This window comes from Arachis duranensis, chromosome 9 (genome assembly GCF_000817695.3).
Source record: "Arachis duranensis cultivar V14167 chromosome 9, aradu.V14167.gnm2.J7QH, whole genome shotgun sequence".
In the NCBI taxonomy this organism is placed as follows: domain Eukaryota; kingdom Viridiplantae; phylum Streptophyta; class Magnoliopsida; order Fabales; family Fabaceae; genus Arachis; species Arachis duranensis.
Genome location: NC_029780.3, coordinates 42,490,821 through 42,544,955, shown reverse-complemented (window position 1 = coordinate 42,544,955; position 54,135 = coordinate 42,490,821). Strand labels below are relative to the sequence as shown.

The window sequence follows — 54,135 nt, the reverse complement described above, 5'->3', positions numbered from 1 at the left end:
GATTGGGTGAATATCTCTTGGATTCCTGATACACGATGCATGGTTGATCGCCTGACAACCGAGCGCTCGCCTGACAACTGAGCCAGCCATTCTGTGAGATCAGCATCTTCGTGGTATAGGCTAGAACTGATGGCGGCATTCAAGAGAATCCGGAAGGTCTAACCTTGTCTGTGGTATTCTGAGTAGGATTCGATGATTGAATGACTGTGACGAGCTTCAAACTCCTGAAGGCTGGGCGTTAGTGATAGATGCAAAAGAATCACTGGATTCTATTCCAACCTGATTGAGAACCGACAGATGATTAGCCGTGCCGTGACAGGGTGCGTTGAACATTTCCACTGAGAGGATGTGAGGTAGCCACTGACAACGGTGAAACCCTTGCATAAGCTTGCCATGGAAAGGAGTAAGAAGGATTGGATGAAGACAGTAGGAAAGCAGAGAGACGGAAGGGACCCAGCATCTTCATATGCTTATCTGAAATTCCCACCAATGAATTACATAAGTATCTCTATCTTTATCTTTATGTTTATTCATCATTCATATCCATTTGAGTTTGCCTGACTAAGATTTACAAGGTGACCATAGCTTGCTTCATACCAACAATCTCTGTGGGATCGACCCTTACTCGCGTAAGGTTTATTACTTGGACGACCCAGTACACTTGCTGGTTAGTTGTGTGAAGTTGTGTTTATGCCATGGTATTGAACACCAAGTTTTTGGATTCATCACCGGGGATTATTTGTGTTGTGAAAAGTATTGATCACAATTTCGCATACCAGTGCGCGATCTGCAGAATTACAGAAGTCGCTGGCATAGAGTCTGGGCCGCGTTTTAACCCAATTTTCGGCCCAAAAATGCAGATTAGAGGCAGGGAACATGCAGAGACTGGAAAGAATTCATTCCACATAATTTTTAGTTTTAGATCTGATTTTTACTCCTCCTTTATGTTTTTCATATACATTCATAATTTAGGATTTGAAGATTTTTGTCTTTGGTTATTGAGAAGAGTCTACCTCCGAAACTGGTCATTCTAGTTTGTTTACCTACTTTTCATTTACACTTCCATATTCTTAATTTGTCCAGAGTTGACATTGGATTATTTTTAAAGTTCATTAATACAAGACTATTTTTTATTTTTAATTGATCTCTTTGGTTATTATTTATCATGTCTCTTTTTATTTTTCCTCTTAATTTTGTGAGGTCTATATTTATGATGATGGAGTAGTTGCCCAACTTGATTGGGAGTTGATTAAAAAGAGAACCTTGAGTTGGAATACTCAAGAGTCCAATTGTAATTGGTTCGTTGTTGGTTGACTTGTTACTCACTAACTTTAATCCTTCCCAAGGGAGAGGATTAGGACTTATGAATAGAAGTTGATTTTTAACTTGACTTTCCTTCATTCGTGGAGGGTTAACTAAGTAGAAACAACTACTAATTATTAATTGATTTTGAGAAAATTCCAACAAGGATAGAACTTCCGATTAATCCTCTCCCAGTCAAGATTTTTTATTTAAATCACATAAATTCCCCAATTTAATTTTCTATTTATCAAACTCAAAACCAATTTGGAAAAGCTCTGATTGATAAAATAGCACATCTTCCTGCAACTGTTGGGAGATGACCCGGGACTCATACTCCCAGTATTTTATTTCTAAAATTTGTGACAACTCTTTTCTAAATTGATAAGTAGATTTTTTACCGGTTAAGAACTGTACTTGCAACGCCATTTTTCTAAATAATTCTTAATCTGCCAATTTCTACTTACGTCAGTGCGTCATCCACCAAGGAGAAAGTTTCCAAGAAGAAAGTGCCTAGGGGATGGAGAAACAAAAAAAATTCCACTGAAGGTTTCTCTCTAGGGTTGAAGGTGGTGTTGACTCAAAATCTAATGGTGCTTTATACAGTAAACAAAATCCTCTCTCTTGAGCATATCAAGCTAATCCATGAGGATACAGGGAGGCAATTCACAGTGAGAGGTGAGGAGTTGAAGCACTACCATCAACCCCCATCTTAATAAGAAATCAACCGTCAAGCTAGTGACGTTAAAGAAGTACTTGTTGGGAAGCAACCTAATCTTTAGTATCTTTTGATTTTATATTCAATTTGGTTTTGTTTATGTTATTATGGGTATTTGTAGTTTTCCTTCTTTTTAAGTGTGTTTTGATCATGCAAAGTGTTTAAAATAAGAACAGGTGCAACCAAAGGGGATTTCAGACCACCCTGTAAGAGAATGCATTCGGCCAGGGTGGCGCCAAAATTGAGAATCTCAAGTTTGGCGCCATATGCACATGTTTCAGGAAATTGACCACTGAAGGGGTGATGCCAAACTTGAGAATCCCAAGTTTGGCGCCACATGTACACATTTGGAGGAGTTACTCTTGAGTAGGGTGGCGCCAAACTTTGCCATCCTCAAGTTTGGTGCCACAGTCCAAGCAAAAAACAAAAAAAAAACTTTACTCATCCGTGCGCATTTTATGTCCCTCCCCGTTTTTAGTTTTTCTTTTCTTGGGGAAGGACAAGCAAACTTTTAAATTTGGTGTTGTAGAGCGTGCTATCTGTTTATCTTATCATCAATGGCACTAAAGGGAGATGAATCATCTTCACGGAGAAGCACAACCTGAGGAGTGAGATGGCCACCAGGATAATTGAGGTGTCTCAATTCCCTTTTTACTTTTTATTTCCCTTTCACTATTATTATGTTATGTTCCTGTTTTCTGTTGCCTTCCTTTATGTGTTGCCTTTCTTTGGGTTTCAAAAGCGTTAAACAAAAATTTAAGGAATAGAAAATGCAAATAGTAAGAGTACTGTGAAATGTATGAGAGAAAATAGTTAAGGTTTCAAAGTTGTTTATTCATCCGGATTAAGTTTTCTTACTAACTATTTTAATCATGTAAGATTCATTTCATGGAAAACTTTAATTGATTAAACCCTAATATCTTAGTGATTTATTCTCCTCTAATCCAAATCAACCGCTAATGTCTTGGTCACTTAATATAGATTAGAGGGTTAAGTTCAATTCTAGTTTATGACCACAAAAACCATAATTACCCAAAGCTAGAGGATTATATGTCACGTATCTTGATTAGTTCAAGTAATTAGCAATTTACAGGAATTTGCTTTCAAGCTGTTGTTCAAGCAAGATAAATCTGTCGAGATTTACAAGAACACATGTAGAATAAGGGTTATACTATCGTTCTAACCAGATTCATAAGATGAAGAACGAAAGCAATCTTTGAAACTTAATCAATACATTAATTAAAATAGAAAAGCAATAGTTTTAATCCATAGAAATAAACAGAGCTCCTAACCTTAACCGAAGAGGTTTACTGGCTCATGACTTACAGAGAAAACAAGGGTTCTGAAAAGTGTGAGAATGCGGAAGTGAGAAGATCCCCCTAAAGGGTGAATCTTTTCCCTTTTATATCTAACCTAACTTGATTTGAAACTAAAATAAAATAATAAATCCTAAACCTAAAAGATTTTGTTTGCAAATAAAAATTACAAAAATAAAAGATAAAATAATAATTAAAAGCTAAATCCACTAAAGATGCTCCAAGAGTAGGAATTGGGTTCGGATTTAGCGCCCTTGAGGGCAGAACGCCTCTGATCTATGTTGGTTTGCTGGCGCTAAACTCCAGTTGGGCATTTAGCGCCCAATGGGGTAGCTTTAAAACTTTTTCTTTTTGCTTAAAACTTTACCAAATTTATCCGAATTTTACCTGTATTAAATAAAACACTAAAACAACTCAAAGTAGCATCTAAAAAGGATTTTAATACTAAAATATAATTAAACTCACTAAATTCTAACTAAATTTAACTAGAAAATAAGTGTAAAATGGGTATAAGATGCTCATGCACCAGTATCTTTCAAGGTGAGGAAATCAAAATCCCAGCTCCTATTCTCTCCTCTTCAATTCAAGAGTATTAAGGTTTTTGGATGTTAAGATTTTGGTTACATTGATGATTATAGGATCAAATTGAGTTGAGGAATGAGCGGGCTTTAGGTTGATTGAGGCACATACAAGGTAAGGATGACCTAAATCCTAGCCAAATCTTGAATTTATTATGTAAAATCTGAAATTAAAGTGTACATGTGTGTTAGGTGTGAATTAAGTATATATATATATATACATTGGAGTTGAATTGTGGGCATTTGGAAGCTTGGTGGTGATTGAAGCTAAAATTGCAGCTGGTTTCTCTAAGCTTGAGGGGCTGTGTGGTGACTTGGGGGGATGCCTTGGACTAAATATAGTAATCGGCCAAGGTATGATTTAGGTTTCGTGTGTTTAATATGTAAGATTTTGTGAAAACTTGGGCTAGAGCACTATAGGATAAGTTGAAACGATTAATTGTATTAAATTATTAGTCTTTATGGTATTGATGGATAAGTTGATGTGGGCATGTGTTGGGTAATTGATAATGTGGGTTGAATGCAAATATATATAGATGTATGTTAGTATAATGATGATGGATGAAGGATTGGTGATTATGGCAATTTAATGATATGGTTGAGATTGAGTGGTGTTTATGTGGAATTGTTGGTATGGTTATTTTGATAAATGTTGTGGTGATGAGTTAATAAGATTGTTGTTGCTGAAATTCTGTTGACTGGTTGGTTTATTATTGTTAAAAGAAGTGCAGAATTTTAATGCTTTAAAGTGAGCTTGTATGATATAAATTATGGTGATTTCTGATAGGTACATGGAACTGAGGTTTCGGGGTAGAGTTGTGATATAATTTAAGTAGATAAGGTGATGAATAAGAGAGGAATGGTGGATTAGTATAAGTTGGAAACCTAGAGGACTAAATTTGGTTAGTGAAATTGAGAAGTCTTGCTGCAGAAATTCCTAATCCGTTTGGACAGCAACTTAAAACGAAAATTGGGAATAATCTGGACATGATTTTCGAACTAATCTATTTTTCTAACAAATATCCGTAAGTCAAGATTATTCTAGAAAAATTTCAGGGAATTTGGCCAAGTGGTTTGGAAGATATGATTTTTTGAAGTTTAGTGGTTCCTGTAGATTTTTCTGGTTTTCTGGTTCTGCAGTACCAACTTCCAGATGCTATAACTTGGGATTTAAATAAAATTTTGAGTTGCTTTCAAAAGGGATTTAACGATTTATCAGTCTATTTTAAGTAAGAACAAGTTTCAGGTCCATATCTATTTTGTAGATTTAGATAAGTCATTTGGAATATGGGTTGTTTGCTAGAAATTCTGAACTGGTTCATAAAAGTAGTGCACCTTTTTCAATTGATATTTAATTATACAAATGAAATGATATGAACTTGAAACTTATGGTTTTTTAAACTTGGGAATGTTGACTATAATCCTGCCAAAATTTAGAGGCAATGGATTATAATTAGAATTATTGTGGAATTTATAAAAATATTGCTGCTGTCTATTTTTTTGGAATTTTGTAAATGCAGTAGCAAAATTCTAAATTTTGTAAAAAATTCAATTCTAATCCAAGTTCATCAAAACCTACCTTAAATTGAAGATTAGGATCTCTAGAGTTACCTTACCAAGAAAAATAGGTCATGCATAGGTATTTACAACACAAGAAGGTTTTAGATTAAACAAGTTTAGGAAATGAAAAGAAATGTAAGTTGCCCCTAGGAAGGGTTAAAGTTAAAGACAATGATATTGAGAGATAAAGAGAAGAAAGAAGGATGAGGAACAAGGACTGAAATAAAAGTTGAGAATTGATGATATTAATCAATCAAGAATAATAAAATGTATGAGCAATGAGTTAAATAAAGTTGAGAATGATGAGATGAGATATGAATTGGTTTCGGGAATGAAACTGATAATTATGAGAAAATGATTGAATAACTTAGGCTTGGGGCACTCCCCCATGTCAGCCTGGGATTCGTCCTAGAGATAACATTCAGCTTGGGGTATTGTTTTTCCCATGTCAGCTTTGGGTGTTGTCCTTTCTCCCCATGTCAGCTTGGGATCCGTCCCATGGATATTATTGAGCTTGGGGCATTATTTCCCCATGTCAGCTTGGAGATTTTCCTCATAGTGTACTTTTGAGCTTGAGAACATGTCAGGATGGCTATGTAACTGACAGTTGATATCAACAGCTATAGGGCAGGCATGCATCATGTGTATTTGTTTGTTTGTCCCTGCTGATTCATAGATGATGGGGGATCGGAGGAAAGGTGGATTGATTTGGTGTTAATGCTAGAGTTTAAAGTAAGTAAGTAAGTTTATGATACTTAGATCACCTATCCCTTTTTATGACTTCTGCTTAGAAATTAAGTTTTATAATTGTATGTCGGAGTTCTAGGATTGTCTTTGGCATTCCCAGAACCTTATATATTACATGTGTGGCAGCTTTACCATGCTGAGAACCTCTGGTTCTCACCCCCATATTGTGATATTATTTTCAGATGCAGGTCGAGCGGCTCTTCGGTAGGCGTCTGAAGGTTCTGCGGCGAAGTGGCTTGTTTTGGGATCTCCTTTTGTTATTTTGATGTATATATATGTATAGTTTCTCCTCTTGTATGTAAGAATACTTTGTTTAAGTACCTCTTAGAGATTTTTTGGAGAACTGGGGTTTTGAACATGTTCTTTTGGGTTATTATTATGTATATATATGTACGTATATGTTCTCTGGCCAGCCTTGGCATCACAGGCTGAGTCAAGAGCTAGTTATGCTATGTTCTTGGCCCTCTACTCGTATCATCTGTACATATATGTTATTGAACTTTAGTTTTCTTCTCACATAGGTAACCACGTTTTCTGAGGGTTGCGCTTTTGAATTTTGCGATTTCGTTTTACCCGTTTTTCAAGGCTCCTAGTTAAATATCTCTTTCACTATTATTATATATATATTTTTATTTTTAGAGGTCGTAATACCTTACTATCTCAGTCTTATGACTTAAGCATAAGATTAAGTATGGTAGGGTGTTACAAACTGTCTCATCATAAATCATTCTAAAGATATAGTGTTGGGCACACTCTTGCAGCAGAAAAACTGCCACGCCGGAGATATAGGTTTCGCACACTCATGCAGCAGAAAAACGGCCAATCTGGAGATATAGGCTCCGCACACTCCCATTTAATCCAATAGTTTAATCATTCCTTTCCAAGTTCTCAACTCATCATAACCATCACCGGTTTCAAATTTCTCAAATTCATCAGAAGCATTCCCATTTCTCAATAATATCTTCAACCATATACTTCACAACTCAGCCTTCACTAATTCAAGCTAGGATTTACACGGACCTTCCAAACCTATCTCACCGGCTCTAAACTCATAACTAAAATACCATTTTTATTCCTGTATTGTTTTCTCCCTTGATTCAAGACCCTAAAACTAGAAAAAAATATTATAAACAAGTGTTATGGAAGTTTGCAAGTTTGCCGGGAAGGAAAAATGGTTAAAAACAAGGATTTCATCAAAAAACAGGATAGTGTGCATACGCATAGGGTTGTGCCTACGCATGATGAGGGAAAACAATTCCACACAAAACTCACCGGCGAGTGTACTAGGTTGCATCAAGTAGTAATTACTCACAAGAGTGAGGTCAATCCCACAAGGATTTATGGATTGAGCAATTTTAGTTAGGTGATGAATTTAGTTAAGCAAATAGTTGATGATTTGAGTGAATTGTGATCAACAGAAGCTAAATTGCATGAAAATAACAGTGAGAAGGGAAATTAAAAGAAAAGTAAAGTACAGAAGAGTAAATTGTATGAAACTTAAAGTGTAAGAAAATAAAAGAGCTGAAACTTAAAGTGCAAGTAATGTAAATGACTGAAACTTAGATTGCAAGAAATGTAAATGGCTGAAGCTTAAAGTGTAAGAAATCTAAATTATTGAATCTAAATTGCTGAGAAACTTAAATTGCTTGAATAGTAAAGGGATTTGGGAGCTGGGATTCAAGAGTTACAAGAAAATCCAAAGCGTAGTAAATCAAAGAAGTGGAAGGTGAAATGAATATGCAAAACATGTAAACAGAAATGGAAAATTGCTTAAAGAAACAAACAGAAAGAAGGCTTAGCTTAATTGTGAAATCTAAAAAGAAATTGAAGATCTACGAGGAGCAATGAGATTAGAACACAGATCTAGATCTCAATTACAACCTTGATCAAGTAGAAAAATAGATTGTAGAAGAAATGTAAATGAAACAGCAAATAAAACTCAGATCCAATTCCTCAATTCTCAGAATTATGCAGAAGAAGAACAAAGATGAATTTCAGATCAAGAATTGAAACAGAATTTCTTCAATCTCAATCCAAAATTCAAAACAGAAAGTAGAAGTTGCCTAAGCAAAAACAATCAGAAAAGAAAACTAGATTTCGATCCCAATTCCCAAATTCAAAGACAAAATAAAAACTAAAAATGAGCTAAAGGTAAAAATGAAAGTAAAAGTGAGCAAAAAGGTCCTTTACAAATCAAACTAACTCCTATTTATACACTTTCTATTTTTTATTTTCAGAACTTGGAGTGGGCTTTTCAAATTGGTGAAGAAGTGGATCCAAATTGGCTTTTGATTGAAAAATGGACCATGGACACCTTCCAGGGGAGCGCTCGGTTATGTAACCAAACATAGCGCTCACTTAGCTCGTCTCAGGCTGGTGCCAACCTTCTTGGCATAGCGCTCAGTAAGGAAATCTAACATAGCGCTCATTTGCCTTGTGCATGGTCTCCACTTCGAGCCTTGGTGACTTTAATTGTGCCCATTTCTTTGTTAAGCATAGCGCTCAGTGAACTAAGTTCACGTAGCGCCCTTTCTTTCATGCGCTTGTCCCCATTTCGAACCTTGGGTGCCCCAATTTGAGTGCTTGCTCCTTGCTTTTCTTTGTTGAGACCCATGAAAAATTGAAATAAGTTAACGGAGCGCTACATGTTTGAGTGCCTCCTTGTAGTGCTCAGTTAACACTCTAAACGTAGCGCCATGCCTTTACTCCCTTGGTTTTTGCTCTAGCGCTCAATTAGAGAGCGCTGTGCTCCTTGCCTTGGTTGAGTGCCACACTTTTGTTTCATGGGCCATGCTTGGTTGAGCACGCTTTCCTTGTTTCTTTCTTTTCTTCATCATTCCTTCACCTACAAGTAATCAAACCAACATATCAAAGTATCACCAAATTCACAAGATCTCTAAATCATTCAAAAATCAACTAATTCTAGCTTAAACCTTATGGTTTTGTGTCAAATAAATGATGGTTGATTGAATTTACGTAACCATGCAAATCCACTCCAAATTACTTACTTATAATGCAAGAAAGTGCATAAAACCTAATGGAACAAGTGAAAAATGCTTGAAAAGCTAGCATAAGATGACTTGTCATCACAACACCAAAATTAAATCTTGCTTGTCCCCAAGCAAGCACTAAACATAAAAAGGAATAAAATGGAACAGAGAAGCATACATGCCCTTATTTAGCAGATAATTGAACTTGGCCCATGGGGTTTTATGCAGAAAAATGTAGCTCACTTATTCTTTGCTGATAGATAAGAAATATTTCCTTAAAGGTTCACTAGAGTTGCTGCTATACTGCCTTGCTTTTTGATGGATCCCTTGCTAGCTTTTTCTTTCTTTCTTTTGCTTAGAAAGCTTATTTGTTGATGAAATCTTGGTGGCAAGTGTTGCATCAGCCCTTTTTGGCTCAATTTTGCTCAACACTTCTTCACCACAGACACATGGCTCACAATTTCTTCCTAGGAACATTGATGCCCAGCATCTCTTTGGATTACTAACTGCTTTGTAACTAGGTTGCTCTTGATAATGGACTTTCGGTTGGCAATCCCAGATTAGTTAATCTAAGTGGCCAAGTTTTAAAATACTCCTCAGAACCTAATTGTCCAAGCATATCCTAGTACAAAAACACCACAGGCATATGTCCTAGGGTCCAAGCTATTGGTGTCTAGCCTTATTGTTTATTTCTTTGTCAATTCTTGGCTTTTCTCTTTCTTTTCTTTCTCACTTTGCTTTATTCTCAAGGGGTATTCATTAATGAAAGACTTCATGACAGCAACTTAGCCCACACTTCAAGGAACATTTTATTATGCAGATTTTGTTATTGAGCTAATCATTAAATCAAACAAGTACCACCACTGAATTTTCATGCTAATTCCTACAACACTGAAAAATCACTTTCTTGTTTCAAAAATCTTTCTTTTATTGATGCAAAAGGGAAACAAAACATGAATTCAAGTAAGGGAATGACAACAAGCATAATGCAGGCTAGCATTTTTGGTATACATCTCCACTTACACCTAATTGACCACTTCAGCAAGACATATAGGAATCCCCAAGTTAAAATACTTTAAAGCAACAAGGATTAAGTGTCAATACAACCTTTTGGAAATGTCTCTCAGCTTTTCCTTCTGTCATCATTATTTCTCTCTGTTGTTCCTCCTTTAGATGATGATGCAGAACCCTTTTCACTTGAATGTTTTCCTGCATAATCCTTAAAATTTGCTTGTTTCTCAAGTCCTTAGGCAACTGGTTAGTATGCAAGATTTACTTGTAGGCTTTTGAATTTATTTTTGGTGTGTACATATATATATATGAAACCTTTTGCCTTTGCTGAAAGTCATAAAGTTAAAAACTATAAAACAGACAATCGTTAAGTGGTTTCTCTGATTGCTTGGAGCTAGCAACTCTTTATGCAGAAGGTGGAAATGTGTTTTTAAATGAGATTTTTGGTGGAACACCAAACTTAACATTCTTTATTCTCCCTTAAATTGTTTTGGTGTGCAACACCAAACTTAGCTCCTTGCAATACAGGTAAGACTACTCAACCTTTTTATTAAAATAGCTATGAAAAGAGATTACCTCAGGTTGGGTTGCCTCCCAACAAGCGCTCTTTTATTGTCACTAGCTTGACATCCTTCATTCTTGCTCAGCTCAGGTTCTGAATCTCATTTTCTTTGTCCCATTGGCCTCACAAGTAATGCTTTGTCCTGTGACAGTTTGCTGTGAAATGACTCTTTGTTGCTTCATCTAGAAATTCAAGGCTTCCATAAGGAAAAACTTTTGTCACCAAGTAAGGACCAGTCCATTTGGATTTGAGCTTGCCAGGGAATACTTTGAGCCTAGAGTTATATAAGAGTACTTGCTATCCTGGTTTGAACTCCTTCCTTGAGATCTTCTTGTCATGCCACCTCTTAGCTTTTTCCTTGTATATCTTAGCATTTTCATAGGCTTCTAGCCTAAACTCATCCAACTTATTTAGTTGCAGTAGCCTCTTCTCCCCTGCTGCTTGAGAATTAAGGTTGAGGAGTTTAGTGGCCCAGAAAGCTTTATGCTCAAGCTCTACAAAGAGGTGACAAGACTTGCCATATAACAGCTAAAAAAGGGACTTTCTAATAGGAGTTTTGGATGCTGTCCTGTATGCCCAGAGTGCATCTTCTAGCTTTCTGGCCTAATCTTTTCTAGTGGCTCCCACAGTCTTCTCCAAAATCCTCTTCAACTCCCTATTTGCAAGCTCTGCTTGGCCATTGGTCTATCGGTGATATGGTGTGGCTACTTTATGCATCACTCCATATTTGTGAAGTAGTTTCTCCATCTGCTTGTTGCAGAAATGACCACCACCATCACTAACAAGACCCTTAGGTACTCCATACCTAGTGAATATGTGCTTCTTTAGGAATTGAAGGATGATTTATGCATCACATGTGGTTGTGGCTATAGCTTCCACCCACTTTGAGACATACTCCACTGTTATAAGTATGTATTTGAAAGAATATGAAGGAGGAAAAGGGCCCATGAAATCAATGCCCTAGATATCAAATAGCTCTACTTCTAGGATGTAGTTCTGAGGCATCTCATTCCTTCTTGTCAATCCTCCAGCTCTTTGGCATTCATTACATTGGTGAACAAACTCTCTGGCATCCTTGAAGATGGTTGGCCAATAAAATCCACTCTCCAACATTTTAGCAGCTGTTCTTTCTGGTCCAAAGTGTCCATCATAGGCTGAACCATGACAATGCCACAATATATCTCTCATTTCATTTTCAGGGACATATCTCCTAAACATTCCATCAAAGCATCTCTTGAATAAGAAAGGTTCATCCCACAAAAACTTCCTTGCTTCATTGAGTAGCTTTTTCACTTGTTGCTTGAAAAATTCTTGAGGTATCTTCCTTCCCACCTTGTAGTTTGCTATGTCAGCTGTAACGACCCAACTTCCAGAACGTCATGATTGTACCAAGAGTAAGGAGTTACTAACCTATTTTCCTTTATTAACTATTTACTATTGAACCTTTAGTTCGGTATTGCGATTTAGTTTTATAGAAAATTCCAGAAAAAATTTGTTTTTATTAATTAAAATCACATAGCAAACATCACCAAGTAATAATAATCATAAAATTATTAATAATAATAATTATTATACAAAAGAATTTAAATAAAATTCAGATACAACTCCTATCTCTCTGCATAAAATAAAAACTAAAGCTACAAAGGCGAGGGAACTTTATGAGAGAAACTTAAGTCATAAACTTAACTCGTAAATAAGTTCTATAATCGCCCGCAACTTCAAACGGAGTCTTCAAACCTGTATCATTGAAAGGGTGGAAATTTATGGGGTGAGAACTGATGAGCGGATAATTTATACGCTTTTTGACATTGTTTTTAGGTAGTTTTTATTAGGATCTAGCTACTTTTAGGGATGTTTTCATTAGTTTTTATGCTAAATTCACATTTCTGGACTTTACTATGAGTTTGTGTGTTTTTCTGTGATTTCAGGCAATTTCTGGCTGAAATTGAGGGACCTGAGCAAAACTCTGATAAAAGGCTGACAAAGGACTGCTGATGCTGTTGGATTCTGACCTCCCTTCACTCAAAATGAATTTTCTAGAGCTACAGAATTCCAAATGACGCGCTCTCAACGGCGTTGGAAAGTAGACATCCAGATCTTTCCAGTAATATATAATAGTCCATACTTTATTCGTAATTAGATGACGCAAACTGGCGCTCAACGTCAGTTCCACGCTGCATTCTAGAGTCAAATGCCAGAAACATGTCACGAATAAGAGTTGAACGTCAAAAACATGTTACAACTTGGTGTTTAACTCCAAAAGAAGCCTCTGCACGTGTAAAACTCAAGCTCAACCCAAGCACACACCAAGTGGGCCCCGGAAGTGGATTTCTGCATCAATTACTTATTTCTGTAAACCCTAGTAGCTAGTTTAATATAAATAGAACTTTTTACTATTGTACTACAATAGAGAGGGGTATCTGGATTTTACTTCTTTGATCACATTTGGGGGCTGGCCATTTGGCCATGCCTGGACTACTATCACTTATGTATTTTCAACGGTGGAGTTTCTACACACCATAGATTAAGGGTGTGGAGCTCTGCTATACCTCGAGTTTTAATGCAATTACTACTAATTTCTATTCAATTCAGTTTATTCCTGTTCTAAGATATTCATTGCACTTCACCATGATGAATGTGATTATCCATGACACTCATCATCATTCTCACCTATGAACGCATGACTGACAACCACCTCCGTTCTACCTTAGACTGAGCGCATATCTCTTGGATTCCTTAATCAGAATCTTCGTGGTACAAGCTAGAATTGATGGCAGCATTCATGAGAATCCGGAAAGTCTAAACCTTGTATGTGGTATTCCGAGTAGGATTCAGGGATTGAATGACTGTGATGAGCTTCAAACTCACGATTGTTGGGCGTGATGACAAATGCAAAAGAATCAATGGATTCTATTCCGACATGATCGAGAACCGACAGATGATTAGCCGTGCTGTGACAGAGCATTTGGACCATTTTCACTGAGAGGATGGGATGTAGCCATTGACAACAGTGATGCCCTACATATAGCTTGCCATAGAAAGGAGTAAGAAGGATTGAAGGAAAGCAGTAGGAAAGCAGAGATCCAACAGGGACAAAGCATCTCCATACACTTATCTGAAATTCTCACCAATGATTTACATAAGTATTTCTATCTTTATTTTTTGTTTATTTATTATTATTATTCAAAAACTCCATAACCATTTATTATCCGCCTAACTGAGATTTATAAGATGACCATAGCTTGCTTCATACCAACAATCTCTGTGGGATCGACCCTTACTCACGTAAGGTTTATTACTTGGACGACCCAGTGCACTTGCTGGTTAGTTGGGCGAAGTTGTGAAGAAAGTGCTGAGTTAGTAGATGCGCATACCAAGTTGAATGCCATTATTAGAGATCACAATTTCGTGCACCAAGTTTTTGGCGCCGTTGCCGGGGATTGTTCGAGTTTGGACAACTGACAATTCATCTTGTTGCTCAGATTAGGTAATTTTCTTATAAAAAAATTTTCAAAAATCTTTCAAAAAAATTTTTCTTTATTTTCATTTTTCTAAAGATTAATTTTCGAAAAATCCAAAAAAAAAATTAGAAAATCATAAAATAAAAAATATTTTGTGTTTCTTGTTTGAGTCTTTAGTCAATTTTTAAGTTTGGTGTCAAATGCATGTTTTAAAAGTGTTGCATTTTTCAAAAATTCATGTATGGTGTTCTTCATGATCTTCAAGTTGTTCTTGATAAGTCTTCTTGTTTGATCTTGATATTTTCTTGTTTTGTGTCTTTTGTTGTTTTTCATATGCATTTTTGCAGTCATAGTGTCTAGACATTAAAAATTTCTAAGTTTGGTGTCTTTCATGTTTTCTTTGCATTAAAAAATTTTTCAAAAATATGTTCTTGATGTTCATCATGATCTTCAAAGTGTTCTTGGTATTCATCTTGACATTCATAGTGTTCTTGCACGCATCATAGGTTTTGATCCAAAAAATTTTCATGTTTTGGGTCATTTTTATGTTTTTCTCTCTCATCATTCAAAAATTCAAAATTTCGAAAATTTGAGTTGACTTAGTCAAAAATTAAAAAAAACTTAGCTATTTCTTATAAGTCAAGTCAAATTTTTAATTTTAAAAATCTTATCTTTTCAAAACTTTTTCAAAAATCAAATCTTTTTCATTTTTCTTACTATTTTTCGAAAATTTTTAATTTGAATTTAAAAATCTTTTTCTTATCTTTAATTCATGATTTTCAAAAACTTCACTAACAATTAATGTGATTGATTCAAAAATTTGAAGTATGTTACTTTCTTGTTAAGAAAGGTTCAATCTTTAAATTCTAGAATCATATCTTTTAGTTTCTTGTTAGTCAAGAAATTAATTTTAATTTTAAAAATTAAATCTTTTCCAACCATATCTTTTTAATCATATCTTTTTATCATATATATTTTTAAATCATATCTTTTTCAAAAATTTGATTTCAAAATATCCCTTCTAACTTCTTATATTCTTATCTTTTCAAATTGATTTTCAAATCCTTTTCAACTAACTAATTGACTTTTTGTTTGTTTCTTATGTTTTTCAAAATCACCTAACTACTTTCCCTTCTCTAATTTTCGAAAATTCCTCACCCCTTTTAAATTTTTTTATTAATTAATTATTTCAAATATTAATTCTAATTTTATTTCTTCCTTTAATTTTCGAAAATCACTAATTTATTTTGCAAAATTAATTTTCGAAAACTCCTCCCTTTCATCTTCTTCTATTTATTTATTTATTTATTAACACTTCTCTTCATCTCAAGAATCTAAACCTATCTTCACCCTTGTGTTTGGATTCTTACCTTTTCCTTCTTCTATTCCCTTTTTCTTCTACTAACATAAAGGAATCTCTTTACTGTGGTAAAGAGGATCCCTATTATTATTTTTTGTTCCCTTCTTTTTCATATGAGCAGGAGCAAGGACAAGAATATTCTTGTTGAAGCAGATCCTGAACCTGAAAGGACTCTGAAGAGGAAACTAAGAGAAGCTAAATTACAACAATCCAGAGACAACCTTACAGAAAGTTTCAAAAAAGAAGAGGAGATGGCAGCCGAAAATAATAATGCAAGGAGGATGCTTGGTGATTACACTACACCTACTTCCAAGTTTGATGAAAGAAGCATCTCAATCCTTACCATTGGAGCAAACAATTTTGAGCTGAAACCTCAACTGGTTGCTCTAATGCAACAGAACTGCAAGTTCCATGGACTTCCATCAGAAGATCCCTACCAGTTTTTAACTGAGTTCTTGCGAATATATGAGACTGTTAATACTAATAGAGTAGATCCTGAAGTCTACAGGCTCATGCTTTTCCCTTTTGCTATGAGAGACAGGGCTAGAACATGGTTGGACTCACAACCTAAAGATAGCCTGGACTCCTGGGATAAGCTGTTCGTGGCCTTCTTGGCTAAGTTCTTTCCTCCTCAAAAGCTGAGCAAGCTTAGAGTGGATGTTCAGACCTTCAAACAAAAAGATGGTTAATCCCTCTATGAAGCTTGGGAAAGATACAAGCAGATGACCAAAAGGTGTCCTTCTGACATGCTTTCAGAGTGGACCATTCTGAATATATTCTATTATGGTCTATCTGAGTTCTCTAAGATGTCACTGGACCATTCTGCAGGTGGATCCATTCACCTCAAGCAAATACCTGCAGAAGCTCAAGAACTCATTGACATGGTTGCAAATAACCAATTCATGTATACTTCTAAGAGGAATTCCGTGAGTAATAGGACGCCTCAAAGGAAGGGAGTTCTTGAAATTGATGCTCTGAATGCCATATTGGCTAAGAACAAAATGTTGACTCAGCAAGTCAACATGATTTCTCAAAGTCTGAATGGATGGCAAAATGCATCCAACAGTACTAAAGAGGCATCTTCTGAAGAAGAAGCTTATGATCTTGAGAACCCTGCAATAGCTGAGGTAAATTATATGGGTGAACCTTATGGAAACACCTATAATTCATCATGAAGAAATTATCCAAATTTCTCATGGAAGGATCAACAAAAGCCTCAACAAGGCTTTAATAATGGTGGAAGAAATAGGCTCAGCAATAGCAAGCCTTATCCATCATCTTCTCAGCAACAGACAGAGAATTCTGAGCAGAGCACCTCTAATTTAGCAAACTTAGTCTCTAATCTGTCTAAGGCCACTTTAAGTTTCATGAGTGAAACAAGGTCCTCCATCAGAAATTTGGAGGCACAAGTGGGCCAGCTGAGTAAGAAAGTCACTAAAACTCCTCCTAGTACTCTCCCAAGCAATACTGAAGAGAATCCAAAAAGAGAGTGCAAGGCCATTGACATAATTAACATGGCCGAACCTAGGGAGGAAGGGGAGGATGTGAATCCCAATGAGGAAGACCTCATGGGACGTCTCTCAAGCAAGAAGGAGCTCCCTTTTGAGGACCCAAAGGGATCTGAAGGTCATATAGAGACCATAGAGATCCCATTAAACCTCCTTCTGCCATTCATGAGCTCTGAAGACTATTCTTCCTCTGATGAGGATGAAAATATAACTGGAGAGTAAGTTGCTCAATATCTAGGAGCCATCATGAAGATGAATGCCAAATTGTTTGGTAATGAGACTTGGGAAGGTGAACCTCCCTTGCTCATTAGTGAACTAGATACATGGGTTCAGCAAACCTTACCTCAAAAGAGACAAGATCCTGGAAAATTCTTAATACCTTGTACCATAGGCACCATGACCTTTGAAAAGGCTCTGTGTGACCTAGGGTCGGGCATAAATCTTATGACACTCTGTAATGGAGAAGCTGGGGATCATTGAGGTACAGCCTGCCATATTCTCATTACAAATGGCAGACAAGTCAGTAAGACAAGATTATGGATTGGTAGAGGACGTGTTAGTAAAGATTGAAGGCCTTTACATCCCTGCTAATTTCATAATCTTAGACACTAGAAATGAGGAGAATGAATGCATCATCCTTGGAAGACCTTTCCTAGCCACAGTAGGAGCTGTGATAGATGTTAACAGAGGAGAATTAGTCCTTCAATTGAACAGGGACTACCTTGTGTTTAAAACCCAAGGGTGTTCCTCTGCAACCATGGAGAGGAAGCATGAAAAGCTTCTCTCAGTACAGAGTCAAACAGAGCCCCTACAATCAAACTCTAAGTTTGGTGTTGGGAGGCCACAGCCAAACTCTAAGTTTGGTGTTGAATCCCCGCATCCAAACTTTAAGTTTGGTGTTGGGAGTCTACAACATTGACCTGATCACCTGTGAGGCTCCATGAGAGCCCACTGTCAAGCTATTGACATTAAAGAAGCGCTTATTGGGAGCAACCCAATTTTTATTTATCTAATCTTATTTTTATTTTATTTTACCTTTATGTTTTATTAGGTTCATGATCATGTGGAGTTACAAAATAAATACTAAAATTAAAAATAGAATAAAAAATAGCAGAAGAAAAAGCACACCCTGGAAGAAGGGCTAACTGGCGTTTAAACGCCAGTAAGGAGCATCTGGCTGGCGTTCAACGCCAGAACAGAGCATGGATCTTACGTTGAATGCCAGAAAGAAGTAGCATCCTAGCGTTTAAATGCTAGAAATACACCCTGAGGAGAGCTGGCACTGAACGCCAGAAACAAGCATGGAACTGGCGTTCAACGCCAGATACATGCTGCAAATGGGCGTTGAACGCCCAAAACAAGCATGAAGCTGGCGTTCAACACCAGAAACAAGCATCAATCTGGCGTTGAATGCCAAGATTGCATGCAGAGGGCATTTTACACGCCTCATTGGTGCAGGGATGATAATCCTTAACACCTCAGGATCTGTGGACCCCACAGGATCATCTCAGGATCTGTGGACCCCACAGGATCCCCACCTACCTCAACTCACCTTCTCTCCTCTTCACACAATCCAATAACACTCTTCCCCAAAAAAAACCCTTCACCAATCACCTCAATCTCTCTTCCCCATCACCTCTTCACCACTCACATCCATCCACTCTTCCCCATAAACCCCACCTACCTTCAAAATTTAAAATCCCTTTTCCCAGCCAACCCACCCAATATAGCCGAACCTTAACCCCTCTCCCTCCACTGTATAAACCCCACCATTCTTCATCATTTTCACACAACATAACCTTCTCTTCTCCTCCTTGGCCAAAGCACAACCCTCTCTTCGTCTCCTCCATATCTTCTTCTTCTTCATCTATTCTTTCTTCTTTTGCTCAAGGGCGAGTAATATTCTAAGTTTGGTGTGGTAAAAGTATAGCTTTTTTGTTTTTCCATAACCATTGATGGCACCTAAGGCCGGAGAAACCTCTAGAAAAGGGAAAGGGAAGACAAAAGCTTCCACCTCCGAGTCATGGGAGATGAAGAGACTCATCTCCAAAGCCCATCAAGACCATTTCTATGAAGTTGTGGCCAAGAAGAAGGTGATCCCCGAAATCCTTTTTAAACTCAAGAAAAATGAGTACCTGGAGATCCGACATGAGATCAAAAAAAGAGGTTGGGAAGTTCTGACCAACCCCAATCAACAAGCCAGAATCTTAATGGTTCAAGAGTTCTATGCCAATGTATGGATCACTAGGAACCATGATCAAAGTGTGAACCCGAATCCAAAGAATTATCTTACAATGGTTTGGGGGAAATACTTAGATTTTAGTTCGGAAAATGTGAGGTTGGCATTCAACTTGCCCACTAGCAACCGATCCGAAGTTACTGTGGATCGGGCCCTCATGATTCAGAGCATCATGAATGGAAAGGAAGTAAAAGTTCATGAAGTCATCTCCCTTGAATTCTACAAAATAGCCAAAAAGTCCTCCACCATGGCAAGGCTAGCTTTTCCTCATCTTATTTGCCATCTATGTTACTCAGCTGGAGTTATCATAGAAGGAGACATATCCATTGAGGAGGATAAGCCCATCACTAAGAAGAGGATGGAGCAAACAAGAGAGCCCACTCATGGATCCCAAGAGACGCATGAGGAAGCTCTTCACCAAGAAATCCCAGAAATGCCTCAAGGGATGCACTTTCCTCCCAACAATTATTGGGAACAACTCAACACTTCTCTAGAAGACTTGAGTTACAATATGGATCAATTAAGGGTGGAACATCAAGAGCACTCTATCGTTCTCCATGAAATTAGAGAAGATCAAAGAGCAATGAGGGAGGAGCAACAAAGGCAAGGAAGAGACATAGAAGAGCTCAAGGACATCATTGGTTCTTTAAGAAGAAAGTGCCACCATCACTGAGGTGGACTCATTCCTTGTTCTTATTTCTCTGTTTTTCGGTTTTTATGCTTAATGTTTATCTATGTTTGTGTCTTTCCTACATGATCATTAGTATTTAGTAACTATGTCTTAAGGCTATGAATAATTCCATAAATCCTTCATCTCTCTTAAATGAAAAATGTCTTAATACAAAAAGAACAAAAAGTACATGAGTTTCGAATTTATCCTTGAATTCAGTTTAATTATATTGATGTGGTAACAATACTTTTTGTTTTCTAAATGAATGCTTGAACAGTGCATATTTTTTATCTTATTGTTTATGAATGTTAAAATTGTTGGCTCTTGAAGGAATGATGAACAAAGAGAAATGTTACTGATAATCTGAAAAATCATAAAATTGATTCTTGAAGCAAGAAAAAGCAGTGAATAGAAAAAGCTTGCGAAAAAAAAGTGTGGCAAAAAAAATAGAAAGAAAAAGAAAAAGCAAGCAGAAAAAGCCAATAGCCCTTAAAATCAAAAGGCAGGGGTAAAAAGGATCCAAGGCTTTGAGCATCAATGGATAGGAGGGCCCAAGGAACTAAAATCCAGGCCTAAGCGGCTTAATCAAGCTGTCCCTAATCATGTGCTTATGGCATGCAGGTTGGTGGACGAAATTGTGATCATAAAAAATGGCTCCAAAGACTTGGTGCTCTCAAACATAAATCACACTTTGTCACAACTCCGCACAACTAACCACCAAGTGTATTGGGTCGTCCAAGTAATACCTTACGTGAGTAAGGGTCGATCCCACAGAGATTGTTGGTATGAAGCAAGCTATGGTCACCTTGTAAATTTCAGTCAGGCGGATTCAAATTAATAGTGGTTTTCGGAAAATATAAAGAGATACTTAATTAAATAATAAAGGATAGAAATACTTATGTAAATTCATTAGTGGGAATTTCAGATAGGTGTATGGAGATACTGTCTTCCTTCTGAATCTCTGCTTTCCTACTGCTTCCATCCAATCTTTGTCACTCCTTTCTATGGCAAGCTGTATGTAGGGCATCACCATTATCAATGGCTACATCCCATCCTCTCAGTGAAAAAGGTCCAAATGCTATGTCACGGCACGGCTAATCATCTATCGGCACGGCTAACCTTGCGTTTGTCATCACGCCTAACAATCGCGAGTTTGAAGCTCGTCACAGTCATTCAATCCCAGAATCCTACTCGGAATACCACAGACAAGGTTTAGACTTTCCGGATTCTCATGAATGCCGCCATCAATTCTAGCTTATACCACGAAGACTCTGATCTCACGGAATGGAAGGCTCGGTTGTCAGGCGAGGGGCAACCATGTATCGTGCATCAGGAATCCAAGAGATACGCACTCTAGCTCTCGCTTGTAGAACGGAGTGGTTATTAGGCACGCGTTCATAAGGATGGATGATGATGAGTGTCACGGATCATCACATCTATCAGGTTGAAGTACGAATAGCATCTTAGAACAGGAATAAATCGAATTGAATAGAAAGTAATAGTAATTGCATTAAAACTTGAGGTACAGCAAAGCTCCACACCCTTAATCTATGGTGTGTAAAAACTCCACCGTTGAAAATACATAAGTGATGAAGGTCCAGGCATGGCCGAATGGCCAGCCCCCAAAACATGATCACAGGATCAAAAATACAATCCAGGATGAAAATACAATAGTAAAATGTCCTATTTATAATAAACTAGCTACTTAGGGTTTACAAAAGTAAGTAATTGATGTAGAAATCCACTTCCGGGGCCCACTTGGTGTGTGCTTCGGCTGAGCTTGAATGTTACACATGCAGAGGCTTTTATTGGAGTTAAACACCAAGTTGTAACGTGTTTCTGGCGTTCAACTCTGGTTCATGACGTGTTTCTGGCATTTGACTCCAGAATGTAGCATGGAACTGGCGTTGAGCGCCAATTTACGTCGACAAATCTCAAATAAAGTATGGACTATTATATATTTCTGGAAATCTCTGGATGCCTACTTTCCAACACCGTTAAGAGCGCGCCATTTGGAGTTTTGTAGCTCCATAAAATCCATTTCGAGTGCAGGTAGGTCAAATTCCAACAGCATCAGCAGTCCTTTGTCAGCCTTCTTATCAGAGTTTTGCTCAGGTCCCTCAATTTCAGCCAGAAAATACCTGAAATCACAGAAAAATACACAAACTCATAGTAAAGTCCAGAAATGTGAATTTAACATAAAAACTAATGAAAATATCCATAAAAGTAGTTGGATCATACTAAAAACTACCTAAAAACAAAGCCAAAAAGCGTATAAATTATCCGCTCATCACAACACCAAACTTAAATTGTTGCTTGTCCCCAAGCAACTGAAAATCAAATAGGATAAAAAGTAGAGAATATACTATAAATTCCAAAATATCAATGAATATTAATTCTAATTAGATGAGCAGGACTTGTAGCTTTTTATTTCTGAACAGTTTTTGCATCTCACTTCATCCTTTGAAGTTTAGAATGATTGGCTTCTCTAGGAACTTAGAACTTCGGATAGTGTTATTGACTTTCCTAGTTAAGTATGTTGATTCTTGAACAAAGCTACTTATGAGTCTTGGCCGTGGCCCTAAGCACTTTGTTTTCCAGTCCTGGATTTATTTCCTTGGGCCCTCCTATCCATTGATGCTCAAAGCCTTGGATCCTTTTTACCCTTACCTTTTGGTTTTAATGGCTATTGGCTTTTTCTGCTTGCTTTTTCTTTTTCTTTCTATTTTTTTTTCGCCACCTTCTTTTTCGCATGCCTTTTACTTTTTCACTGCTTTTTCTTTCTTCAAGAATCAATTTTATGATTTTCAGATCATCAATAACATTTCTCTTATTCATAATTCTTTCAAGAGCCAATAATTTTAACATTCATAAACAACAAGATCAAAAATATGCATTGTTCAAGCATTCATTCAGAGAACAAAAAGTATTGTCACCACATCAATATAATTAAACTAAATTCAAGGATAAATTCGAAATGCATGTACTTCTTGTTCTTTTGAATTAGAAACATTTTTCATTTAAGAGAGGTGAAGGATTAATGGAATTATTCATAGCTTTAAGACATAGTTAGTAACTACTAATGATCATGAAGTAGAGACACAAAACATAGATAAACATATAACATAAAAACCGAAAAGCAGAGAAAATAAGAACAAGGAATGAGTTCACCTTAGTGAGGGTGGCGCCTTCTTGAAGGACCAATGGTGCTCTTTGAGCTCCTCTATATTTCTTCCTTGCTTCTGTTGTATGATCCGTAGTGATTTTGGTGCTCCTATCCTTATTTGCTCCCAATAATTGTGTGGAGGAAAATTTATTCCCTGAGGTATCTCAGGGATCTCTTGATTTGCAGTCAAATGTTCTACCACTGAGCTATAGACCCTTTAGATGAATCTCTCTATCTCCTATGACTCGGAGGTGGAAGCTTTTGTCTTCCCTTTCCTCTTTCTAGAGGTTTCTCTGGCCTTAGGTGCCATCAATAGTTATGGAAAAACAAAAAGCTATGCTTTTACCACACCAAACTTAAGATGTTGCTCACCCTCGAGCAAGAAGAAAGAATGGAAGAAGATATGGAGGAGAGGGAGAGATGTGTATGTTTCGGCCATATGGGTGGGATTGGGTGGGGAAGAGATGGATGGATGTGAGTGGTGAAGGGGTGATGGGGAAGAGAGATTGAGGTGATTGGTGAAGAAGAGAGAAGGTGAGTTGAGGTGGGTGGAGATCCTGTGGGGTCCACAGATCCTGAGGTGATCCTGTAGGGTCCACAGATCCTGGGGTGTCAAGGATTTATATCCCTGCACCCATTAGGCATGTATCATGCCTTAGCATACAATTCTGGCGTTTAAACGCCGAAGTGATGCTCATTTTGGGCGTTCAATGCCCAATTGCAGCATGTTTCTGGCGTTGAACGCCAGTTCCATGCTTCCTCCTAGCGTTCAGTGCCAGCTTTCCTCAGGGCATATTCCTGGCGTTCAAACGCCAGGATGTTGCTTGTTTCTGGCATTTAACGCCAGATCCTTCCTCTAGGGTGTGATTTTTCTTCTACTGTTTTTGATTCTGTTTTTAATTTTTGTATTTTTTTCGTGACTCCACATGATCATGAACCTAATAAAACATAAAATAATAGTAAAATAAAAAAATAAAATTAGATAAATAAAAATTGGGTTACCTCCCAACAAGCGCTTCTTTAATGTCACTAGCTTGACAATGGCTCTCATGGAGCCTCATAGATGTTTAGAGCATGATGAGGGCCTCCCAACACCAAACTTAGAGTTTGAATGTAGGGGCTTCTCAACACCATACTTAGAGTTTGGTTGTGGCCTCCCAACACCAAACTTAGAGTTTGATTGTGGGGGCTTTGTTTGAATCAGTATTGAGAGAAGCTTACTGTGCCTCTTTTCCATGTTTACAGAAGAACACCCTTGGGTCTTAAACACAAGGTAGTCCCCATTCAATTGAAGGACTAGCTCTCCTCTGTCAACATCAATCACAGCTCCTGCTGTGGCTAGGAAAGGTCTCATTATTCACGAAATTCCTATCAGAAGTGTACATGAATTGGTTATTTGCAACCATGTCAATAAGTTCTTGAGCTTCTCCCGGAGTTTTCTTTAGGTGAATGGATCCTCCTGCAGAATGGTCCAATGACATTTTAGAAAACTCAGATAGACCATAATAGAATATATCTAATATGGTCATTCTGAAAACATGTCAGAAGGACACTTTTTGGTCATTTGCTTGTATCTTTCCCAAGCTTCATATAGGGATTCACCATCTTTTTACTTGAAGGTCTGAACATCCACTCTAAGCTTGCTTAGCTTTTGAGGAGGAAAGAATTTAGCCAAGAAGGCCGTGACCAGCTTATCCCAGGAGTCCAGGCTATCCTTAAGTTATGAATCCAACCATGTTCTAGCTCTGTCTCTTACAGCAAAAGGGAAAAGCATGAGCCTGTAGACTTCAGGATCTACTCCATTAGTCTTAACAGTCTCACAGATCTGCAAGAACTCAATTAAGAACTGGTAGGGATCTTCTGATGGAAGTCCATGAAACTTGCAGTTCTGTTGCATTAGAGCAACTAGTTGAGGTTTCAGCTCAAAATTATTTGCTCCAATGGCAGGAATTGAGATGCTTCTTCCATCAAACTTGGAAGTAGGTGTAGTATAATCACTAAGCATCCTCCTTGCATTATTGTTGTTGGGTTCGGCTGCCATCTCCTTTTCTTGTTCAAAAATTTCAGCAAGGTTGTCTCTGGATTGTTGTAATTTAGCTTCTCTTAGTTTCCTCTTCGGAGTCCTTTCAGGTTTTGGATCAGCTTCAACAAGAATGCCTTTTTCCTTGTTCCTGCTCATATGAAAGAGAAGAGAACAAGAAAAGAAGAGAAGATGAATCCTCTATGTCAAAGTGAAGAGGTTCTTTATTGTTAGTAGAAGAAGAAAGGGAATAAAGAAAGGAAAATCCAAACAGAAGGGTGAAGATAGGGGTAGTGATTTGAGATGAAGAGAGGTGAAGAGAATTGTTAGTAAATAATTAAATAAATAGAAGAAGATGAGAGGGAGAAATTTTCGGAATTAAATTTTGAAAAGGAGTTAAATGATTTTCGAAAATAAAGATAAGAAATAAAATTAAAATTAAAATTTTAAAACAATTAATTAATTAAAAAGAATTTTGAAAAAGGGGAATTTAAAACAATTAAAGAGAATTTTTGAAAAAGAGAGAGGTATTTTCGAAAATTAGAGAGGGAAAGGTAGTTAGGTGGTTTTGAAAAAGATAAGAAACAAACAAAAAGTCAAATAGTTAGTTGAAAAAGATATTAAAATCAAAATTTAAAAAGATAAGAAGATAGGAGTTTAGATAAGATATTTTGAAATCAAATTTTTGAAAAAGATATAATTTAAAAAGATATGATAAAAAGATATGATTAAAAAGATATGGTTGAAAAAGATATTTTGAAAAAGATTTGATTTTTAAAATTAAAATTAATTACTTGACTAACAAGAAACTAAAAGATAAGATTCTAGAATTTAAAGATTGAACCTTTCTTAACAAGAAAGTAACAAACTTCAAATTTTTGAATCAATCACATTAATTGTTAGTAAAGCTTCAATTTTTTTTTTTTTGAAATAAAGATAAGAAAAAGATTTTTAAAATTCAATTTAAAAAATTTTCGAAAAAAAAATAAAAAAATGAAAAAAATTTGATTTTTGAAAAAGTTTTGAAAATATAAGATTTTTAAAATTGAAAATTTGACTTGACTTACAAGAAACAACTAATTTTAAAAATTTTTGACTAAGTCAACTCAAATTTTTGAAATTATGGGCAAATTAAGGAAAAGATATTTTTTTTGATTTTTTTGAATTTTTAATGATGAAAGAGAAAAACAACTAAAATGACTCACAACATGAAAATTATGAATCAAAACACATGATGCATGCAAGAACACTATGAATGTCAAGATGAACACCAAGAACACTTTGAAGATCATGATGAACATCAAGAACATATTTTTGAAAATTTTTTGATGCAAAGAAAACATGCAAGACACCAAAATTAGAAATCTTTAATGCTTAGACACTATGAATGCAAAAATGCACATGAAAAACAATAAACAACACAAAACAAGAAAATTTAAAGATCAAACAAGAAGACTTACCAAGAACAACTTGAAGATCATGAAGAACACTATGAATGTATGAATTTTCGAAAAATGCAAGAAATATATTTTTAAAACATGCAATTGACACCAAACTTAAAAATTGACTCAAGACTCAAACAAGAATCACAAAATATTTTTTATTTTTATGATTTTATTATTTTTTTGTATTTTTATTTTTTTTCGAAAATATTCTTTAGGAAAACGAAAAGGAGAAAAAAAATTTTGAAAGATTTTTTTTATTTTGAAAATTTTTTGAAATTAAAACAAAAAGAAAATTACCTGATCTGAGCAACAAGATGAACCGTTAGTTGTCCACACTCGAACAATCCCCGGCAACGGCGCCAAAAGCTTGGTGGACGAAATTGTGATCATCAACAATGCCTCCAAAGACTTGGTGCTCTCAAACATAAATCACACTTTGTCACAACTCCGCACAACTAACCAGCAAGTGTACTGGGTCGTCCAAGTAATACCTTACGTGAGTAAGGGTCAATCCTAGAGAGATTGTTGGTATGAAACAAGCTATGGTCACCTTATAAATCTTAGTCAAGCAAATTCAAATTGATAGTGGTCTTCGGAAAATATAAAGAGATACTTAATTAAATAATAAAGGATAGAAATACTTATGTAAATTCATTAGTGGGAATTTCAGATAGGTGTATGGAGATGCTGTGTTCCTTCTGAATCTCTGCTTTCCTACTGCTTTCATCCAATCTTTGTCACTCCTTTCTATGGCAAGCTGTATGTAGGGCATCACCATTGTCAATAGCTACATCTCATCCTCTCAGTGAAAAAGGTCCAAATGCTCTGTCACGATATAGCTAATCATCTGTCGGTTCTCGATCATGTTGGAATAGAATCCCTTGATTCTTTTGCGTTTGTCATCACGCCCAACAATCGCGAGTTTGAAGCTCGTCACAGTCATTCAATCCCAGAATCCTACTCGGAATACCACAAACAAGGTTTAGACTTTCCGGATTCTCATGAATGCCGCCATCAATTCTAGCTTATACCACGAAGACTCTGATCTCACGGAATGGAAGGCTCAGTTGTCAGGCAAGGGGCAACCATGTATCGTGCATCAGGAATCCAAGAGATACGCACTCTAGCTCTTGCTTGTAGAACGGAGTGGTTGTCAGGCACGCGTTCATAAGGATGGATGATGATGAGTGTCACGGATCATCACATCCATCAGGTTGAAGTACGAATGGCATCTTAGAATAGGAATAAATTGAATTGAATAGAAAGTAATAGTAATTGCATTAAAACTTGAGGTACAGCAGAGCTCCACACACTTAATCTATGGTATGTAGAAACTCCACCGTTGAAAATACATAAGTGATGAAGGTCCAGGCATGGCCGAATGGCCAGCCCCCAAAACGTGATCACAGGATCAAAAATACAATCCGGGATGAAAATACAATAGTAAATATCCTATTTATAATAAACTAGCTACTTAGGGTTTACAGAAGTAAGTAATTGATGCAGAAATCCACTTTCGGGGCCCACTTGGTGTGTGCTTGGGCTGAGCTTGAATGTTACACGTGCAGAGGCTTTTATTGGAGTTGAACACCAAGTTGTAACGTGTTTCTGGTGTTCAACTCTGGTTCGTGACGTGTTTCTGGCGTTTGACTCCAGAATGCAGTATGGAACTGGCGTTGAGTGTCCATTTACGTCGTCAAATCTCGAATAAAGTATGGACTATTATATATTGCTGGAAAGCTCTGGATGTCTACTTTCAAAAGCCGTTGAGAGCGCACCATTTGGAGTTCTGTATCTCCAGAAAATTCATTTCGAGTGCAGGGAGGTCAGATTCCAACAGCATCAGCAGTCCTTTGTCAGCCTTCTTATCAGAGTTTTGCTCAGGTCCCTCAATTTCAGCCAGAAAATACCTGAAATCACAGAAAAATACACAAACTCATAGTAAAGTCCAGAAATTTGAATTTAACATAAAAACTAAAGAAAATATCCCTAAACGTAGTTAGATCATACTAAAAACTACCTAAAAACAAAGCCAAAAAGCGTATAAATTATCCGCTCATCACAGGTCCAAGTGAAAAGCTTGAGACTGAGTGGTTAAAGAGCTCTGGACACCTCTAACTGGGGACTTTAGCAAAGCTGAGTCACAATCTGAAAAGGTTCACCCAGTCATGTGTCTGTGGCATTTATCTATCCGGTGGTAATACTGGAAAACAAAATGCTTAGGGCCACGGCCAAGACTCATAAAAGTAGCTGTTTTAAAGAATCAACATACTTAACTAGGAGAATCAATAACACTATTGAAATTCTAAATTCCCATAGATGCCAATCATTCTAAACTTCAAAGGATAAAGTGAGATGCCAAAACTATTCAGAAGCAAAAAGCTACAAGTCCCGCTCATCTAATTAGAACTAATATTCATTGATATTCTGATTTTTATAGTATGTTCTCTTCTTTTTATCCTATTTAATTTTCAGTTGCTTGGGGACAAGCAACAATTTAAGTTTGGTGTTGTGACGAGTGGATAATTTATACGCTTTTTAGCATTGTTTTTAGGTAGTTTTTAGTAGGATCTAGCTACTTTTAGGGATATTTTCATTAGTTTTTATGCTAAATTAACATTTCTGGACTTCACTATGAGTTTGTGTGGTTTTTTTGTGATTTCAGGTAATTTCTAGCTGAAATTGAGGGATCTGAGCAAAACTCTGATAAAAGTCTAACAAAGGACTGCTGATGCTGTTGGATTCTGACATTTTTGCACTCGAAATGGATTTTCTGGAGCTACAGAACTTTAAATGGCGCACTGTCAACAGCTTTTGAAAGTAGACATTCAGAGCTTTCCAGTAATATATAATAGTCTATACTTTATTCGTGATTAGACAACGCAAACTGGTGCTCAACGCCAGTTCCACGTTACATTCTGGAGTCAAACGCCAAAAACACGTCACGAACCAGAGTTGAACGCCAAAAACACATTACAACTTGGCGTTCAACTCCAAAAGAAGCCTCTGCCCGTGTAAAGCTCAAGCTCAGCCCAAACACACACCAAGTGGGCCCTGGAAGTGGATTTCTGCATCAATTACTTATTTCTGTAAACCCTAGTAGCTAGTTTACTATAAATAGAACTTTTTACTATTGTACTACAACAGAAAGGGGTATCTGGATTTTACATCTTTGATCACATTTGGGGGCTGGCCATTCGGCCATGCCCGGACCACTATCACTTATGTATTTTCAACGGTGGAGTTTCTACACACCATAGATTAAGGGTGTGGAACTCTGCTGTACCTAGAGTTTTAATACAATTACTACTATTTTCTATTCAATTCAGTTTATTCCTATTCTAAGATATTTGTTGCACTTCACCATGATAAATGTGATGATCCGTGACTGATAAACCTCGTTTTGACGGTTTATCTTGTATTGATTTTAAGAGATTTTAATACCTTTTACCCACATTTATTCAATGAATTAGCATAGTTTTGTGATTGTCTCCTTATTTGTACTTATATGTGAAAACATGATTTCTAGACCTTAAAGTAGCTAAATTCAATTCACCTTTGATTCCACTAGATGCCTTTATATGTTTGTTAGTGATTTCAGATTGGAAAGACTAGGAATGGATCAAAGGAGTGAAGAGGAAAGCATGAAAAGTGGAGAAATCATGAAAAGTCAAAGAAGTTGAATTCGCCCATGGACGCGCGCACGCACCTGGCGCTTGCGCGCATCTTGCGAATCACCCCATGGACGCGTACGCGTGCTGTGCGCGTACGTGTCGGTGCCGGTTTATGATTTTTTAATGAAAACGTGACCAACGAACTCTCAAGGATTGTGGGGCCCAATTGCAACCAACTTTGGCACCATAAATGCTATTTAAAGCCAAGGATTGAAGAGCAAAGGGGAGAACACACACATTAGTTCATTTTCACTCATTAGGATTAGTTTAGAAGTAGTTTCTAGAGAGAGAAGCTCTCTCTTCTCTCTAGAATTAGGATTAGGATTAGGTTTAGTTCTTAGATCTAGGTTTTAATCTTTGCTTTCTTCTACTTCTACCTTTCAATTCCTTGTTGTTACATTCATCTTCCTCTATTCTTTTGTTGTAATTTCCTTTATGTTGTTCTTATACTTTGTTGTAGATCTAGTATTGTTCCTTCTACATTCTTCCAATTTAATAAGAGGTAATTCATAATAAGTATGTCTTCTTTACTTTTCTATTGTTGATCTCTTGTTTTTGTAGTTGTAGATTCCTTTAATTCTTGCATTTAATAATGTTTACCTCTATTGCCTTTTATGTGTTTGTTGAAATGTCTCTTCTAGTTACTGGTTAGATTTTGTTCCTCTTGGCTTTGGCTGCGGAAAAATAGCTCGGTGCCAGGATGATAAAAAGCTTAAGACCTCTCTTATTACTTTTTCAATATGAAAAAGTAATAAGAATTCAAAATGAAAAAGGTCGTCTTATTCAAAACCCCAATTATGAAATCCCTTCTCGCCCACTTCACACCTCGGAACGCACCGTTCTTATAGAGAGAGAGGTGTACGATTGAATCAAATAAGCCCTTTTGGAATAAATATTCAGCTACTTGTGAACCTTCGGGTATTGTCGTATTCAACGTTTGTTCAATTACTCTTTTACCCGCAAATGCAATGTAAGCATCGGGTTCGGCAATAATGATATCGCCCAACATGCCGAAACTGGCGGTCACCCCACCAGTAGTAGGAGATGTAAGGATGGATACATAGAATAACCTTTTATTTTTTTGATACTCATATAAAGCAGAAGATATTTTAGTCATTTGCATCAAGCTCAGACTTCCTCCGGATGCACATACTAGAATAAGAGGTAAAAGTTGATTGCCAGCATGTTCGACCAAACGGGCTCTTGAGTTATCTAATCCCTTTGTTGATTGATAATTAGAAGTTGCTAATTGATTTGAATGCCTCTAAAGCTAGTCTTTCCTTTAGGAGTTGATTAGGACTTGAGGAATCAAATTGATTCATCCACTTGACTTTCCTCCATGGTTAGAGGTTAACTAAGTGGGAGTAATGGACAATTTGTTATCACAATTGAGGAGGATAACTAGGATAGGACTTCTAGTACTCATATCTTGCCAAGAGCTTTGTTAGTTGTTAGTTTATTTCCTTAACCTTTTATATTTCTTGTCTAAAATCTCAAAAACCCCAAAATAACTCACAACCAATAACAAGACACTTTATTATAATTCATAGGGAGAACGACCCGAGGTTCCAATACTTCGGTTTATAAATTTAGGGGTTTGTTTTAGTGATAAACAACTTTTTGTATGAAAAGATTATTGTTTGGTTTAGGAACTATACTTGCAACAAAAATTCATTTGTGAATTTCTAAACCATCAAAAATCCAATCATCAAAATGGCTCCGTTGCCGGAGAATTGCAATGGTGTTGTGTTATTGGTTATTGTATATATGTGAATATTGTGAATATGCTTGCTTTTTGCTTCTTTGTTAGTTTTTAGCTTGTTCTCTTTATTTGTTACTATTTTTTGGTTTTGCCATTTCTTGCTATCATGAATTCTCACTTTGGGTATGAGTGTGATTACAACTATGTTGTAGGTGATGAGAACTTCAATGAGAATGTGTATCAAGGATGGGACACTCAAAGGTGGGAGGAACCATATGCATATGATCAATCTTCATGGCAACAACCTCCACCAATGCACTATGAAGAAGAGCCATTTTTTGATGCATATCAATCCAATGGCTATGGTGAATTACCTTGTGACTTTTAAGAACCACCACCATATGCCTATGAACCATATCCTCAACATAACTTTCAACCATACTCGCAAGCCTCTCTTCACCAACCACCTTCATATGACCCTAATCCATATCCATCCTACCAACAACCATATGAGCCATATGAACCACATATAGAGCCACCACAATTCCAACATCAACATTTTCAAGAGCCACCTCCTCCACATTATTACCAAGATGAACCACCCCCAATATATGAAAATTTTCAACCACAAGATGAATTCTACCTTCCACCACAACCTCACATGGAAGAATATTCATGTCCATCGATCCAAGACCCATATGATCCCTATCATGATATCCAAGCGGAACAAGAGTCAAGGGATCGTCTCAAGGAAGCATTGGATCAATTTCAAGCAACCATAGAGTGTGTTTTGCAATAAGTGGAAAGAGTTGAGAATATTGAACCACCACAACTCTACCAAGAAGAACCATCTTCCTACTGTGAACCCTTCCCCCAAAATGATGAATCCTTCCATCCACCCCAACCTCCAATGGATGACATCCTTGGTGTTCTTGTTCAAGGGCAAGAAGAGATGAAAAGGGATGTGCAAAATTTCATGGCCGCCTTGGATGTGGTAACAAATCAGTTAGCCTCCTAATGCTTGAACACTCAAGAAACTCCCATGGCTACATGTGGAGAATCAAATGAAAAACATAGCATGAAGGAGCGATTGGAAACTCCGGTGGGAAATGAAGGAAGTTGCTTTATATTGGAACAATTGGAGAAAGCTTTAATTATTGAAGACAAGGAAGAAGTGGTAGAAGACTTAGGAGATGCGGAGCCTCCAAGGGAACATAGAGTTGAAGAAAACCCCTCCAAGATGATTGACATTGATGCTAGGGAGGAAAGTGCACACATTCCAAGGCATATTCCATATGAAGACTTGGATGGAATAGAGCAAGAATTGAGTTCCCTTGGTGATGAAGATCAAGCATCAAGTCCTAGTGGTGGAGAATCCTTTGAACTTGAAGAACCTTCTCCCGGTGAATTTGAAAATGTTGTGGAGGTAAACTTCTTTCACCCTCCCAATTATAGTTTGATTAAGGGAAAAGGTTTAGATAGTATTAATGAACAAAGGATTGAATTAGAGAAATCTTGTGAAGAGGTGGAAGTCCTTAGAAATAGAAGGATGGGAGTGGAATACGCTTTGTCAAGACCGTTGGAAGCATCTTTGCCTAGGTTACCATCTACCCCTTCACTTGAGTGGGTAAAATTCATTTCTATTAGCTTTATTGTCCCATTTGAGTATGGCTTGCTTGAAACGAATGGTCAACTTAGGATGCTTTGTGGGATGAAGCGTAAGCGAAAGATGTTTCGTGGTTAGCGTTGCAAATCAAGGCTCATTTTGGTTGATACTTCAAGAGTTGAATACAAAGGTGGGAATAGTGCTCAAATAGATGGGTCTAGAAGGATTGTTGGGCACTTCATAGAGAATTCATCTTGTTCACCACCCAGATGGACTAATAATGATGATCAACCTCAAGACGGGTGTGAAAATAAAGTGTGGGATCCTAGATTACAAGAAGAGGATCAACATTGGGAGCCCATGGGTTGTGAAGAACTCCACCAAAGCTTGGAGATATTGATCTTAAATGATGGAACTTATTGGAAGTCCAAGTATTGGTGGAAGTTCCAAGATGAGTACAAGCACAAGCCACCTTGAGAAGAGCTCCCAATAAGTCCAACTTAAGGACAATAAACAAAAGTGCTAGGTGGGAGACACCCCACCATGGTAAAATCTTTTCATTTTCTCTTTTGTACATATTGGTAGAATTTGTTTAATTTCATGTTCTGTTTAGATAGTTGAGTTTAATTGGTAGTTTAGTATGTTAAATAAGGGTTTCTGGTGTTTTGGTAGCTGTTTGGAGGTTTCGAATGCTTAGATTGGTGCAAAAAAACATAGCAAAACTTTTTGAAAAACAGAGCACCATCCACGCGTACGCGCACTTCAAGCATTCTCGACCACTTACGCGCACGCGTACATGGCGCGAGCGCGTAGATGAAGAAGTTCCACTCCCAGCCAACAAACCCGGGAGTTAGGCCTTCACTGTGCGAATGTTGAGCCCCATGCCCAACACCATTCGCGCATACGTGCACCTGGCGCGTACGTGCCCATCATGCTACATTCGCAATGCACGCGCAAGGGCACATGCCACGCGCGCATCGATTAGGCCACCTGCACCCCTGGTACTTTTACCAGAGAGTTGTGCCAACTCTGGGCCAACATTGAGCCGCCGGCCTGACTAGCCACCCATGCAGACGCGCACTGTACGCGTCCGCGCCTCCCTCTCTATTCCACCATCCGTGCGCGCGCCATGCGTGCGTGCGCGTGGATGCCCTTTCTTCCATCCATTTCTTTTCTTCTCCTCTTTCCATTTCTTTTCCTTCTCCTTTCTTTTTCCCTCCTCCTACCCCTCATCCAACACTTCCAAACACCATTGATAACCATTTATTTTAGTTAGTTATTAATTAGTTAGTGAGTCCATTAGTTAGTTAGTTAGTTGCTTAGCCAGTTTTAGTTTAATTTTCATTTAGTTTTCTCTTTTTCATTGTAAGTGTTGGATTGTTATTCTTACTTACCATTAATTGCTGCTGAGTATTAAAATGGGATGTTTTCTTAACATCATTATGTTTATAATCTTTGTTGGATTCTATGATTGAGGTTATATTTTGCTACTTGGTTTTGAGTTTTTCATGCTTACCTTTTGAAAATACCAAGTGATGAGAATTGCCATCGAGTTTGTAACTCTTCTTGAATTGCATGATTTGGCCACCATGTAATTTGAATCCTTCTCCTCGATTAGGCAACCTCTTGATGGATGATGTTGTGCATTTACCTTAATGCATTATATTGCATCCATATATGTTTGACTTGAATGCTTTCATGCTTCTTTAATGCTTGTTTTACCTTACAAGTTTACTTAAAGCATCTCAAGCACACTAGGATAAGTGAAGTGCATGCTTCTTTTGTGACATAGCTTTTTATGCTAATGTGTGTTCTAAAAACCGCGCAATTTAGAACTCGCACACACACTTATTTGTCATTCATGTCACACTAATTCACTCACTCAATTCTAGTAATTTACCTCATTCCAACAATGTATACTTCCTTGCTTTTACATCTTCTCATCTTATGGTGTTATATTTTTGTTTTTTTTATGATGGATGCACCACAAGCAATAACGGAAGCAAGACTAAGCACACGCAGCATCGGTTGATCTACCAGTTGAAGGTAGCAATCCGGAGAGTCGCCGTACCTCCTTGCTCATCTTTGAGTGCACCGAGGACGGTGCAACTTTTTAAGTGTGGGGAGGTCGTCTGACCGGTCGGCGATTTTGGGTGACAAAATTCTAATCCCAACACTTTTGCATTTCATTTTAGGGTTTTAGGATTTTTCTTGCATCTTCTTAATTTTGCATATATATGTAATAAGCTTAGTCAAAATAATGAAATTTTTCGAGAAAGTTATCTATAGGGCATCAATTGCTTTGAGTGAAAAACCTTTTCATTAAACTTGCTTGAATTATATATATTGTGGATCATGTTTTGAGCTAAGAACACAAGCAAGTGAGATTTGAGCCTAATGGTGTGGTTACATCTTATAACCACTTATTTTTCCTTCTTGTGTGCATTATTCTCTTTCTATGATTGTAATATTTGAATTGTTTGATTCTTTATATCCATTATTTTGTATATTCATGCATTTATATGATTGAGGCCATCATTTCATTTAACTCACTTACCCAAATAGCCTTACCTTTCATCTTCCATTGTTAGCCAATTTGAGCCTACGCTTAACCCACTTGTTCTTTAATTTAGCACATTACAAGCCTTAAAGCGAAAAACAATAAAAGTCCTTATTTGGATCTTTGATTAGCTTAGGCTAGTGTGTGTGAGTATCATTCAAGTGTGAAAATCTTGGAACATTGGGTGAATAAAAGGGTAATTTTGTATTATTATTGAAACTATTGGGAATCGGATATATGCTCATGTATTGATCAAATATAAAACCTTATGCATTGATACTCTTGTGTATAGAAAGATAAAAATGAGAAAAACAAAAGAAAAAAAAAGAAAAAAAACAATATGGGAAAAAAATATAGAAAAAGAAAGAAAAAGAAGAAAAAGAAAGAAATAAAAAGGGGATAAAATGCCCCAAAGCAAAGTGTAGCTCAATAAAATCAATGCATAAGTGTTGTGAAATGAAAAGGGATGCATGAGTATGTGAAAAAGTGAGAAAAATGGGTAGCTAGGTTAGAACTTAATTGTATAGGATGTCATAGGTTAGGTGGGAAGTCTAAAGCTTATCAAAGATTCAAATTTCAAGCTCACTTAACCAAATATGCATCCTACCTTGACCCTAGCCCCATTACAACCTAAAGAAAAGACCTCATGATACTTGTATGCATGCATGGAATAAATGTTGATTGTTAGATGGAAAACAAATCTAGGAAAGCATGATTAGGAGAGAATTGAGAGAACCAACCCTAAACACTTGAGCGAATAGAGTGCAAACACTACCGGTGAGGGTTCGATTGCTCAACTACATGTTTCCACCCATAATGTCACTTTTCATGCAAGTTTGTAAAAATATTTAATAGCTCAATTCAATTGTGGTTTGGCATGGTTGTTAATACCTTTTGCCCTTGTGCTTATATATGTATTCTTGGGAATTGATTTATTTTGACCAAGCAATTGCATTCATCTAGATAGTTGCATATAGATAGACTGCATTTAGTTAGTTTCCATTGAATAAACGCCATACCCTTACTTCATTCTTGGTTTAAGCATGAGGACATGCTTGGTTTAAGTGTGGGGAGGTTGATAAACCCCGTTTTGACGGTTTATCGTGTCTTGATTTTAAGAGATTTTAATACCTTTTACCCACATTTATTCAATGAATTAGCATAGTTTTGTGATTGTCTCCTTATTTGTGCTTAGATGTGAAAACATGCTTTCTAGACCTTAAAGTAGCTAAATTCAATTCACGTTTGATTCCACTAGATGCCTTGATATGTTTGTTAGTGATTTCAGATTGGAAAGGCTAGGAATGGATCAAAGGAGTGAAGAAGAAAGCATGAAAAGTGGAGAAATCATGAAAAGTCAAAGAAGTTGAATTTGCCCATGGACGCGCGCACGCACCTGGCGCTTGCGCGCACCTTGCGAATCACCCCATGGACGCGTACGCGTGCTGTGCGCGTACGTGTCGGTGCCGGTTTATGATTTTTTAATGAAAACGTGACCAACGAACTCTCAAGGATTGTGGGGCCCAATTGCAACCAACTTTGGCACCAAAAATGCTATTTAAAGCCAAGGATTAAAGAGCAAAGGGGAGAACACACACATTAGTTCATTTTCACTCATTAGGATTAGTTTAGAAGTAGTTTCTAGAGAGAGAAGCTCTCACTTCTCCCTAGGATTAGGATTAAGATTAGGTTTAGTTCTTAGATCTAGGTTACTTCTACCTTTCAATTCCTTGTTGTTACATTCATCTTCCTCTATTCTTTTGTTGTAATTTCCTTTATGTTGTTCTTATACGTTGTTGTAGATCTAGTATTGTTCCTTCTACATTCTTCCAATTTAATAAAAGGTAATTCATAATAAGTATGTCTTCTTTACTTTTCTATTGTTGATCTCTTGTTTTTGTAGTTGTAGATTCCTTTAATTCTTGCATTTAATAATGTTTACCTCTATTGCCTTTTATATGTTTGTTGAAATGTCTCTTCTAGTTATTGGTTAGATTTTGTTCCTCTTGGCTTTAGTAGAGTGATTAGTGACTCTTGAGTTATCTAATCCCTTTGTTGATTGATAATTAGAAGTTGCTAATTGATTTGAATGCCTCTAAAGCTAGTCTTTCCTTTAGGAGTTGATTAGGACTTGAGGAATCAAATTGATTCATCCACTTGACTTTCCTCCATGGTTAGAGGTTAACTAAGTGGGAGTAATAGACAATTTGTTATCACAATTGAGGAGGATAACTAGGATAGGACTTCTAGTACTCATATCTTGCCAAGAGCTTTGTTAGTTGTTAGTTTATTTCCTTTGCCATTTATATTTCTTATCTAAAATCTCAAAAACCCCAAAATAACTCACAACCAATAACAAGACACTTTATTGTAATTCCTAGGGAGAATGACCCGAGGTTCCAATACTTCGGTTTATAAATTTAGGGGTTTGTTTTAGTGACAAACAACTTTTTGTATGAAAAGATTATTGTTTGGTTTAGGAACTATACTTGCAACGAGAATTCATTTGTGAATTTCTAAACCATCAAAAATCCAATCATCAGTGACACTCATCATCATTCTCACCTATGAACGCGTGACTGACAACCACCTCTGTTCTACTTTAAACCGAGCGCATATCTCTTGGATTCCTTAATCAGAATATTCGTGGTACAAGCTAGAATTGATGGCGGCATTCATGAGAATCCGAAAAGTCTAAACCTTGTCTGTGGTATTCTGAGTAGGATTCAGGGACTGAATGACTATGACGAGCTTCAAACTCGCGATTGTTGGGCGTGATGACAAACGCAAAAGAATCAATGGATTCTATTCCGACATGATCGAGAACCGACAGATGATTAGCCGTGCTGTGACAGCATTTGGACCATTTTCACTGAGACGATGGGATGTAGCCATTGACAACGGTGATGCCCTACATACAGCTTGCCTTGGAAAGGAGTAAGAAGGATTGAAGGAAAGCAGTAGGAAAGCAGAGATCCAACAGGAACAAAGCATCTCCATACACTTATATGAAATTCTCACCAATGATTTTCATAAGTATTTCTATCTTTATTTTCTGTTTATTTATTATTATTATTCGAAAACTCCATAACCATTTATTATCCGCCTAACTGTGATTTACAAGATGACCATATCTTGATTCATATCAACAATCTCCGTGGGATCGACCCTTACTCACGTAAGGTTTATTACTTGGACGACCCAGTGCACTTGCTAGTTAGTTGTGCGAAGTTGTGAAGAAAGTGCTGAATTAGTATATGCGCATACCAAGTTCAATGCGATTATTAGATATCACAATTTCGTGCACCAAGAACAAACCACACGTTCTTAGTAGGAAATGGGAATGCCGCAAAAGTAATGATTAACATGCAAATAATTAACTTTGCTTAATAAACCATCTTTGTCAAACCCCTTTGATATACTTTTTAATCTTACTTTAGATAAATAATTATTTTCTTTAAATTTCTAAACCCAAAACAGATCTCAATCGCAAAACTTGGCATATTAAATATCTTTCAGCCACATAATTGATTCTCAGTCATAACAACAGATATTAATCATCTCTATCCATTCACAAACTACTAGCACAAGAAACTCAATTCAACACACAAATAAATCACAATAAGACAAACAACACAATCACAAAGAAGTAATACAGGCAAACACAACCAAATGTAAATGCACAACCAATATGATGCATGTCTGTCCTAAGCAGGCCATGAGCTCACGTGTCGGTTTACACCCTGCAACCCGACATTACCTACGAACAAGTCCCAGATATGGCTTCCCTTTGTGTCCTTAGTGCATATGTGTCGGTGGTAAAAATACCACTCCTTCATGACTATCGGCAGTCGGCGCAAAGCCCGACCCCATAATATACGCACAAGGGGAAACAGTGATCCTCAGTTCGTGGGCGTCCCCGAGATCATTTCACAAACAAAACAGAGATCTTCAGTTCGTGGGTTATTCCCCGAGATCAATACACAATAGCATAGCGATCTTCAGTTCGTGGGTTATACCCGAGATTAACATACAGCAATTCATGGGTTATTCCCGTAATCAATGATTATCAGTCCGTGGGTTTTTTCCGCATATAAAACAAATTACAATTTATAGGTTTCCCCGAGATCAATAATCATTCAGTTCGTGGGTACTTCCCGAACTTAACCAATTATCAGTTTCACACTCTCGTTCAATAACTCTTTATCATATTACTGTTTTCTCTTTTCTTTACTCTGCTCTGATTATTGTCTTCTCTTTGTCTCTTTATTCTGCTCTAATTATTCTCTCCTCTTTGTCCTTTTACATTTTTCCTTTAACCTTTTTCTTAATTCCCCTCAGGCATTCGCTCATTAAAATCTTAACCATTAAATCATTTCATCATTTCTACTTTAACAATCTTAATTCAAAACTAACTTTAAAACTATTTTTTTTTGTTTAACCCTCTTCAAAAGACTTAAGTAAATCATATATTTTAAATTCACTAAATGCTTTTTGAAATATAACCCTCTCATTAAAATTAATCAAATAAAACTCTTCCAAGTTTACTAACTTCTCAAAAACTCAAAAATCATCTCTCTCTTTACTATTCAAATTCAAATATTATAAATTAATCAAATTTCTAAAATGTAATCCTTTATTTCAAGCTTAAAACATAATTCTTTTCATATTGAATCAATCTTAAAACGTAGTTTCTTTCTTAAATAATTTAATTTTTGAAACATAAACCTTTCTTTATTAAATCGAAATTAAAATAGAATAATTCTTATCTTCACTAAATAAAACTTAAATAATCATTTTCCAAATCTAAATCTTCTAAAATAACCTCTCAAATAAAACCTCAGATTTTCCAAAATTCCGACAGCACCTCCCCTAAAACTCGGACTTAGCCACCCTTGCGGGTTTCTCTCTTTCTCAAAAAATCTCCAGTTCTTTTATCAGCAGTTATCACAACAACAGAATCTCAATAATCATCTCATCATAAATCAGTTTGAAAACCAACATCCTAACATTAATTAAAATTAGAGTTTCCATAAACTATTCTTTAAAAGTAAACCAGTCCAGCTTCAAGAATTCATAACTAATATCCAAAACATCAACTTTTCATATTTCTAGTTATTTTTAAAGTTATTTAGTTATTAGCAAAGTTACCATTTCATTCTAAAGATCATATTCTAAGAAAATAGTTCAGTGGTCAACCTTCAATTCTTTAGCCATCCTCAAAATCAACTCTAATTATACTTAAATCAACAATAATACCTAACTTGGCATAATCGACTAAAATCGGAATTTCCAGCAATTCTAAAATAATCAGAAAACCCATAACAATCACAGCCTCAAATCAAAGTAAATCTCATCAGTTAATTACTCACGACAACGAAGCCATTCAATATCATAGCCATAACCTAAACTCAGTTCACATCCGCATCCAGCTTCAATTATAACTCAGAATAATCACCACAACTAACTTTTCTCAAATACATTTCATTCAATAATTAACCCATCATATTTTAATTTAACAAGTAACATTAAATAAATCACCACTTGCAGCCACACTTCAACCAGTTCCATCCCGTCACAAGTCCATTTCACAGCCATTCCAATATATTAAAATTCCAATTCAATATCAAATAATTCAAAATAACTTATTCAAGATCAGAATCTCAGCCAACCCATCACAAAAATCAGTAATTCAAAATACAATTCACAACCAGATTTCAGCCAATTCAGCAATATCCCATAAGATTAGAATTTCCAACAAATCCATCAAAATTAGAAAACGAATATCAATTACAACTTCAAACACTCACAACCACAAAACCCAAAGACATTCACAACAACAATCCAAACTCAATTCATCAATTATCCATACGACAGCTCTTCAATAATTAACTCGGCATACTTCAATAAAATATACTAAATTAATCATTAATCACAACAGCATCTAAATTCATTCACAGCTCAGAATAATCATAACAACTAACTAATTTCAAATGCATTTCAAGTCATTCATGTCAATTAAGAAATTCTTAACCATTGTTAACCATTTGCACTTATTCAAATAACTTGGGGGCATTCTAAATTAAAAACGTTAAATCCCTTACCTCAATGTCACATTAACAACGCAATTAAACCAAACAGCAGCCTCGGTGACATTTTTTCCTATGAGTTCCCTTCCTCTGGCAACAACACAACAGCTCGGAACCTACGTAGCAACATCAGAATCGTCAAGGGCAGCTCCAAAATTGGCTCCTAGCGACTCCAATGACAGTATCCACAGCGGCAAAGACTCCAATAACTATGAAAATCACAAGCAGAGGCAAAACAGAGGACAACAATGAGTAGGGACAAGGACGAATTACATCAGAATCAAAACAGCAACTTTGGCATTTCAACTAGTACCAGCGGTGGACTTTACTCACGGCAGTGGCGACGAAGGACACAAACGATGGCACTGGAACGACGGCGGCGGAACCCTCGCGGTGGTGGCCGTGGATCGATGGCGACAGCAGCGTGGAATACAGCTCCTCTTCTCGGCAGTGACCAGAGAAGCACAAACGGAGCTCCATCGTGACTCTCTACTTTGGACGGCGACGCACAGCAGTGAGACCCGGCGGTGGCGGCGCTATGGCTCAGCAACGGTGGCACGAACGGCAACGCGAACTGCTCGCCTTCCACCTCGCGCCACTCCACCTCTGTCTCCGTCAAACCCAATGTCGTTCTCCTCTGCTCCTTCGAGCTCGATGGCAAGGGACCCACGGCGGCGCGGCGGGTCGCGCTCCTCCAGCATCGTGCCTTCTCCCTCCTCCTCTCAGTGACAGCGGCGCGACTCATGGTTCCATGGACGGTGGAGACAAGGCCTTCAGCAGCAGCGATCCTGGGTTCAGCAACTGCACTCTCTGTTGATCTCTTTCTCCCTCAGACGTGGCAACGACAGCGACGGCAGCACCCAACCCGCCGGCGTCGTCCTCTTCTCCTTCTTCGTCTCTTGTCCGTGTGTGAGTTTGAGTGGGGCCGAGTGTATTACACTGAAGAGGGTGAAAGAGGGGTAAGGGTGCGGCTGAGGCAAAAGGGTTTAGGGTCAGGGTTCTCAATTAATTTGAGAATTAGGGTTAGAAATTAGGGATTTTATAAAAGAATATGAATGGATTTGAATAGATATTTTGATAAAATTGAAAAATAAAGTAATTTTAAAATCAAATATACTCTATTAAAAATATTTAAAAACATTATTTATCAATATATTGCTAAATTCAATCAATTATTTTTAATTTAAATTAAAAAATAAATATATTAATCACATTTTTATAAAATATAGTTTAAACTTAATTTTAATTATTCAAATTAAAGGATATAACTTTTCTTTATTTTTCTATCTCCAAAACTTTAATTTCGATTTATAAAATAACTAATTATAATAAAAATTGTACACAAATATTAATTGACTTAAATTTAAAATATTTATAAATATCAATCTAATCATTTCTAATAAAATAATTTCTGAGAGTTCGAATTAATAACATAACTCATTCAAAATAGAATTTATTTAAATTAAATTATACAATTCTTCTTATTTTTCAATTATCAAAATTATAATTTCAATTATACCAAATATCTAATAAAAATTATATAAAAAATTCTAATTAATTTAAACTCCAATTATGATGAAATTCCATTTAATTACCTTTAGTAAAATAATTTTCTTAAAATAAAATTATCATCAAATAAAATAAATCATAAATAGCTAATTATTTAATTTTCAAAAACTAGGGTTGTTACATCAGCAAACCAAGGCGCTTGTTGAACTTGGAAAAGGTGTTCATTTGGGAATTTTTCACTCATTGGTTGGGATATATCCTGATTAGCCTTTTGTGGAACTCTTGACAAATGATCTGCCACCTGATTCTCGCTCCCCTTCCTATCTCACATTTCAATGTCAAATTCTTGTAGTAGCAGCACCCATCTGATGAGTCTATGCTTTGCATCTTGTTTAGACATAAAGTACTTGAGAACAGCATGATCAGTATACACTATAACTTTTGAACCAATCAAGTATTGTCTAAACTTATCAAATGCATATACAATAGCCAGTAGCTCTTTCTCTGTGGTTGTGTAATTCTTTTGTGCCTCATTGAGCACCTTACTGGCATAGTATATGACATGATGCAACTTGTCTTTCTTTTGTCCCAATACAGTACCAATTGCAACATCACTCGCATCACACATAAGCTCATAGGGGAGTTCCTATTCTGGAGGTGTGATGATTGGTGCTGTAGTGTGTTTTCTTTTTAAAGTTTCAAAGGCATGCTTGCAGTTGTCATCACAAATGAAAGGATTTTCAACCAGTAGCAAACTGCTCAATGGTATGGCTATTTTTGAAAAATTTTTGATAAATCTTCTGTAAAACCCAGCATGCCTGAGAAAACTTCTCATTGCTTTTACATTGATAGGTACAGGGAGCTTTTCAATGACTTCTATCTTAGCTCTATCAACTTCTATTCCCTTGCTTGAAACTTTATGCCCAAGAACAATACCTTCTGGTACCCTGAAACGGCATTTTTCCCAATTTAAAACTAAATTTGTTTCTTGGCATCGTTTCAATACAAGAGTTAGATGTTGCAGACAGTTTTCAAAAGAGTTACCAAAAACAGAGAAGTCATCCATGAAGACTTCTAAAAATTTCTCATCCATATCTGAGAAGATGGAGAGCATACACCTTTGAAAGGTGGCTGGAGCATTACATAGCCCAAAAGGCATCTTTTTGTAGGCAAAAACTCCAAATGGACATGTGAAGGAAGTCTTTCCTTGGTCTTTGGGGTCCACCACTATCTGATTATACTCGGAATACCTATCCAGGAAGCAATAATAAGCATGGCCTACCAGTCTTTCCAACATATGATCAATGAAGGGGAGAGGAAAATGATATTTCCTTGTGGCCTCATTCAGTCTTCTATAGTCTATACACATCCTCCAACCAGTCACTGTCCTTGTAGGAATTGAATCATTTTTCTCATTGGAGATCACAGTCATTCCTCCCTTCTTTGGCACCACTTGTACTGGACTCACCCAAGAGCTATCATAGATTGGGTATATGATTCCAGCATTCCACAGCTTCATCACTTCCTTTTGGACTACCTCTTTCATGGTTGGGTTGAGTCTCTTTTGAGGCTGTACTATAGGCCTTGAATCTTCTTCTAGCAAAATTTTGTGCATGAAGATGGCTGGGCTGATGCCATTGATATCATCAATTGTCCATCCTAAAGCTGTTTTGTGAGCTTTCAATATTTCAACTAGCTTTATTTCTTCTTCTATGCTTAAGGAAGAATTGATGATTACTGGCAAGGTTTCCTCTCTTCCAGGAAACACATATTTGAGATGAGTAGGTAAAGGTTTCAATTTTTATTTTGGCATCTCCTCTGTCTTGTCTTGTTCCACCTCTTCTTCTATGGAGATTTCAGCTACTTGTTTTTCCATTACCTCTTGAACTCCTTCCCTTTCTTCTTCCCGTTGTTCTTGATAATTGGCTTCCAACATTTCTTCCACTAAACCTTCTATCATATCCACTCTCATGTAGTTCTCTTGCTCAGGGAGATGTTGCATTAATTTAAAAACATTGATTACCATTTGCTCATTGTGCACCCTAAAGATCATTTTCCCCTTTTCTATATCGATAATAGCTCTTGCTATTGATAGAAATGATCTTCCTAAGATAATTGAGTTATTTCCTTCCTCTTTTGTGTCCAGGATCACAAAATCTGTAGGGAAGATAAACTCTCCAACCTTCACTAATAGATTTTTCACAACTCCATTGAGTGTCTTGATTGATCTATCGGCCATCACCAATGACATCCTGGTAGGCTTAATTTCTTCTATGGCAAGCTTTCTCATCATTGAGAGGGGCATTAAGTTGATACTAGCATCGAGATCACAGAGGGCTTTCTCTAATGTCATCTTGCCTATGGTGCATGAAACTACAAAACTCCCTGGATTCTTAAGCTTTGGTGGAATGCCCCTTTGAATTACAGCACTGCATTCTTCAGTGAGAAGTACTGTTTCCTTCTCATGCCAGCTTCTCTTCTTATTGATAAGTTCTTTCAAGAATTTTGCGTATAGAGGCATCTGCTCTAATGCTTCAGCAAGGGGGATATTAATCTCCAACTTCTTGAAGACTTCAAAGAATTTGGGGAAGTGTTGATCCTTAATCTCCTTGTTGAACCTTTGAGGATATGGAAAAGGAGGTGTGAAAGCCTTCACTGCCTACTTCTGCCCTTGAGATGCTTCCTCCATTACTTGCTTCCCTTTCCTTGAATTTTGTGGCTGATCATCTTTCTCTTTAAGCTTCTCTTGGTCATGCTTGTCTTCTTCCTTATTGCTGGCTTCATCTTTCTTGCTGATGGTCTTGTCATTGTCTATAGGCTTCTTGTTGGCTTCTTTGTCCTTCACCAAGGTTCTTCCACTCCTTAATTGAATAGCCTTGCATTCTTCTTTGGGATTTGGAATGGTATCACTTGGGAGTGAGCTTGTTGATCTCTCAATCACTGCTTACTTGGATAATTAACCAATTTGCCTCTCTAAATTTTTCATTGAGGCTCCATAGTTCTGGCTGGTTAGCTCTTGATGCTTCATCATCCTTTCCATCATTATATCCAAGTTGGAGATTCTTTGGGAGTCTTGAGGTGGTTGTGGTTGATTATGGGATGTTGAGGATTGGTGAAAAGTGTTTTGGTTAGTTGATGGATTATTGGGTGGATAGAAGTTGGAATTGGGATGGTTGTTTTGTGGTTTTCTGTACTGGTTTTGGTTAGTTTGCTAATGGCTTTAGTGGTTTGTGTTTCTTGAGTTGTTTTGGTTTGAATTTCTTTGCCATGGCTGCTAGTTTTGATTCTGGTTGTCTCCCCATCTCAGGTTCGGATGGTTCTTCCAAGAAGAGTTGTAAGTATCTCCATGAAAGTAATTTGATCCAGAACCTTGGTTGTGCACATATTGAACTTGTTCCTACTGCTGATCCTCTTGGTTTTCTTCATTTTGTCCCCATGTGGGTGATGGTTGACTTGTATTCACTGCTGCAACTTGGAGGCCATCAATCCTCTTAGCCATCATCTCCATTTGCTGTTGGATTTATTGGTGCATCATCTTGTTTTGAGCTAAAATAGTTTCCACTCCTTCAAGCTCCAATACAACTTTTCTTTGGGCAGGTTGACGTTGCCTCTAATGACCATAGAAGTATTGATTGTTTGTTACAGTGTCAATGAGATTTTGAGCCTCCTTAGCTATTTTCATGAGTTATAGTGACCCTCCTACTGAGTAGTCAAGTGCCTCTTGAGCTCTCAATGTCAGTCCTTCATAGAAGTTTTGAAGTTTATCCCATTCATTGAACATATCTGGTGGGCACTTCCTGAGTAAAGCTTTGTATCTTTCCCATGCATCATACAATGACTCTCCATTCATCTGAGTGAATATTTGGACCTCTGTTTTGAGTCTGATAATTCTTTGGGGAAGATAGAACTTGGATAAGAACTTGTTCACTAGATCTTCCTAATTGTTGATGCTTTCTCTTGGAAATGTCTCCAACCATTGAGTAGCTTTGTCTCTAAGGGAAAATGGAAACAGCAACATCTTGTAAATGTTCGGATGCACACCATTGGTTTTCACTATGTCACAAATCCTCATAAAAATGGATAAGTGTTGGTTTGGATCTTCAAGTGGGCCTCCTCCATAGGAATAATTGTTTTGTACCAAAGTGATGAGCTGGGACTTTAATTCAAAGTTGTTTGCATTGACATTGGGAGTAAGGATGCTACTCCCACAATGCCTTGGGTTGGGGAAAGTGTAAAAGGCTAAAACTCTTCTCTGAGGTTGGCCATTGTTGTTGGCTACTTCATCAGGTAGATTAGGATGATTCCCTTCTATTTCTTGGTTTTCTTCCTCAGAATCTGCCTCTCCAATGATTCTCTTCCCTCTTGCTTCTCTTCTTAATCTCCTAAGAGTTCTTTCGTCAGTTTCACAGAAGGTAGAGACCTCTCCCCTTGCTTTTGTCATGTAACCAAAACAACAAGAAACACACAGAGCATTTTGTAGCTTGAGTGCAGTGAGAGTTAGTAGAGACAAAGTCTCAAATAGTTAGTGTGCTTGTCAAAAATAAAGAAAAACAAAGAAAAAGTGCTTAATCTATACCACCACCTTACTTAATCATTGTCAATCTTTATCAATCCACGGCAACGGCGCCAAAAACTTGATGAGGGAAAATCGATTCCATACAAAACTCACCGGCAAGTGTACCGGGTCACATAAAGTAATAATTACTCACAAGAGTGAGGTCGATCCCACAGGGATTGATGGATTGAGAAATTTTAATTAGGTGATGAATTTGGTTAAGCAAATAGTTGATGATTTGAGTGAATTGTGATCAACAGAAGCTAAATTGCATGAAAATAACAGTGTGAAGGGAAATTGATAGAAAAGTAAAGTGCAAAAGAGTATATTGCATGAAACTTAAAGTGTAAGAAAATAAAAGAGCTGAAACTTAAAGTGCAAGTAATGTAAATGACTGAAACTTAGATTGCAAGAAATGTAAATGGCTGAAACTTAAAGTGCAAGAAATCTAAATTATTGAATCTAAATTGCTGAGAAACTTAAATTGCTTGAATAGTAAAGGGATTTGGGAGCTGGGATTCAAGAGTTAACAAGAAAATCCAAAGTGTAGTAAATCAAAGAAGTGGAAGGTGAAGTGAATCTGCAAAACATGTAAACAGAAATGGAAAACTGCTTGAAGAAACAAACAGAAAGAAGACTTCGCTTAATTGTGAAATCTAAAAAGAAATTGAAGATCTACGAGGAGCAATGAGATTACAACACAGATTTAGATCTCAATTACAACCATGATCATGCAGAAAAATAGATTGTAGAAGAAATGTAAATGAAACAGCAAATAAAACTCAGATTCAATTCCTCAATTCTCAGAATTATGCAGAAAGAAGAACAAAGATGAATTTTAGATCAAGAATTGAAATAGAATTTCTTCAATCTCAATCCAAAATTCAAAACAGAAAGTAGAAGTTGCCAAAGCAAGAACAATTAGAAAAGAAAACTAGATTTCGATCCCAATTCCTAAATTCAAAGACAAAATAAAAACTAAAAATGAGCTAAAGGTAAAAATGAAAGTAAAAGTGAGCAAAAAGGTCCTTTATAAATCAAACTAACTCCTATTTATACACTTTCTATTTTTTTATTTTCAGAACTTAGAGTGGACTTTTCAAATTGGTGAAGAAGTGGATCTAAATTGGCTTTTGATTGAAAAATGGACCATGGACACCTTCCAGGGGAGCGCTCGGTTATGTAACCAAACGTAGCGCTCACTTAGCTCGTCCCAGGCTCGTGCCAACCTTTTTGGCATAGTGCTCAGTTAGGAAATCTAACGTAGTGCTCATTTGCCTTGTGCATGGTCTCCACTTCGAGCCTTGGTGACTTCAATTGTGCCCATTTCTTTGTTAAGCATAGCGCTCAGTGAACTAAGTTCACGTAGCGCCCTTTCTTTCATGCGCTTGTCCCCATTTTGAACCTTGGGTGCCCCAATTTGAGTGCTTGCTCCTTGCTTTTCTTTGTTGAGACCCACGAAAAAGTGAAATAAGTTAATGGAGCGCTACATGTTCGAGTGCCTCCTTGTAGCGCTCAGTTAACACTTTCAACTTAGCGCCATGCCTTTGCTCCCTTGATTTTTGCTCTAGCGCTCAATTAGAGAGCGCTGCGCTCAATTAGTGAGTGCTATGCTCCTTGCCTTGGTTGAGTGCCACACTTTTGTTTCATGGGCCACGCTTGGTTGAGCACGCTTTCCTTGTTTCTTTCTTTTCTTCACCATTCCTTCACCTACAAGTAATCAAACCAACATATCAAAGTATCACCAAATTCACAAGATCTCTAAATCATTCAAAAACCAACTAATTCTAGCTTAAACCTTATGATTTTGTGTCAAATAAATGATGGTTGATTGAATTGACATAACCATGCAAATCCACTCCAAATTACTTACTTATAATGCAAGAAAGTACATAAAACCTAATGGAACAAGTGAAAAATGCTTGAAAAGCTAGCATAAGATGACTTGTCATCAACGCACGCCCAGAAGAATTTTCCAGCTTGTGCGTAAGCATGATGTTGTGCATACACACAACTTACAAATTTCACAGAATGTGTGTGCACATCGGAGTGTCCGAACGCTCTCAACAGTAGGCATATCCCTGTGTGTGTGTGCACACCTGCATATGCGTACGCACGTTTTCTGAAAATCACAGGGTGTGCGTCTGCACAAACGTGTGCGTGCGCACAAAAAAGAATGTGGCCTCTGTTCAGAGCACGCGTATAACAATGTGCGTGCGCACACAAACGAGAACCTACAATTTCCGCAACATCAAAGAAATCATATTTTTAACACCAATTTCCTATGATAATATCTATTTTTAAAAATTCTTATTTCTATAAAATCTATACCGTTTTAAAGCTATTGAATTATCTTTAATTTGATATGAAATTCAATCAATTTCAAAAATTGTAGCTCAAGATATGATCCGCCAAAGTTGGCTGATGAGCGGATAATTTATACGCTTTTTGGCATTAATTTTAGGTAGTTTTTAGTAGGATCTAGCTACTTTTAGGGATGTTTTCATTAGTTTTTATGCTAAATTCACATTTCTGGACTTTACTATGAGTTTGTGTGTTTTTTTGTGATTTAAGGAATTTTCTGGCTGAAATTGAGGGACCTGAGCAAAACTCTGATAAGAAGGCTGACAAAGGACTGATGATGCTGTTGGATTCTGACCTCCCTGCACTCGAAATGGATTTTCTGGAGCTAAAGAACTCCAAATGGCGCGCTCTCAATGGCGTTGGAAAGTAGACATTCAGAGCTTTCCAGAAATATATAATAGTTTATACTTTATTCGAGATTAGATGACGTAAACTGGCGCTCAACGCCAGTTCCATGCTACATTCTGGAGTCAAACGCCAGAAACATGTCACGAACCAGAGTTGAACGCCAAAAACACGTTACAACTTGGCATTCAACTCCAAAAGAAGCCTCTGCATGTGTAAAGCTCAAGCTCAGCCCAAGCACACACCAAGTGGGCCCCAGAAGTGGATTTCTGCATCAATTACTTACTTTTGTAAACCCTAGTAGCTAGTCTAGTTTAAATAGGACATTTTAATATTGTATTAGTCGTCTTTGACCACATCTTTGGATGCCTAGTCCTTAGACCAGGTCCTTCTCCCTATTTTCGAATTCATATCACATTTTGGGGGCTGGCCATTCGGTCATGCTTGGACCATCACTTATGTATTTTCAACGGTGGAGTTTTTACACACCATAGATTAAGGGTGTGGAGCTCTGCTGTACCTCGAGTTTTAATGCAATTATTACTATTTTCTATTCAATTCAGTTTATTCCTATTCTAAGATATTCGTTGCACTTTACCATGATGAATGTGATGATCCGTGACACTCATCATCATTCTCACCTATGAACGAGTGACTGACAACTACTTCCGTTCTACCTTAGACCGAACGCATATCTCTTAGATTCCTTAATCAGAATGTTCGTGGTATAAGCTAGAATTGATAGCGGCATTCATGAGAGTCTGGAAAGTCTAAATATTGTCTGTGGTATTCCGAGTAAGATTCAGGGATTGAATGACTGTGACGAATTTCAAACTCGCGATTGTTGGGCGTGATGACAAACGCAAAAGAATCAATGGATTCTATTCCGGCATGATCGAGAACCGACAGACGATTAGCCGTGCTGTGACAGAGCATTTGGACCATTTTCACTGAGAGGATGGGATGTAGCCATTGACAACGGTGATGCCCTACATACAGCTTGCCATGGAAAGGAGTAGGAAGGATTGGATGAAGGCAGTAGGAAAGCAGAGATTCAAAAGGAGCACAGCATCTTCATACGTCTATCTAAAATTTCCACCAATGATTTACATAAGTATTTCTATCTTTATTTTCTGTTTATTTATTATTATTATTATTCGAAAACTTCATAACCATTTGTTATCTGCCTAACTGAGATCTACAAGATGACCATAGCTTGCTTCATACCAACAATCTCTGTGGGATCGACCCTTACTCACGTAAGGTTTATTACTTGGACGACCCAGTGCACTTGCTGGTTAGTTGTGCGAGGTTGTGAAGAAAGTGCTGAGTTATGAACGCGCATACCAAGTTGAATGCCATTGTTGATGATCACAGTTTCGTGCACCAAGTTTTTGGCACCGTTGCTGGGAATTGTTCGAGTTTGGACAACTGACGGTTCATCTTGTTGCTCAGATTAGGTAATTTTCTTTTTGTTTTATTTTCAAAAATTTTTCAAAAAATTTTACTTCTGTTTTCGAAAAAAATTATTCTAAATTTTTAAGAATGAATTCTAGTGTTTCATGAAGCATGTTGTAGCCTGGTTGGCTGTAAAGCTATATTCAAATTCTTTTGGACTGAGGCTTCAACTAATCACCACAATGCATGTAATGCCCTGCTGAAGTTTGGCTGGCTATTAAGCCATGTCTAATTTCTGGACCGGAGCTTTAGACTAACATTGAAAGATTCCTGGAATTCTTATTAAAAATTTTGAATTTCTTATTTTATTTTTCCTATATGTTTTCGAAAAAAAATATACAAAAATCCAAAAAAAATTATAAAGTCATAAAAATAAAAAATATTTTGTGTTTCTTGTTTGAGTCTTGTGTCATGTTTTAAGTTTGGTGTCAATTGCATATTCATCTTGTTCTTGCATTTTTCGAAAATTCATGCATTCATAGTGTTCTTCATGATCTTCAAGTTGTTCATCGTAACTCTTCTTGTTTGATCTTTAAATTTTCTTGTTTTGTGTTGTATGATGTTTTTTATGTGTATTTTTGCATTCATAGTGTCTAAACATGAAAGATTTCTAAGTTTGGTATCTTGCATGTTTTCTTTGCATCAAAATTTTTTCAAAAATATGTTCTTGATGTTCATTGGTGGATGAAATTGTCATCACTATTCTTTAAGTTGTTTTCATTGTAAAATTATGGAATTTGAAATTGGCACGAGTGGACACAACTCCGTTCAACTAACCAGCAAGTGTACTGGGTCGTCCAAGTAATAAACCTTACGCGAGTAAGGGTCGATCCCACAGAGATTGTTGGTATGAAGCAAGCTATGGTCACCTTGTAAATCTCAGTTAGGCAGATTAAATTGGTTTATGGGTTTTTGAAAATAGAAATAAGAAAATATATAATAAAAGGGATAGAGTACTCATGCAGCCTCATTGGTGGGAATTTCAGATAAGCGAATGAAGATACTGTATAGCTCAAGGACGCCTGCTCTCCCACTGCTTCAACTCAATCCTTCTTACTCCTTTCCATGGCAAGCTGTATGTAGGGCATCACCGTTGTCAATGGCTACATCCCATCCTCTCAGTGAAAACGTTCCTATGCTCTGTCACAGCACGGCTAATCATCTGTCGGTTCTCAATCAAGCTGGAATAGAATCCCGTGATTCTTTTGCGTCTGTCACTAACGCCCAGTCTTCAGGAGTTTGAAGCTCGTCACAGTCATTCAATCCCAGAATCCTACTCGGAATACCACAGACAAGGTTTAGACTTTCCGGATCCTCATGAATGCCGCCATCTATCTAACTTATACCACGAAGATTCTGTTGGGGAATCTAAGAGATACACATTCAAGCTCTTGTTGCATGTAGAACGGAAGTGGTTGTCAATCACGCGCGTTCATAAGTGAGAATGATAATGAGGGTTACTTATCATCACATTCATCATGTTCTTGGGTACGAATGAATATCTTGGAATAAGAACAAGCTGAATTGAATAGAAGAACAATAGAATACTCGAGGTACAGCAGAGCTCCACACCTTAATCTATGGTGTGTAGAAACTCCACCGTTGAAAATACATAAGCAAAAG

General features: G+C 37.0%; 2 protein-coding genes across 5 annotated transcripts; both read right to left on the bottom strand.

The window, feature by feature from the left end:
* Window positions 1-21,503: 21,503 nt before the first annotated feature.
* Window positions 21,504-43,273, bottom strand: LOC127741442 (uncharacterized). 4 transcript variants are annotated; one of them, XR_008002532.1, is made up of 3 exons: window positions 42,615-43,273; window positions 42,297-42,490; window positions 21,504-22,160 (listed from the first exon to the last, which is right to left on the bottom strand). XR_008002532.1 is itself a non-coding variant. In XM_052253843.1 (2 exons), exons 1-2 carry the CDS (start codon window positions 43,024-43,026, stop codon window positions 42,420-42,422), a joined length of 483 nt encoding a protein of 160 aa, XP_052109803.1. In that variant the 5' UTR covers window positions 43,027-43,273; the 3' UTR covers window positions 42,137-42,419. The 4 variants fall into 4 exon arrangements, 1 of the variants encoding a protein (XP_052109803.1); XR_008002531.1 differs by lacking the exon at window positions 21,504-22,160 and adding an exon at window positions 27,936-28,560; XR_008002533.1 differs by lacking the exon at window positions 21,504-22,160 and having other exon boundaries at window positions 42,137-42,490; window positions 42,595-43,273.
* A 2,318-nt stretch (window positions 43,274-45,591) lies between these two features.
* On the bottom strand, window positions 45,592-48,231 carry LOC107465575 (uncharacterized). Its single transcript, XM_016084553.1, has 3 exons — window positions 48,000-48,231; window positions 46,454-46,730; window positions 45,592-46,408 (listed from the first exon to the last, which is right to left on the bottom strand). The coding sequence occupies exons 1-3, from the start codon at window positions 48,229-48,231 to the stop codon at window positions 45,592-45,594; spliced, it is 1,326 nt and encodes a 441-aa protein (XP_015940039.1).
* Between the last annotated feature and the right edge of the window lie 5,904 nt (window positions 48,232-54,135).

Excerpts from the sequence above, each read along its gene's own strand:
- LOC127741442 (XM_052253843.1), bottom strand. The coding sequence starts at position 43,026 with ATGAGTCGCGCCGCTGTCACTGAGAGGAGGAGGGAGAAGGCACGATGC. Across the intron at positions 42,491-42,614 it reads TGTCCTTCGTCGCCACTGCC|TTATTGGAGTCTTTGCCGCT; the intron begins GTGAGTAAAGTC and ends TGATTTTCATAG.
- LOC107465575 (XM_016084553.1), bottom strand. The coding sequence starts at position 48,231 with ATGACAAAAGCAAGGGGAGAGGTCTCTACCTTCTGTGAAACTGACGAA. Across the intron at positions 46,731-47,999 it reads TTTCCCCAACCCAAGGCATT|TGATTGAGAGATCAACAAGC; the intron begins GTGGGAGTAGCA and ends CCAAGTAAGCAG. Across the intron at positions 46,409-46,453 it reads GAAGCATCTCAAGGGCAGAA|GTTCAACAAGGAGATTAAGG; the intron begins GTAGGCAGTGAA and ends ATATCCTCAAAG.